The 55340-nt window shown below is 45.4% G+C and overlaps 1 protein-coding gene across 1 annotated transcript; it reads left to right on the forward strand.

The window, feature by feature from the left end:
* Positions 1–7690: 7690 nt before the first annotated feature.
* On the forward strand, positions 7691–43291 carry rab4b (RAB4B, member RAS oncogene family). The gene is made up of 8 exons (XM_041179145.1): positions 7691–7937; positions 24578–24658; positions 26072–26186; positions 28555–28617; positions 36050–36204; positions 37700–37795; positions 38875–39035; positions 40675–43291. Exons 1-7 carry the CDS (start codon positions 7922–7924, stop codon positions 38988–38990), a joined length of 642 nt encoding a protein of 213 aa, XP_041035079.1. The 5' UTR covers positions 7691–7921; the 3' UTR covers positions 38991–39035; positions 40675–43291.
* The last annotated feature ends 12049 nt before the right edge of the window (positions 43292–55340 follow it).

The raw sequence follows: 55340 nt of genomic DNA on the forward strand, positions 1-55340 counted from the left end.
AAGAACTAGGAGGAGCGGGTAGGCTGTATGACCATTGAATAAGGTCAGGGCTGAGCTGATCTTGGCCTCAACTTTGCTTTCCGGTCTGCTCCCCAAAATTTTCCCCTTTAGTTCAAGAATCTAACTATTGCAGCCTTAAATATATTCAATAACCCAACATTCACAGCTCTCTGGGGAAGAAGAGTGCAAAGATTCACAACCCTCTTAGAGGAGAAATTTTTCCTCATCTCCATCGTAAGTGACTCACCTTAGAATCTATCCCTTTGACCATACGTTTGGTCTCTTGTCTCCTTCCTTAGCTTAATGTCAACCTTGTGTCTGATAACCTTCCTGTGAAACACCTTGGGATGTTTTATTACATTACCAGGTGTTATATAAATGCAAGTTATTGTTGTAGATGGGGTGTGCCTAGGAGATGCAGTGAACTTAACATCAATGGAACTACACTTTGACAGGGTGTGTACATTCAGGAGAGAAGGGGACTAGAAAAAATTTCAGTCACCAACATTCAAGGAGCTCGACACCATCCAGGACAAAGCAGCCCCGCTTGATTGGCACCACACCCACAAACCTTCACTCTCTCCACCACCGACACACAATAGCAGCAGTACATCTACAAGATGCGCTGTGGCAACTCACCAAGGCTCCTTCGACAGCACCTTCCAAACCTGCGCCTTCTACTATCTAGAAGGACAAGGGCAGCAAACACATGGGAACACCACCACCTGAAAGTTCCCCTCAAAGCCACTCACCATCCTGACTTGGAAATGTATTGGCCGTTCCTTCACTGTCGCTGGGTCAAAATCCTGGAACTCCCTCCCTAACAGCACTGTGGGTGTACCTACACCACATGGACTGCAGTGGTTCGAGAAGGCAACTCACCACCACCTTCTCAAGGGCAATTAGGGATTGACAATGAATACTGGCCTTGCCTGCAATGTCCATATTAAAAAGTCACACGCTACATCCTAACCTTAGGTTTAATTTGTAAACATCCATGAATGTCAGCCTTGTCCCCGTGACCTTGGTAATCTGGGTTGTAGACTCCAGGGCCATGCTGTCTATTCAGTGTAGACCTGGACCACACAGTGTGAAGTGACAAATAAAAGTTTTACAAGCTATACCTGTCTGGTTAATTTACTGTCTTCCAAATGAATCAGTGCCTCAGTATTACTGGGATATAATTAGAATGTGGTATGGCTCAGTGTGGCAAGGGGAGGGGTATTATCTCAGTGTCTTCTGTTCACAATCCCCAGCCCTGTCCCGAGGTTCCTCACTGTCTGCATCGTACAAGATGCCTCCTGATGTTACGCAGTAATGTATACCTTGTCTGCGCCGCTTTGGCTCCAGCCCAGTTTCAGCAAGTTAAGGCAGTGTGGCCCCTCAAACTTTGATCTCACCATTACCTCTTGCACAATTCGGATCTGGGACCAAAGAGGGAGGTTCTGGACCAGTGCGGAGGAAGTTAGAGGTAATCTCTTTCCCAGTAACATTGTGTTTGGAAATCAGCCCCCACAACCAATCCCCACCATTTTACTTATTTACAAAACAGAACTTGCCCATTCACACTCCTCCCCCAACCCTCCTCTCCTCAAAGCTCGACAGTCACCCGAGTACCATACAACAAAAACTTGCATTTATATAACTCCAGCATGGTGAAACATCCCAAGGCGCTTCACGTGATCGCCATCAAAGTTTGACATTGATCTACATAGGGAGATATTAGGGAAGGTGGCCAAAACTCTCGAGGTGGGTGTAAAGGAGGAGGGAGAGTCGGAGAGGCTTAGAGAGAGAATTCCAGAGCTTAGGTGCTCAGGCAGCTGAAGGCACGGCCACCAGCCGGAGAGATCAGGAATGTGCAGGGCACCAGAACTGGAGGAGCGCAGATATCTTGCCAAGTTGTGGGGCTGGAGAAGGTTACAGAGATAGGGAGGAGTGAGGCCATTGTGGGATTTGAACACAAGGGCGAGAAATTTAAAATCGAGGTAACGATGGATTGGGATCCAATGTAGGCCTGCGATCGCGGGGGTGGTAGGGAAATGCAGGATTCGTGGCCCAAGTTAGGATACGAGTAGCAGCTTGAATGAGCTCGACTTTACGCCTCAAATGTAGTAGAGCTTTACCTAAGGCACTTTGTAGATGCCACAGACGCTATCTCACATGTAAAGCAGGAGTGTAAAGAGTGGGTGGCTAACTAGGGCATCAGCACTTTGAGTCAGAAGGCTGCAGGTTCAAAACCCGTTCCAGAAACTTGAATGCAAAACCTGGGCTGACACTCCAGCACAATACTAGGGAAGTTCTGCACTGTCAGAGATGTTACCTATGGGATGAAGTGTTAACTGAGGCCCCATCTGGCCTCCCAGGTGGATGTGAAAGATCTCATAGCACTCTTTTGGAGAACAGCATTGGAGTTCTTCCCCACTCAATATTTGATCCCTCAACCAACATCGCTAAGGACAAAATGACCAATCAATACCTCTGTGGGAGCTTGCTGTGAGCAAATTGGTTGCTGCATTTCCTACAGTAAACAACAACTTATATAGCATCTTTATTGTAATAAAACATCCCAAAGTTCTTTACAGGACTGATATAAAGCAAGGGTTAAAACCAACCCATATTGATAGGTAAGGGGATCAAAGGTTACGGGGAGAAGGCGGGAGAATGGGGTTGAGAAACTTATCAGCCATGATTGAATGGCGGTGCAGACTCAATGGGCCGAATGGCCTAATTTCTGCTCTTATGTCTTATGTTCTTATTATGAGATATTAGGGCAGAGGACCAAAAGCTTGGTCAAAGAGGCAGGTTTTACAGAGCACCTTGAAGGAGGAGACAGAGGTGGAGAATTAGGGAGGGAATTCCAGAGCTTGAGGCCCAGGCAGCTGAGCACACGGCTGCCAATGGCAGAGCGATTAAAATCAGGGGAAGCTCAAGAGGCCAGAATTGGATGGGCGGAGGTGATACCTCGGAGGGTGTTGGGACTGGAGGAGATTACAGAGATAGGGAGGGGTGAGGCCACAGAGAGATTTGAAAACAGAGATGAGAATTTTAAAATCATGACCGGGAGCCACTGTAGGTCAGCGAGCACAGGGGGTGATGGGTAAACTGGATTTGGTGCAACTGGGCAGCAGGGTTTTGGATGACCTCCAGTTTAAAGAGGGTAGAATGTGGGAGACCAGCGAGCAGTGCATTGGAACAGTCGAGCCTAGAGGTAATAAAGTCTTGCGTGAGGGTTTCAACAGCAGATGAGCTGAAGCAGGGGCAAAGTCAGGCAATGTTATGGAGGTGAAAATAGGGGGTTTTAGTGATGTCATGGATATGTAAAAAAGAGGCTACACTCCCCAAACTACCCTTAATGGACGTAAAGTGCTTTGGGACTTCCTGAGGCAATGAAAGGTGGCTACATAAGTGCAAGTTCTTTCTTGTCCAGTGAGATCAATCGCTTAGCACACAAGTCTTTAGGATTGAGATTGTCTATGATGCACGCTAGGGTTAGATATTCTGCCAGCATTGAGTTGTACATAGAGACTGGACTAGGTGGGTGCACACTGTACCCCAGCAAGTCTCAGAACCTTGAGGATATGAAGGGAATGTTGAAAAGAAAACAAAATATAAGGAGGAAGTTTTTAAAGCATTAAGAGATTAGGCCTTCAGTGACACCTTCAGGTCAGCAAGGACAATTAAAGGGGCAGGGGGAGTCTGCTCGTAGTCATCGTCTGCCCTCTGATGGTGGGATTAATAAGAGAAAGTCACTCTTACATAGGCAAAAACAGGCACCAACTGTCACAGCAATCACTTGTTTTTAGCTCCTTTAATGCAATAAGTTGTCCCAAGAGAGCATTATAGAGCAGGATTTGACATCCAGCCGCATCAAATGATATTAGGGCAAATGGCCAAACATTTGGACTAGGAAGCAGGTTTGAGTGAGCATTTTAAAGGAAGGAGGAGAGGTGGAGTGATGGAGAGGCAGCCGTCAGTGGTGGAACAGTTAAAATCAGGGATGCTTAAGAGGCCAGAATTAGAGGAGCACAGGGATCTCGGAGGGTGGTGAGGCTGGAGGAGATTACAGAGATAGGGAGGGGCGAGGTCCTGGAGGGATTTGAAAACAAGGGTGAGAATTTTAAAATCAAGACGTTGCTTAACCAGGAACCAGTGTAGATCAGTGAGCACGGGGGTGAGAGGGCGAATGGGACTTGGTGTGAGTTTGACCGTGGTGGCAGTTCTGGATGAAGTTAAGTTTACGGTGGGTAGTATATGGGAAACTAAACCAGGAGTGCATTGGAATCGCCAAGCCTGGAGGTGACAAAGGATGAGGGTTTCAACAGCGGCCAGATTGAGACAAAAGGAGATTGGGGTGATCTTTTGGAGGTGTATCAAGGTGATCTTATGATAGCACAGATAAACATGGTAGGCAGTAGTGAGGTGACGTTTTGGTGGTAAAGATGGAGGGATAAATATGGCCAGGCACCAACAGAATTCTCCTGTTTTTCTTCAAATAGTGCCCACTGGCCTTTCCTAATAATCTTGGTATGAATTTATTTTTTATTTAATCATTCATGGGATGTGGGCATCGCTGGCTGGGACAGCCTTTATTGCCCATCCCTAATTGCCCTTGAGAAGGTGGTGGTGAGCTGCCTTCTTGAACTGCTGCAGTCCATATGGTGTATGTACACCCACAGTGCTAGGGAGGGAGATCCAGGATTTTGACCCAGTGACAGGGTAAGAACGGCTGATATATTTCCAAGTCAGGATGGTGAGTGGCTTGGAGAGGAACTTGCAGGTAGTGGTGTCCACGTGCATTTGCTGCACTTGTCATTCTAAATGATAGAGTTAAAGAGTTTAGGAGGGGCTGTCGAAGGAGCCTTGGTGAGTTGCTGCAGTGCATCTTGAAGACGGTACACACCGTTGCCATTGTGCGTTGGTGGTGGATAGACTAAATGTTTAAGATGGTGGATGGGGTGCTCATCACGCGGGCTGCTATGTCCTGGATGGTGTCAAGCAACTTGAATGTTTGAGTATTGCTGAAAAAAGAGACTTTTTTTGTCAAAGCTTTTCACCTTGCACTCATCAGGACAATTCGCAAGAAAATGCCAACATCAGGGGAAACAATAAGGTGATACTGTATGAGAAAAGAGTGCTGATTGGTTGGCAAGTGGACTCTGATTGGTAGAGGCGTTGCCATGGAGAATGCACCAGTTGATGGTGACTGACAATTTACTGGAGAATGAACCAGTGAATGGCTGTCACTTATTTTGCTTAGCTGAAACAGATGCAATGTGTGTACATGTTCTTTCTGTCTGCAAAATACAGGGCCCCGTGTATAAATATATATAGCTTCCAGCACACGCAAATGCGCCACACTGCGAATCTTAAATTGGTTGTCAGTGTAATTCTTAGCACACTGACTATTACTTAGCAAATGTGGTCAAATTGCGGAATCACATCTAATGCAGACTGGGTGACTGCTTTGTCCGCAACCATGACCCAGACCTTCCTGTCACTTGCCATTTCAACACACTATCCTGCTCTCAGGCCTGCATGTCCGCCCTTGGCTTGCTGCAATGTTCCAGTGAACTGGAGGAACAGCACCTCATCTACCGATTAGGCACTTTACCTCCTTCCCGGCCACTGACTAGTGGAGTTCTGCAGGGGTGAGTGTTGGGACTACAACTTTTCACTTTATACATTAATGATCTAGATGAAGGAACTGAGGGCATCCTGGCTAAGTTTGCAGATGATACAAAGATAGGTGGAGGGACAGGTAGCATTGAGGAGGCGGGGAGGCTGCAGAAGGATTTAGACAGGTTAGGAGAATGGGCAAAGAAGTGGCAGATGGAATACAACGTGGGGAAGTGTGAGGTCATGCACTTTGGTAGGAAGAATAGAGGCATAGACTATTTTCTAAATGGGGAGAGAATTCAGAAATCTGGATTGCAAAGGGACTTGGGAGTCCTAGTCCAGGATTCTCTTAAGGTTAACTTGCAGGTTGAGTCAGTAGTTAGGAAGGCAAATGCAATGTTGGCATTTATTTCAAGAGGACTAGAATATAAAAGCAGGGATGTGCTGCTGAGGCTTTATAAGGCTCTGGTCAGACCACATTTAGAATATTGTGAGCAATTTTGGGCCCCATATCTCAGGAAGAATGTGCTGGCCCTGGAGAGGGTCCAGAGGAGGTTCACGAGAATTATCCCAGGAATGAAAGGCTTAACATATGAGGAACGTTTGCAGGCTCTGGGTCTATACTCAATGGAGTTTAGAAGGATGAGGGGGGATCTGATTGAAACTTACAGAATACTGAAAGGCCTGGATAGAGTGGACGTGGGGAAGATGCTTCCATTAGTAGGAGAGACTAGGACCCGAGGGCACAGCCTCAGAGTAAAGGGAAGACCTTTTAGAACAGAGATGAGGAGAAACTTCTTTAGCCAGAGAGTGGTGAATCTATGGAATTCATTGCCACAGAAGGCTGTGGAGGCCAGGTCATTGAGTGTATTTAAGACTGAGATAGATAGGTTCTTGATTGGTAAGGGGATCAAAGGTTACGGGGAGAAGGTGGGAGAATGGGGTTGAGAAACTTATTAGCCGTGATTGAATGGCAGAGCAGACTCGATGGGCTGAATGGCCTATTTTCTTCTCCTATGTCTTATGGACATTGAGTTCAACAACTTCAGACCATGAACTCTCTCCACTCTATCTTCACCTCTTTATTAATCCCCTTTTTTCAAAATTATTTTTTTATTTTTTATTGACTTATTTTTATTCACTTATTCCTTGTTTTATCCCCTTTATATCCCTTCTTCTATTCTTTACCACCAACCACCGCCCCCTCCCCCCACCCCTACAGGGCCATCTGTCACTTGTTCTATGTTGTTCTTTCACAGAGTGCTGGTGCTTATTCTGCTGTTAACACATTCCGCTGGTTTACCTTTATGCCACTATCAGCACCTTCATTAGCCCTTACCACTGCCATTAACACTCCCTTTGTCTTGCATCCATGACATTTTTTGTCAATCTCTCCTTAGCCACCAACTATCACTGGCCTTCCATCCAGCTTCACCTGCTCCAGGTATACTTAAACAGTACAAATTTCATCACATTTTTACTTCTCTTTGTTCTAAAGAAGAGTCATACCAACTCAAAGCGTTAACTCTGTTTCTCTCTCCACGGATGCTGTCAGACCTGCTGAGTTTTTCCAGCATGTTCGGTTTTTATTTCAGATTTCCAGCATCCGCAGTATTTAGCTTTTATATAACGTTGGACACTGTGTTTTGCAAGCGTGGGTGATTTGTTACAGTCTATACTTTGCTCATTGCAAACAGCAGAAAGGACTCTCCTGCCTTCCGCCCTATCACAGACCTACCCTCCACCACCTTTTCTAAAACCTGTTACAGTTTTTCTAATTCAGACCAAAGGTCATTGAACTGAAACATTAATTCTTTCCTCTCTCCCCACTCAGGATGCTGAGTTTATCTCGGATTCGCAGCAGCTGCAGGATTTTGCTTTTAACGTCATGACGCTAGTGGAAACCGAGCTAAGGGCAGTGCGTTTTGCGTCATGATGTAAAGCTTCCGGAAAGGGACGAGAGCAGTGCGTGTTGCGTCATGACGTAGGGCCGGTGGAGTCAGACTGAGGGCGGTGCGTGTTACGTCATGACGCAGGACTAGTGGAGACGGAGCCGAAGGCGCATCGTTTTACGTCCTGACGTAGATCCACTTCGCTCAGCAGGAGCGGTGCGATTTGCACCCTGACGCAGAACGTTTACTGAGGAGGGAGGGGGGAGAGAGAGAGAGCGGACGCTGTTTCCGCCATATTGTGTGAGCGGCCGAGAGACTCACCGGCACCTAGTTTGGGACACAGGGCTACTCGGACACAACGGCCCCCAGCCTGGGACAGCGCCGCAACAATACCCCGGCCTTCCCCCAGCAACATGTCCGAAACCTACGGTGAGTGGGAGGAACGGGAGGGCGGAGCGGACACTCCGGAGGAAAGGCCTCTCCCGTGCCGGATTGCTGCTGGTTACCGGGCCAGTCAGACCCCACGCGTCTCCCCGGTCACCTGAGGCCCAGGCCGGGGTGACCCCCTCCCAGAACTGTCAGAGCTCCTCATCCCGCTCCTCAGGCCTGTCGAACCCCCACCCCCGGGCCTGTCAGAGACCCCCCCTCCCCTCATCTTCCCCCTCACATCCCCCCTCCCCTCCCCCTCACATCCCCCCTCCCCTCCCCCTCACATCATTCCCCCCCTCCCCCTCACATCATTCCCCCCCTCCCCCTCACATCATTCCCCCCCTCCCCCTCACATCATTCCCCCCCTCCCCCTCTCATCATTCCCCCCCCTCCCCCTCACATCATTCCCCCCCTCCCCCTCACATCATTCCCCCCCTCCCCCTCACATCATTCCCCCCCTCCCCCTCACATCATTCCCCCCTCCCCCTCCCATCATCTCCCCCCTCCCCCTCCCATCATCTCCCCCCTCCCCCTCACATCATCTCCCCCTCCCCCTCACATCATCTCCCCCCTCCCCCTCACATCATCTCCCCCCTCCCCCTCACATCATCTGCCCCCCTCCCCCTCACATCATCTGCCCCCCTCCCCCTCACATCATCTGCCCCCTCCCCCTCACATCATCTGCCCCCTCCCCCTCACATCATCTGCCCCCTCCCCCTCACATCATCTGCCCCCTCCCCCTCACATCATCTGCCCCCCTCCCCCTCACATCATCTGCCCCCCTCCCCCTCACATCATCTGCCCCCCTCCCCCTCACATCATCTGCCCCCCTCCCCCTCACATCATCTGCCCCCCTCCCCCTCACATCATCTGCCCCCCTCCCCCTCACATCATCTGCCCCCCTCCCCCTCACATCATTCACCCCCCTCCCCCTCCCCCTCACATCATTCACCCCCTCCCCCTCACATCATCCCCCTGCCACACGCAACCTCCTTTCTCAGCTTTCTGTCCCAAGCCACCTTCCCCCTTGCTGCAGTGTTGCTGGCTTTCTTCATCTCCCAGAATCCTAAGCTCTATAATTCTCTAAATCTCCTTTAAGAACGTATAAATTCCTTTTAAAATACCTACCACTTCCCTATGATGGTCTTAGGTTGCTCAATGTCAAATTTTACTATGCAAAGCTTCTGTGAAGTGCCTAAGTTGTGTATTACATCAAAAGCTATCTCCAAATGGATCCCACAGTGAAAGTTGAATGTTTATTGGCTTATCTATATCAATATGATAGGCATTACTGAGGACACTGTAAGGGCATGTCACTTTAACTTTTGTCTTTCTGTTTATTTTTCTCCTGAGAATCATTGCACTCAAAATCCCAGCACCCTCTTCAGAGGACATTGGTGTTGCGAACCTGTTGGTGTTCACAATTGAAACAGTGCTGCACCCCTGGTTATGTTACCATGGGATGTCTGGAAGAGTAGTGGGAAACTCTCCTGGCTAAAATCTAACCCTTGGCCAAACACCAAACAGACGTTTAAATCATTTACTATGTGGGCTCAGGTCTGTGTGTAAAGTGGCTGCTTTGTTTCCCAGCATAACAGTGACTGCATTCTAAAAGTGACTGGGCATGAAATGCATTCAGATATCTTGAAGTCATGCGGGGTGTTCTTTATGGAACTCCTGATGCTTGGCTCTCTTGCACCATCAGTCTCGGTGATTCCTTCTTACAATTTCCTTCAATGAGATTGATTGTCAACAATTCAAGAAAAATTTTAAAGAAAATTGAAAGAGGGGAGAGAAGTTGCCAACCACAGTTTTAATGAGAGTGGAAGTTGATAAGCCTACTGATTTTTGAAAGTGTGACATGTTGCCAAAGCTTTTTGTCTTGTACCCTTCAGGACAAATGCTAGAATGCACAATTTCAAGCGATCGCAACAATTTACGCTACAGGAGAAAAAGATGCTGATTGGTTGGCAAGTCGGCTCTGATTGGCCACCAGCGTCGACTTGCCAACCAATTAGCACGCTTTTCTCCAGTAATAAAATTGTTGTGATCATTTGAAATTTGGTATTCTTGCAGCTGTTCTGATGAGTGCAAGATGAAAAGCTTCAGCAACATGTGTCTCCTCAGCAAAATTCAAGTACTACTAAGTGACATTGGACTGTCATTCTCTAATTGTGGCTTTCCTCATGTAATGAGGCTGTTGCTATCTCTTAATGTTATCAACTGTATATTTGAAGTTAAAACTCTTTGGGGAAAAAGTGCAATCGGGCGAGCCATTTTAAATACCCCCCACCCCATACCACCCATTCCCTTCGAGCCACATTCCCTGAAAACTGGTTGTATCAATGATACTTTCTGTCATCTCAAGTGCCACAACGGACTAAATGCTAGAAAGTAAGATTAGGCTAGGTGCCTTGTTTTTTGGCTTGAGCAGACACGATGGACCAAGTGACCTCTCTCTGCCGTAAACTCTGTGATTCTGCAGTAAGTGTGACTGGTTGAAGGTGTCTGAGAATCATAGAATCTTACATCACAGAAGGCCACTTGGCCCCATTATATTTGTGCTGGCTCTTTGGAAGAGTTATCCAATAGTCCTCTCCCTTGTTCTTTCCCCATAACAATGCAGATTTTTCCTTTTCATTTATATAATCCAAGTTGCTGAATCTGCTTCCATCTTCCTTTCAACCAGTCTCCTTCATGAAAAGTATTACTAGGCTGTTGCCTGGGCTGGAGAGCTTTAGTTATGAGGAGAGATTGGATAGAATGGGGTTATTTTTCCTGGAGCAGAGGAGATTGAGGGGGAGGGGCATGATTGAGGTGTATAAAACTGAGGGGCATAGATAGGGTAGACAAGAAAGAACTTTCCCCCTTGGTGGAGGGATCAATAACCAGGGGGCATAGATTTAAGGTAAGGGGCAGGAGGTTTAGAGGGATATGAGGAAGAATTTTTTCACCCAGAGGGTGGTGGGAATCTGGAACTCACTGCCTGAAAAGGTGGTAGAGGCAGAAACCCCCATAATATTTAAGAAGTATTTGGATGTGCACTTGCGATGCCGTGGCATACAAGGCTATGGGCCTAGTGCTGGAAAATGGGATTAGAATAGTTAGGTACTTGTTTGACCGGCGTGGACTCGATGGGCCGAATGGCCTTTTTCTGTGCTGTAGACCTCTATGACTCTACTAACCGTTCCTTGGATTTATATAGGGCTTTTCGTAACCTCAGGACATCTACAAGCGCTTTGGTATAACACCCCACAAAACTGGCTCTGCTCTGGCACTAATTTGACATCTCACTGAGAAAGCACGGCAACCCGGTTTGGAAGTGGAAAAATGTTTGTCCTGTTGCAAGAGATTGGTCTGAGGTACAACACGGAGCAGAGTCGAGGATTATTTTACTCTGTACCTAACGTGAGAACATCTCACCCGGAATGTTCCAGGAAATCATGCAGGGACTGCCCTGGCCTGTTTGGCTCAGCTTGTGAGCCTTCATCTTTGACATCACCAAAAGAAGCAAAAAACAGATGATCTCACAGCTAATTGTGGGAGCTTGCTGTGCGCATATTCGCTGCCAGATTTCCTGCATTACAACAGTGACTACACTTCCAAAGCACTTCATTGGTTGTAATGCAAATTGGAATGCCCTGAGTTTGTGAAAGGCACAATATTTATAATCATTCCTTCTTTATCACCACTTTATTGCCCTTCGGCTTTCTTGCTGTACTGGATGGGGCAGTTTGCCTGAACTGAAGGGTATTCCCTTCTTGTGTGTGTATGTGTCTCAATCTGCCAGGCACAAGGAAGTAAGTATAGGTGTGCTCAATCAGGTGCAGTTCAAGGTTAGCAGCTTCAACTGAAGGGCAAGTTGGAAAGTCAGCTTTCAGCAATGAGCTTTATATTTTAAAATTTGTAGCTTTGCAGTTGTTTCATCAGGGCCATAAAACAGGTTATGGGTGTTCCTGTAAAATGGTAACTAATGTAGCTAGTAATTCTGTCACTAATTTTATAAGAGATTGCTTGTATTATGAACTGAAGGAACAGAAGGCTCGCTTTATATAGCGCCTTTCCTGACCTCTCGGCTTTACAGCCACTAAGTGCTTTTTATTTTGAATAACAGTCACTGTTGTGATGTGCGATATGCTTCAACCATATGCATACCCACAATCATCAATGTGATAATGACCTGAATACCTGTTTATCATGCTGCTTGTTGAGGGATTGGCATTGAGCTAGGACACCAGGGAGAACTACCCTGCTCTTCAAAATAATACTGTGGCACTTTATGTTCACCTGAGGGGAAATACAGGGTCTCGCTTTAACCGCTATTCCAAAAACAAAAGCATCTCCAACAGTGTAGCATTCCCACAACTGCACAGGAGTGCCAGCCTGGTTAATGTGTTCAGGTCTCTGCAGCAGGATCCGAACCCACGACCTTCTGACTCAGGCAAGAGTCCTACCCACTAAGCTATGGCTGATTCTGTCATTTCCTTGTTCTCAGTAACGGATCATCATGCTTGAGGCGGTGGGGGACGCTTGTTTCTGTTCTTGTTTTGTGCAGCAGCCTCATGGATTGAATCAACAGCCTGCAAAGTTTGATCCTTTACCACCACCACCTAGTCATTGACTGGTGTGGACCAGGAGGCTGTTATGTTCTCCCTCTGATCTGCACAGTTAGCTCACCTTGATGGGACAGAAGTTGAGAACACAGTGGTGGGAAGGATTGCTTCAGTGTTCTTCTGTTCAGTGAGCCCAGCCACGGGGTGCCACTGCTTGTGTGTGTATGTGTGTGAATGTGTGTGTGTGGGGTGGTGGGGGATGCGGTGGGGCGCCCCTGTTTGGTTGTGTGGGGGGGGGGTGGGATTTGCGGCAGAGCATTCCTGGTTTGGGGGGAGAGTGGCGGGGCGCACCTGGTTGTGTGGGGGATGGGCAGTGAGGCGTCCCTGCTTCTAGTTAAAATGCACACATGGACGTGTCAGCTTCAGGTAGGGTGTAGCGTCTGTCCACCGCCTATTTTGCACATTTGGATGGCTTGTCAACATTGTCAGCTGCTTGGTGAGGTTTCAGGTGTACTGGCTGTCTGTTACAATATCCCATTATGATTCAGCACCTTTGAGAGTGGGAGGTGAAAACGTCTTGTAGTGGGAACTTGTCGATTTGGACAACACAAGTTTTGCTTTAAACCATTTTGTTTCCCGCCAGCTGCCAGCATGGAACAAATTGCCAGCAAAGTATCAATTGCCTGACGCAATACTGTGTGTCCTCTGTAGACATTGTGTACTTTGTACTGATTATGGGCATTGAGGAGAGCGAGGCTGGTACAGGGCTGCACTTGCTGGATCCAAGAGCTCAGAGTCGGGATGGGGGGAGGTTGGGCAGCCTGCACTGAGTAAGTCTCTGCTTTCAAGCTTGGTTTGCATCATAAACCTGTAGCTCAGTGCATCTACAATCTGTGGCCTGCTATGTACCTGTTTGTGTATTTGGATGACAGCAGCCTGCTGCTCTAATCAACTGAACTGATCTTGAGAAATAAGCTATCTTTTACTATGTTGCCTGCGTCATATTTTCCCTCATCCGTTTATTTAATTTTCTTCCCTCCCTAAGCCACACTCCTTCTTTAAGTTCTTTAAAAACTATCGGTAATACTTTGGCCAAGCTTTTGGTCACCTTTCCTAACAGTTCCTTATGTTACTCTGTCAAATCTTTGGCAAATTTCCTGTGAATGCAGTGAGATGTTTTATTGCATTGAATGCGCTATAGATAATCCAACGTGTTGTATATGATTCTTGCGAGATATGTATACTGGTATTCTTCATCTTAGAATCCAGTCAGAGAGGGTTGCTTGGCTTTTTGGCTGCAGAGGGGGTGGAATCGTCACCACTTTCGATTCTGTATTCAGCTGCTATTGCAACATTTTGTACATCCTGACAGGAGTCACTCAATAGGGACCAGGCTCAGTTGGTTTTCCTCTGTAGAACTAGAGTGTTGAGATCAGATGAATCACCATCTCTGTCAGCTCATTTATGGATTGCATGCTCTGAGGTCCAGAATATAATCATTGCTGCCCAGTTATGTATTAGCTGTCGTGAATTATCCCTTCACTGAGGTGAGCATTTCAGGTGAGTTTGGTGAAACTGACCTCTGAGTGCATGGAATTACAGGCATCTTGTCACATAATGTACTGTCCTCCCTCCAGGCTACAAGTAGAAATATAAGTGGCCTAATTCACTTTGATCTGTTAGTGGTGCAGGTTGATTCTTTTTCATTGGATTTTGGAGCGGCCAACAGATTCTCCATCTCTGTTTCCACCAGGGGTCTGGTAGAGGAGGGTGAGGCTATGTGCTGAAAGGAGGGATGGAGATGGCAGAGTGCTACTTGCCTACAACTGGGGCGGTAAAGTTGTCACCGGCTGCCCCTCAATTCAAGGATGACGTTTACTCCAAGTCAGAGTTTCTGCCATGGGTCTTCGTGTGACTGTGCAGGCCAATTTTTGACCTGCAGATCTTTGGGTACATGAGGCAGGATCTCCCATTGGATAGTGGGATCTGGAATGTGGGATTTGCTTCCTTTTCTTTCTTCCTTTGCCTCATCATTAAGGCGTTGGAGCACGAGGGGTGATGCAGCTTGATGGACAAGTTTTCGCCATTTTGAATGATTGGTAGGAGCTCCTTCCCGTCATTAATGTCTGGTGCCGCACTCCAAGGAGAGTTTGTGTCTTTGAACTGTTTTCTTGAGGACCCTGGTTGAAGTCTGAATGTGACTTTGTTTAATGTGGGAACCTTTGGGCACCATCATTGTCTTGGCAGGCTAGTGGTCAGATTTTGGTGCTGTGTCACACCGCAATGACTTGGACCATCTTGGCATTGCAACCACTTTCACAGCTGGTGAGATGCCTAGTCTGCCTTTGCCTGTTCTGCCATTGAGGACTTTTTGGATCTCACTTTGCCAGGCACTTCCCTGACCTTGCCACCATGGGTGGCCCGACCAAGACCAAGGAGCTCCTGATGGCATCGCTCATGGGGTCATTGGAATGCACAACCCTCTCCACATCAAGGTGGCGACCCACTGCGAAGAAAAGTAACTGTGTTCTGTGATTATGCTAAGTGCTGACACTGAATTAAGTGAAATCTGTGCAGTGCTGGTTAAGTATGTTTTTTCCCACACAGTGGAACAGTAGTAAACTTATTGCTTATTTGAAAGAGTGGTTGCACTTAGCAGCCTTGTCGGTAAAATTTCAGGAGTTTATGCTGGTGTGAGAATATGAAATTCAAGACTGTCTACCTTTTTAATCTGTTCCCAGGATCTGGCAAAGCTGCATTTACTACCCATTCCCAGTCACTCTATGCAACTGAGTGGCTCGTGAAGTAGAAGCAATTTAATCAACTTGTAGTGTGAACTGGAGTCACGTGCAGAATTTGCAGCACAGAAACAGGCCATTTAGCCCAACACGCCTATGCCAGTGTTTTATCTCCACAGGAACTCCTTCCGCCTTGCTGTATTAGCAAACAGCCCAGCAGCTGTCATGGTCATTACTTTTGACTGGCTCCAGCCCACAAATTTTTGAATCCAATTTTATAACTTTCCAGGGTGGGATCTGAATTCGTCATGTCTGTGTGTTGGTCCAGTACTATAACCGCCTGTCCCCACAGAGTTGGGGATATTTGACTACCCTGCTGCCTGGTCTGCATGGCTTCAGCCACTGAGACAGCAGGACTCTGGCCCGTTCTCTTGTCTGGCCTCAGCCATAGCATTGCCCTTCAGTGATGTGTATTTTGGGCCAGCCCGTGGACCACCCAGAGGACCCTCTTAGGCCTGTGGACCACATTCTGAGAATCACTTCTCTAGATGCATTGGTGTGGTGCCATTAGAATAGATATGTCCTGATATTAAACAGGAAATCGAGATGACAGACGGGAGCCCAAAGCCAAAGGTCCGTGTCATTTTAGTCCATGTGGTAAAATGCAATTTAACTTACTCTGTCACTAAGTCTGTGGCCAAGATCCTGACTGATGTTTATTGAGATGTACAAGTCTTCAGTTCGCATTTCCTGTTTGCAATGAAACTGCAAGCTCCAGTCTGCCAACTGAATTGATGTCAGTTACACAAGGAAGTTGGTTTGAGATCAGGTTTGGCTCTGATGGTCTCAGTTCTCCCACTGGCCCACTTGTTGACTTCCTGAGCTATTTATCTTGAAACGACCAATCATTTGTGCAGTTAGAGATGATGCTGCCCCCGGGTCCATTGCTATGCGCATTAGCACCTTTAAAGATCATTTGGAGAGGAGAGAGAGATATTTTAAAATCAGCAAAACGGAGAAGCGAAATAAGTTATGCTTAGCGTTACGTCCTTTGTGACATTTTCCGTTCAGTGACACTTTTTGGATTAAATCACAGCAGCGTAATTTCAATTGGTTAATTGACAGTTGTTCTAAAACTGCCCAAAATCCTGACAGAATATTGAGAGGGTGATCATGGATTAGTATTCAGTTTACCCTTGCCCATCTTGTGTTTCTGAGGTACAGCCAGGCCTGCTCCAGCCCCCGCACACTGACATTTTTTCTTCCGCAGTGACTTGAATGGTGATCAGGCGCTGGGTTCCTGACCATCCTGATTAGTCTGGTGGCAGAGTGGCCGCTTCTAATGCCCCTGTCATCACTAGCTGCGATGAACCTGCAAAGCACAGACAAGAAGAGCATCTGCTCTAAGCTATGGGATCCCATCTGCCAATTTCCTTCTATGGTGGTTTAAGAATTCAGTTTCATTTCTAATATTTTTTTCAATTCTCTTTGTATTCACTCTAGATGTGGGCGTCATTAGCATTTATTGACATTCCCAGTTGCCTTGGAGAGGGTAATGGTATGCCAACTTTTTGAACTGTTTCAGTCTGTGGGTTAGTAGCATGTCCAGATTTGCGGGGGGAGAGAACACAGCTGTACAATTGGATATTTTCACCATGATGACAGTTCTGAAATTGCCTTGATTCATCGACCAGCACCCAGTGCAAAGCGTCATCTAGCTTTTCGAACACTTTTTGTCACATTTCTTGTGAGAGTGAGATGGGGAGAGACTTGGATCAATGCTGGTAGTACTTCTGGAGTCACTGCCCGTATTAAATATACTGCTTTCTTCCCCATATCCTGGATGAGTCTGTAAGTTAAAAACAGCATCAAAATATAGTAGCCCCGAGGAGCAGTGAGAGTTGTTATGGGTGTGCTGCATGTGCTACTTCCAGCTCAAACCTAATGTCATCCGGTTAACTCCGCAGCTCTTCAATGGCTCGGTCTGCCCTGAGTGGGCTGACCTTGCCCAGGGTTAGTGAATGAAAATTGCCTAGGTTTCCTGCTCCTGATCACTATCCGCTAAGGGGTGTGGCCAGATCCCCAGCTGAGAATGTGTTAGAGCACTACAACAATGTGCATTTATATAGTACCTTTAACAATTACCATGGGGAAATGTCCAAAGGAGCGTTACCTTTTGGTGAGCCACATGAAGAGGTTTTAGGACAGGTGGCCAAAGGAGCGGATACCTCTTTTTTATTCTTTCTCGGGATATGGGCATCGCTGGCTAGGCCAGCATTTATTGCCCACCTCTAATTGCCCTTGAGAAGGTGGTGCTGAGCCGCTGCCTTGAACCGCTGCAGTCCATGTGGTGTAGGCACACCCACAATCCTCTTAAGAAGGGAAGGGGGGGGTTTAGGGAAGAAATTCCAGAGCTTGGAGCCCAGAGAGCTGAGGACCCAATGGAGAGGCAACAGAGAGCAGAATTTGAGCAACACCAAGCTCTCGGGAGTGTTGTGGGGACCAGGCACCTCAGCAAACGTAGGAGTGATGGGTGATCTGGAATTGGTGTAAGTCAGGATCCAAGCAGCAGAGCATTAGATGAGCTCAAGTTTATGGGTGGAAGATATGAGGCTGCTCAAGAAAACTGTAAATAGTTAGGTCTTAAGGTAAAGGGTAAGAAGTTTAGCCAAGATGGGCTGAGGTGAATTCGCAATGTTGCGGAGGTGGGAAAGGGCATGGTTTTTATTTAAGGAGGTTTCTGATTTGCATGATGACGCTCGCCATCAAGCTGTGCATCAGTAATAGATCCTATGGTGAGGTACTGGAACCCCACCAACATCCGTGAAACTGCAGCCAGCGAGGAGCCAATTCCTTAATTAGAGGTGGTGATAGAAAATGAGTGAGGGAGGGGTGGTCTGGTATGCTATGCACAACAAAGTTGTTTTGTGTATGCTGTGTGCAGAATAAGTTGTACTTTTTGTTCTTTAATATCATATTTTGAATATTATGTTTGCTGGCATATGGATGCTGTCTTGTTTGTAGCTCAGTCGGCTGGTACTTGTAAATCATCCTAACTACCTTTGCATACACCTTTTGTTCTTCAAGAGTAAGTCATTATGTGAAGCATTGGTAAAGTATTGCTTATAAGATGTGTTCCATTATAATTGGTGTAAATGTATATAATCAGTGTAGCTACGAAGGAACTATTCCCTTCATTTACTCCTCCCCGACTCTCCCAAAGATGCTGTCTCTTGCTGGTCCTGTTGGCTCCCGACGTCTTGTGCAGGACAGATCTTAGCTAATTCGAATCCTGTCATCACTTGATCTCCAGGTGCACATTCCTAACAGGGGATCACTGGATAACAAACAGGAGCAAAGGCTGGATGTGGTGTGGGGGGGGGTCGGTGTTGGCGGTTGGAGGTGGAAATGTTGCTGGCTGGTTGCCTCTCCTGTTGTTATCCTGCCTGACACTGGGGACCTCGATGTAGAGTTGGGTTTGAATGTGGAATCTTGCTTTGTGTGACTGTTCAGCAATGGGAAGTGATTTTATCAAGATGTACATAGTGTACCTCAGTTTGAGGTCTTCTCTATTCATTTGAGTGTTGCTGGAAAGGCCAGCATTTATTGCATAGCCCTAATTGCTCCTGGTGATGGTGAACCACCTTCTTGAACCACTGCAGCCCATGTGGAATAGTTAGACCCATACTGCCGCTGGGAACTTTGACCCAGTCACAGTGAAGGAACAGAGATGTATCTCCAAGACAGGATGGTAAATGGTTTGGAGGGGAACTTGCAGGTGATGGTGTTCCCATGTGTCTACTGTCCTTATCTAGGTGGTAGAGGTCGTGGGTTTGGAGGATGCTGTCGAAGGAGCCTTGGCGAGCTATTGCATTGCATCTTATAGATGTACATACTGCTGCTACTGTGTGTCGGTGGTGGAGGGAGTGAATGTTTAAGATGGTGGATGGGGAGCCAATTAAGTGGCTTCTTTGTCCTGGATGGTGTTGAGCTGCTGGTGTTGTTGGAGCTACACTCATCCAGGTAAGTATTCCATCACGCTCCTGACTTGTGCCTTGTAGATGGGCAGACTTTGGGGAGTCAGGAGGTGAGTTACCCTCCACAGAATTCCCAGCCTCAGATTGCAATACCATAGCAGATTAGTGTGTAGATGCAGTCTGTAGGAAGTCAGCTGATGTATAAAGTCTATCTGTAAGCGTACCTCATTCTGATAATTGTACGTGACATTTTGAATGGTGAGTTTGACTGAAATTTTGGCCTTATCCTCTTCAATGATGAAAACTCTGATCTGTATCAGTTCCAAGAATTAACCATCAGTGAGGGAAGGAAGCACTGTCAGCTCCCATCAGGGTCTGTGCCCAACCTGTCTATTGAATGCTGATGAGCCTGTTGTCTATTTACAACAACCTGTGTGTTTAGTATTCCCGTGTCTACACTTCTCGTCTCTCTAGTCTAACACTTGTGCATGCCTATTTGTGCTTTTGAAATCACTCAGCTCTAGAATCCTTTGTGAAATTAGTTTCATCTTTTATAAAAGTGAGAGAAAGACTTGCATTTATACAATGCCTTATCGTGACCTCAGGATGTCCCAAAACGCTTTACAACCAATTAGTGCTTCTGAAGTGTAGGCACTGTTGTAATACCTTCACTGTTTTTGACAGTTTTTGTAGACAAAGGTAATGTGTTTTCAGTGTGAAACACTAATCGAGCTAGACTCTGAAAACCAAGATCAGCCATCTTACTGGCTCAGAGCCACACAGACCCGGAAAGTTGCTGATTATATTCCTGATTGCTGAGTTTGGGTAATGATAGGAATGGTGCAGCTCAGAAATGACTGCTGACTAGAGGATGGGTGCTACCCTCTGAGCCATTTCTGACCAACTGGGACTGGTGTAGTAATTTAGTTTTGATAAATGTAGGACTGTAGCTTTAAGAATAATCCTGTGTTCTAAGATCACATGATCTGTGTAAACCAATGAGTTAGCAGTGTGGAGAACCTCTAGGTGAGAGTTTTATTGTAGTTATAGAGTTAGTTGCATGCATGTAGTTGCTGCTGCTGTCTTGTAAATAAAGTTCAATGTTTCCACCAAGAAACGTTGCCTGGAAAATCAACAAGTGGCAAATCCCAAATTCGGCAACTACACATTTTCTCACCCCAGATCTCTGTTGCATCTAGAGGGAGCATTTTGAGCTGTGTGGTACTGAGGTGCAATATTTCTGGTTTCAGGTCCGTAACTGATGGTGACAATGATGGAGGCAATGAATTATGACTGCCACAAAGGGATGTGTTGACTTGAGGGAAGCCTTCTACCCCTTTCTCAAGAAGATTGAGAACTGGGAGAGAAGGGAGAGTACAGTTTGAGAAGTTGGGGAACAGATAGCGTAGTCAAAATCAGAAATGAATTGGGGGAAATTAATTCAGTGAAGGTGGTGAGTGCCTTTGGCAACTTGAGAAACAAAGTTAAAGGTGGGGTAAATAAATTGGGGAGAATGCCAGAATTTACGGAATAATTGTGAAGGCTCTCACACATCATTAAATAACAATCTGCTTCGTTCAAGAAAATTAAAGATTGGCACTTCACTGGGGAAAATTAAAGAGTGAGGATCTTTTGGAGGGGGAAATTGATTAAAGATTGGTTTGTGGTGAGGCTGATTGGGGATGGTCAAACCAACAAACCTCTAGTTACCACAGGGATCGAACCTTTAACTCACTTGCTGTATTTCTGCCTCTGATTCAGAGGGTTCAGGGTTTGCTGCTCGCTCCAGCCCAGTCCCAGTGGATAGAGACCAGAAGTCTGGCTCTGAATTTTGGTTTGGCACCCTGGGAGTTTCTTGCTCAGTGGGTGTGGGTGGCCTCCATTTTCCCCATATGGGTTCAGAATCCCAGAATTGTTAGTGTAAAAGGAGGCCATTGGCCATTCATCCCATCGTGTCTGCACCGGCTCTCTGAGCATTTTAACTTAGTGCCAATCTCTTGCCTTTTCCCCGTTACCCTGCACATTGTTTCTATTTAAATAATTGTCCAATGCCCTTTTGAATGCCTCAATTGAACCTACCTCCACCACAATTCCAGGCAGTGCATTCCAAACCCTAACTATCCGCTATGTGAAAAAGCTTATTCTCGCCTTGCATTTGCTTGTTTTGCAAAACACTTTAAAACTGTGCCCTCTGGTTCGTGATCCGTTTATGAGCGGGAACAGTTTCTCCCTATCTGCTCTGCCCAGACCCCTCATGATTTTGAAAACTTCTATCAAGTCGCCTCTTTTCCTCCTCTCCAAGGAAAACAGTCCCAACTTCTCCAATCATAACTGAAGTGGCTCATCCTTGGAACCATTCTCGTAAACCTCATCTGCACTCTCTCCAGTGTGTTCACATCCTTCCTATAGTGTGGTGCCCAGAACTGTACTCAATACTCCAGCTGAGGCGTACCCAATGTCCTATATATAAGTTCATCATAACCTCCCTGCTCTTGTACTCTATGCCCCATTAATGAAGCCTAGAATACTGTATGCTTTAAAAAAAACTCTCTCAACTGAACTGCCATCTTTACTGACTTATGTACATGTACACCCAGGTCTCTGCTCCTGCACACCCTTTAAAATAGTACCCGTATACTGTGTCTCCATGTTCTTTGTACCAAAGTGTATCACCTCACACTTCTCCATGTTGAACTTTATCTGCCACCTATCTGCCCACTCCACCAATGTGTCAATGTCCTTTTGAAATTCTACACTGTCCTCCTCAGTTTACAATTGTCTCAAGTTTTGTGTCGTCCATAAACTTTGAAATTATCCCCTGCACACCAACGTCTAGATCATTTATTTATATATTTTTTTTATATATAAGACCGATCCCTGGAGAACTCCACTACAAACTTTCTTCCAGTCTGAGAAATGCCCATTAACCATTACTCTGTTTCCTATCCCTCAGCCAATTTTGTATCCACATTGTTACTGTCCCTTTTATTCCAATGACCTATAACTTTTCTCACAAGTCTATTGTGTGGCACTGTATCAAACGCCTTTTGGAAGTTCATATACACCACATCAATGGCCTTGCCCTCATCAACCACCTCTGTTACCTCTTCAAAAAACTCCAGCAAGTTAGTTAGACACAATCTTCTTTTAACAAATCCATGCTGACTCTTCTGAATCAATCCACATTTTTCCATATGGTTATTAATTCTAACCTGAATAATTGTATCTAGAAGTTTCCCCACCACCGAAGTTAAACTGACTGGTCTATAATTGCAAGGCAGATCTTTACAACCTTTTTGAACAAGGGTGTAATGTTAACAATTCTCCAGTCCTCCGGCACCTCCCCTGAATCCAGGGAACATTGAAAGATTATTGCCAGTGCCTTTGCAATTTCCACTCTCGCTTCCTTCAATATTCTTGGATGCATCTCATCCGGTCCCAGTGCCTTATCAACTTTAAGTACTGACAGCTTATCCAATACCTCCTTATCAATTTTAAACCCATTTAGTGACTGAGTTTCCTGGGCAGCACCTGCCTCGTAGGTAAAAACAGATGTAAAGTATTCATTTAACATCTCAGCCGTGCCGCTTGCCTCTGTGTAAATCCCGTTTTTGGTCCCTAATCGGCCCTACTTCTTTTACCAATCTTTTACTATTGATGCACTTATAGAATACTTTGGGATTTCATTTTGTTAGCTGCCAGCCTTTTTTCATAATCCCTCTTTGCTGCTTGTATTTGCTTTTTCACATCCCTTCTGAAACTTCTGTATTCAGGTTCTCAGTTGTATTTGCTCCCTAACACCTGTCGTAAGCACACTTTTTCTTCTTTAACTTAATTTCTATCTCCTTTGTCATCCAGGGAGCTTTGGATTTGTTTGTCCTACCCTTCCCTTTTGAGGGAACATACCTTGACTGTGCCCAAACCATCTCCTCTTTGAAGGTAGCCCATCGTTCAGCTACTGTTTTTCCCACCGACCTTTGGTTCCTGTCTACCTGGCCCAACTCTGTTCTTGCCCCATTGAAGTCCGCTCTCCACCAGTTGATTATTCTTACTCTGGATTGACCAATGTCATTTTCCACCATCATCCTAAACATTATGATGCAATGATCACTGTCCCCTAAATGTTCCCCCTATGTCACTTGACCTACTTGGCCTACCTCATTCCCAAGAACCAGGGCTAGCAGTGCCACCTTTCTTGTTGGACTGGATGCATACTGCTGTAGGAAATACTCCTGAACACAATCTCGGAACGCTTGTCCCTCACTGTCCCTTACGCCCCCACTTTCCCAGTCTATATACGGGTATTTAAAGTCCCCCATTATAACTACTCGATGGTGTTGACATCTCTTTGTAATTTCCTTGCAGGTTTGTTCCTCTATATCCTTCCCAGTAGCTGGTGGTCTATATATTACACTGAGCAATGTAATTGAACCCTTCTTATTCCTTAACTCTAGGCAAATCGATTCTGTCCTTGAATCCTGTGATGCATCCTCTTTCTCCAGTACTGCCATGCTCTCCTTAACAAAAAACGCCACCCCACCTCCTTTTTCCCCTTTCCTTTCTTTTCTGAACACCTTGTAACCAGGAATGTTTAACACCCAGATCTGCCCTCCCTTGAGCCAGGTCTCCGTTATTGCCACAACATCGTAACCCCACAAGGCAATCTGTGCCTGTTGTGGGAGCCTATAAAACCCTCCCACTGTATGGGACTGACTGCGCTATCACTGGTTTGAAGGTGGTCATGGCCACAGAGGGAGCATTCCTATTGCAGTCTACCAGACTGTTAGCCTCTGAATACTGCCACTGCTTCACACTATTCCCTAGGGAAGAGAAGCTCCGTAAACAACCACCGTGGGGCTTTTGGGGATGGGGTAGTCAGGTTACAGGACTGGAATACCAGCTAGCTGGTGATTAGGAGACAGCAACAAAAGCCAGGAGGAACCATTTAACAAATGCGTGTGGAGGGAAAGAAGGTGGTAATATTGCAATTAACCCGGGTGAGCAAGCAAAAAAGGCTTCGGGAGCGATCGTGCTACTTGGCAAAATAGGAGTCACGTAGGGAGGGGAGAAGCACAACAAAATTTTTGTGGGCCCCCCCCCCGTGAGGCACATAGGTTTGTTCACACTTGCCTTTGGCAAATGTCTGCCGATGCTGAGAAATGTGCGACAGTGACACTTTGTGGCAAATGTTAAATACTGCAGTTGGAATTGACATAAGGGCTTGAGTCCATTTGATTGATGGTCACATAATGTTAAGTAGCATAACTTCATGCTCACTGTGCCACCTATGGGTGCAATATCATTAAAAACCGTCAAGACCGCTCACCAATTTTAATGCATTGATGCTGAATCGACTCTGTTTGTCTTCTCAGATTTCCTATTCAAGTTCCTGGTAATCGGCAGTGCGGGGACAGGGAAGTCATGTCTCCTCCATCAGTTTATTGAAAACAAATGTAAGTTTTGGTACTTTTGTGGTCGGGTAGATAGAAACTGGAGAAGTGTAGATGCATACACAGTCAACGTTTTATGGCCACCACTGTGGCTCTTTCTCTCGGAAGTCTCTGCTAGATTAGGTCACAGCTGTGGTGACTGGAAGGGAAATATGATCCTTCTCTATCTGCACTGTGCAATGCAATCATTTGCAGCAGTTTTGTGAGATCTCCTCGCCCACAGTTTTCTCCCCTTTTCTTGAGGGTGCTGCTCCTTGCTGGAGTACAGCTGTACATGATGGTGTCTCACCAAGCAGTTATTCTCCACAGACACATAGAGACAGAGGGCTGTTCGACTGCGGGGGGCAGGGGGGGTTGGATTTGTCACCATAGCCACAGTCAAATCCATTTTCTCTAATTAAAAACAGAAAACACTAGAGACAGGCCGTTGACCTGAAACGTTAACGCTGTTTCTCTCCCCGGTGCTGTCTGACCTGAGTATTCCCAGCATTTTTTGTTTTTATTTTGGATTTCTAGCATTGGCAGTATTTTGCTTTTAGGTTGACTCTAACATCCTGCTGACATCCACTAAGTACAGTCCAATTTATGAACTGGGACAGACACGATGGGCCAAATGGTCTCTTCCTGTTCTATAAACTTCTCTGGTTCTTGTGAGGTTCTGTATTTGAGAGAGAAACAATGTGAGTAAATAACAGGTATAAACCCGCACCTGCTAACCCATAACACAATATATTTCAGTATGATTCGTTGTTTTCCTAAGGTACTACCTGCACCATAAGGCTACTGTGACTAGGTTATCTAGTGCTTGAGCAGTGCAATGCTGGGAAGTGGTGCTATCTGACTCCAGCGGCCCACAGTCACTCACCTTATCCACTTAATCACTCGCCAGCTCAGTTCCTGCATGGAATGTCATTTTCATGCCAGCATACCCATCGGAGAGAAAGCTAGTCTTTTTGCTGACCAGATCTGCCCTTCAGAAGCCACCGACCTCTTGCTGGATGACACACAGTTCTACAGATGCCCTCACCCCCACCCTTCAAGTGGCTATTATTCGTGTCCACTTTGAGAGGTGGCACTTGGGCGGGACATTGCAGCTGAACCCGATTGTGCAGAGCCCATGAACGCACTTTCTAGAATGACTGACTGGACAGTGAGCAGGAACAGAATTCGGGGCTGATTGTGTTCTCTCTCCACACCTCCAAACTCTCTTCCAGCCAGTACGCTGAGCAAATTGTAACAGTCTTGCCACCTAGCCCAGATCTGCTAACTCAATACAGGCTGGTATCCAGGTTCTTTTTTGTTTTAGCAAAACCATATTCAGTATCCAGCGCTGCTAAATGGCTGGTGGAAGTGTCATAGTTTACACCCTTACTTTTATGAGCTCCTTTGGTAACCATGTCAATACTTTGTCTCCAGTCAAACAGGACTCTAACCACACAATCGGCGTCGAGTTCGGATCGAAGGTAGTTAATGTAGGGGGCAAGACAGTTAAACTACAGATCTGGGACACAGCGGGACAGGAACGTTTCAGGTGAGCCACATAGATATTCTCTGTATTTCTGTTTGTGGCTGCCACAGTAAAGAATTGTCTCACTTGTAAACAGCTTGCCACGGCAGGGTGCTGAACTACCCTGGGCTGATCTCTGTCTCCAACGATGGTTCAGCCCTCTCGATCTGTGGGTCTCGGTATCACCCCCAAGCATAAGAAATCATGCTCAGAACCCAGCTATTCAGCCCATCAGTTCTGCGTAGGTGTTTTTCTCAAGAGTTACCCCATCTAATCCCACTCACTCCCCATACCCTTTTGAAAGCATCTAATTCACTTTCAACAGTGTCTGACTGAGAATTCGCTTTCTAAACATGGAAGACTTTTTTTTTTAGCCTTTCATCTGTTCTTTCTCCCAATTGCTTAAATCCTTCCTCGGATCAGTTGAAACATTCTAGCATCACCAATTTGAAAACCTTTATCAGGCCACGCATTGATCTTCTTCACTTTGGTGGAAAAAGGCCCTAACTTATCAAGCTTGTCTTGATAACTAAGTCCTGATCCCTGGTAACATCCCAGTGACCCTGTAGTGTACCTTTTGCCAATGTTTTTACGTTCTTACAATAATGGAGTGATCCAAGTTGTAAACCTTACTCCATCTGAGGCCTAACTAAGGGCCTGCAGAGAAATTCAGCATTTGATTCCCATCCAAGCACTGGGTTGCTAGAATAAGATAACACAAATTTATTTCCCCTGGGAGTCATGCCAGCCTTCAGAGTAATCCTCAATGTTATTTGACATTTAGGAGTGGAAAGGAGTGTGTCAGCAGGCATGTTGCATGGAACTATCTCAGATGCAATGCTAAACAAAAAGCAGCTGAGTTCACACCTAGTTCTAGAGGCCTCTGTAGATCATGATTAATACCTCTAGCTACAAACCCAACACTTTCACTTGCTTGTTTTTTGGACTCTTCCGCTATGTTGCCATCTTTGACTTGTGCATCACAGTTTGCCTGCTCAGTTTTTATTGGTTTGAGATGAAGTTATTCCCATCCAAGTGTGCTATCATAACCTCAATTCCTGATTATTTTAGCTGAAGTTCATTGAGGGACTTGGCAGAGATGCAGGATTTTATCTGATCTCTAGCCATTGCAAGATGCCTTAACCAGCTGAACCTGTATTTTATACTCTGCTCAGTGAAACAGTTTTAATGCTTCTCAAGCCTCTGCCCTCCAGAGAGGCACAACATTGAGACCTGGTAAACCAGAGTGATCAGGGGTGCCTCAAGTTCGATTCCTGGTCTGCTCTGAGCTGATTTAAAAGTAGAGTCGCAACGCTTGGCGAAAGTTGGAAAAGTCATGCAGGGCTGCTCTCTTCCATTCCTCATGGTGATCTGATGACCCTTTCTAGGAACTCTGCATCTGTGGATGCCTGGTGAGGGGATTATTGAGTTTTGCTGTGCTGCTTGCAATGGTCAAAGTCCCCTGCCCATGATCAAATAATCCACTAGAATGGCTTGCACATTCAGATAGTCCCATTAAAGGACATTGCACTACATGTTGGTGTCTTAAAAAGAGGGATAAATGCATGGGACCCAATGAACTTCCCCTCTGGCATCTTTCTGGGTGCATTTCTTGCCCAGTGTTGGTGCTATTTATACGTATATTATCCTTCCCTGAATGCGGTTGATGGACTTAGTAACTGACAGAACAGCTGATTTGCTCCGATTTTTCAGAAAAGCACTGGGTTGCTAGAATAAGAAAACACAAATTTATTTCCCCTGGGAGTCATGCCAGCATTCAGAGTAATCCTCAATGTTATTTGACATTTAGGAGTGGAAAGGAGTGTGTCAGCAGGCATGTTGCATAGAACTATCTCAGATGCAATGCTAAACAAAAAGCAGCTGAGTTCACACCTAGTCCTAGAGGCCTCTGTTGATCATGATTAATACCAATTTGGATCCAGACAATTCTGCGTAAATTCCTTGGTCATTCCCTCCCCAACATATCAGAGATTTGAATCGTTGTGTTATTTAGCCTGTTATTTCTTCTGTGTCCCTCCTCACCTAAATATGGTGCCTATTTGCTGGCTTTTGGATTCAGGGGCCTTTGGAGTATCCTCTGCTACATTGCTTAGGTGGCTATTTTCAAGCATTACGCCTATGTAGTCAATGGTCTATGTGAGCACAGCTGTGTTACATCCATTCTTGCCTGGTATTGTGTGGAGATCAATGGATCATACAATGCTATCCTCCCTAACCCAGGCAAATTATGGTACTCTTACTGCAGTTCTGTCTGTAGCACTGACCCAGGATGGATTCTGAGATCTTCTGAGTAGTTCAGTACCCCAGTGTTGTACATTTACTGATTCAGTCTTTGGAATGCATTGCCTAATCTCTGTCTTGTCTCTTTTAGATCAGTAACAAGGAGTTACTATAGGGGAGCCGCAGGTGCACTTTTGGTATACGACATCACAAGGTGTGTTCACTTGTGTTCTGGTGTAAATTATGTATTCATGGATCAAGCTGTTCAGCTTTAAGGCTTTTTGCTTAAATGTGGGAGTGACACATGCAATATTTTATGGTCTCTAGGCAAAAGTGAAGCAAGTAGTGTAGATTTTCCCCTTCCCTACTCCTATAATTTCATTGTCATGGGGTGGGGCAGGCCTTCCCAACTGGCCATTCTATAAACTGATGAGCGTCACTTGAGTGTTTGTCTGCATGTGGGCATCACTGGCTTGACCAGCATTTATTGCCCATCCCTAATTGCCCTTGTGGTGGTGGTGAGCCGCCGTCTTGAACCGCTGCAGTCCATGTGGTGCAGGTGCACCCACAGTGCTGTTAGGGAGGGAGTTCCAGCACTTTGACCCTTTTGACAGTGGAGGAATGGCGACATAGTTCCAAGCCTAGATGGTTGTACCTTGGAGGGGAGCTTCCAGGAGAGAATCTAACCATCGCTCCTTGACATTCAATGGCATTACCATCACTAAATCCCCCAGTATCAACATCCTGCAGGTTACCATTGACCAGAACCTGAACTGTGTTACGACTGGTTCTCGAGCAAGGTTCCCCAATTTGTTAACTTCCCGAATGGGCCTCCAATTTTGTTATGCTCCCAGGTGAGGCGGAACGAGCCGGCTTCCCTTCTTTATTCAACCCCCTTGGTTGGTCACAACAAGGTTAATTTAAAAGGGATCCCTTCCCCCGTGGATACCTTTTCCCATTCCAAAGTATTTATTTTTTAGGAGTCAATTTAACCAGGCTTTCTTGAGTCAAAAAAAGAGTAAGTTTATTAGTTACGAAAAACCTGAGAAGAAAAATAAAGACACAACAGAACACAACATGCATGCACATCTGAAATGAGAAGTTAAATAATAAAAGTTTTTTAAAAATGTATATGAATCAGTCTTTGGCTTGTCCCTGAGGTGTTGATGGCGAAATGTTGCGGCTGTTAAGTTGGGTAATTCGGGTAGAGCTGACTTTGGCAGTTTCACAGTTGGTTTGGAGACACTTGGTTCTGCAGCATAGATGAAGAAGCTGTCCTGTTTCCTATTTGATTGTGGCTTCTGCAGAGCCTTGCCCCCAGCAACAGAGAGAGATAGAGACTTCGGCTGCAACTGCAGGGGTGACTGCAGCACACAGTGCACTGCTCTGCAGCAGGCTTTTTCATCCATTTTTCCCTGTGTATTCCTGTAAGGGAAAAAAAAAACATGTCTTGCACTCAGAGTCTGTTTTCTTTGATCGCTGACCATTTTACACATTCAGATAAATCAACAGGAGATGGATTTTAGATGACTGCTGAGACATGGAGATCAGTCTTTGTCTCTGCAGCCACAGGAGATTAAAGTTCAGCCTTCGCATCTTCCTTATCACCCTTTCAAGTGTCCCTGCTTAAAGAAGGCCATGTCACTTTTTCAGATGCGACATTCTATGTTCTCTCAAGACAAGTCTGTCGGTATAATCCACATAGGAATTTTCCAGAAAGTGGTCACTTTATGTTATCAGCCATCCTGTTCTCACTGTTCTTGCTTGTACTTCTTTAAAAACAAACTCGTCTTCCTTAAAATGTTCAATATGCCTGTAAGTAATCTGTGGCGGTAATCGACTTTTCGTGACAACTGGACTAGCCATATAAATACTGTGGCTAAAAGAGTAGGTCAGAAGCGAGTAACCCTGCAGCGAGTAATTAACCTCCTGACCCCCCAAAGCCTGTCCACCATCTACAAGGCACAAGTCAGGAAGGTGATGGAATACTCTCCACTTACCTGGATGAGTGCAGCTCCAACAACACTCAAGAAGCTCGACACCATCCAGGACAAAGCAGCCCACTTGACTGGCACCCCACCCGTAAACGTTCATTTGTTCCACCACCAATACACGTTGATAGCAGCGTGTACCATCTAGAAGAGGCACTGCAGGAACTCACCAAGACTCCTTAGACAATACCATCCAAACCCATGACCGCTGCAGCCTAGAAGGACAAGGGCAGCAGATACATGGGAACACCACCACCTGGAAGTTCCCTTCCAAGCCACTCGCCACCCTGATTGGAAATATAGCACCGTTTCTTTACTGTCGCTGGGTCAAAATCATCCCTAACAGCACTGTTGGTGCACCTGCACCACGTGGACTGCAGCGGTTCAAGAAGGGAGCTCACCTCAAGGGCAATTAAGCATGGGCAATAAATGCTGGCTTAGCCAGTGATGCCCACATCCCATGAACTAATATATAAAAATAACCTAACCAGTCCCCATCTCTGCCTAGCTGAACTTGTTCTCACATTGAACAACTTCTCCTTTACCTCCACTCACTTCCTCCAAGTAAAAAGTGTTGCTATGGGAACCCATATGGATCTGGCTTTGGCTGCCTTTTCACGGGATATGTAGAGTGTCTTTTGTTCTCGTCCTGCTTGGGTGCCCTCCCTCACCTTTTATTCGCGTGCATCGATGACTGCATCAGTTTTATTCCCTGCTCTTGCCCTGAACTGTAAAATGCCATGAAATTTAAGAAAACACTTCTGACAAAAGGGCACCAACCTTCAAGTGTTAACTGTTCCTTTCTGCACAGATGCTGCCAGACCAGCTGCATAATCTGTTTTTATTTCAGATTTCCAGCATTGCAGTACTTTGCTCTGGTCACAAATGCAAAGAGGTCATTAATAAATCGAATGAGGAATTTGGAGTGTGATGAGAATATGGAGCTTGCTACCACCAAGAGCAGTTGAGGCGCGTGGCGTGTGTGTTTTTAAGGGGAGGCTGGATGAGAGGGAAAGGGATAGGAGGATATGCTGATAGGATGGGACGAAGTGAGGTGTGAGGAGGCTCATGACGAAAGTAAACAATGGCATGGATCAGTTGGATCGAATGGTCTGTTTCTGTGCTGTAATTTCTAAGTAATAAAGGTTCATGAGTTTTCAGGCAGTACTAATATAAAGTGAAGGACAGCTTAGGGCCTGTAGTTCCGTTGCAGCTGACAACCTTGTAGCCCTCTTTGTTGGAACAAAGGTGAAAGGGATGTTGTTTCTTTGCTCCTGAATGAGCCCACAGATGAGCTGCAGCTCACCACTGACTCCCTCAGTTGGATTCGGATTGGTGACTGAGCACGCCATGTCCTGGCTCAAACCCTAGAACGTAGTTAGTGCTGCTGCCGCTGCCCTGGCTAAGATCAGCTAAATAAGGAAGAGGCGACCTATGTTAAGAGCTCCCGCTGTCGCTTGCTGTTCATTCTGCTGCAATTGCGTGTGCGCAGCCATTGAGTCGGACAGGATTGGGTGCAAATGTAATGATTTCCTATGGTCTAATCACCACTTGTATTTTGCCCTTAGAAGTATGCTGCTGAAAACGCTCTTTCCAACTACTTCCCGGGTTTGGAAGGACAGCATTTATAATTGTACCATTCACATGGACATAGCATGTAAATATTACAGCCCCACCATTGTACTTCACTGAAGTACTAGTGAAATTGTAGTGTCTGTTCACACCTTGAGATGTATTAACACCAATAAGCCCAGTAGCTGCAACATAGTCTGCAAAAATTAGACTGTTAATCTGGAAAGTAGGAAACCCTGCACATGCAATGCATAAAATAATTTTAACACAAAATGAGCACATTGGCAAATGATTAGCTAAGAACTCTTGGGCAACACTCCAGGCAGTGGAGCTGAGTATGAGGAAATCTCGGCTACAGCCAAACTAAATAAACTGCAGCATGCAGCTTGGATAGAGAAATACAGTTGTCCCCAGAGCAAAGGGAAATTCTACGGACAGAAGTGTCAATCAGGATACCTCTGGGGGAAAAGATCAGCATACTGATCTACTTGTCACTTGTATTGGTACCAGTATGCAACTGTAAAAATTGTACTACATTAATTCACTGTCAGACTTAATAATGCCTCTTGTGTGATACCTTTATTCACCACCTCTAATGGCTGCCTTGACAGACACTGGCCGCTTTGCTGTAGCATTATCCAGCTCAAAATGACACAATTTGATTGTTAAAATTCAGGATTTTTCTGCAAAAAAATCCAACCTTTCCATAAGCAGAGCTGAATCTCCTGAGAGTTTAAACTTTCACTTGTGCATGTTAAGTAAATGGAGTAGCAGGACCAATAATTATCTTCCCACTACGGCGCCCATTGTTAAAGGCAGTAAATATTATATTGTTAGACAGTATCATTGAGGCTAAAACTAGCAGTTGAATTTATTTACACACAAAATAATTACTTTAAGTGGAAGTGCATATAAGGTGCAAGTGATATAATACTTGATTTTGTACCTAAACTTTTCTAAAACTAAAAGGATTCTGTACATTCAGTCCTGTCAGTAACGTTTTTGTTGATGAATCTCTGAATCATAATGGAGAAAAGACTGCATAGAACCTGTCCTTTTGGCTGTCTACCATTCAAAAAGCATCGTAGGGAAGTAAACCTCTCCAGTCCTTGAGGATTTTACCTGAAATTTCAAAGGCAGGTTTGCTTTGTAGGTCAAATTTTTCATAATCAGGCACTTAAACTATTAATGATTTAAGTATTGTTGAAAAAGAGACATGTCTAAGCTTTTCGCCTTGTACTCATCAGGACACTTGCACGAATATCAATATAAGGGGCAACTTGACCCTGATTGGTCAGGGCATTGCCCTGAGGAATGAGTCAGCGAATGGCTGTCACTTAGTTTGTTTAGTTGAAACAGGCACAATGTTTGTACATGTTCTTTCTGTCTGCAAAGAACAGGACCCTGTGTATTAATATACGTAGCTTCCAGTTAAGGCAAATGTGCCACGTTGCAAGCCCAACTGACAATCTGTAATTCTTAGCACATTGAGGATTATTTAGCAAATGTTGTCCAATCACAGAATCACATCTAATGTTGGACACTATGTTTTGAGTATTGCAAGCATGGGCTGGTTGGGCATGTTCTGTACCCTGCCCATTGCAAACAGTTGCTGGGACATGCTGTTTAATTTGTTCTGTCAGTCTTTGGGATGTACGGTCTACATAGCATCACACCGGCACTGAAATTTATATATCACATTACTGATTTGTGAGATAGGCAGAACATCTTTTTGGCTTGACGACAGCATCCTGTTAGTGGTGAATATCACTCGTCGCTACTGCATAGTAACAGCGTGATACAGCTAGCTTCACCTGTTCTCAAATGCCTGGTTTAAATTTCAGACAGTGCTTGGCAGTTAACTGTCTGTCACCATCAGTGGTGCATTCTCCATGGCAATGCCACTTGCCAACCAATCAGCACTCTTCACACATAGTATAAATTCCACCCCCCGCCCCATATTGATATTCTTGCGAGTGTCCTGATGAGTGCAAGACAAAAAGCTTAGTCATATCTCTTCTTTTCAGCAATACTCAAGTTCTGTAGTACCAAATGACTACTTATTAATGATTTCTAACATTTAAGCAGACAAAAGAATGGACTGTGCCCTTTCAGCCACTTGGGTAGTTTTGTTTGTCCTTTGCAATTATTCTTGATGCCTGAGGAGCAGTTTTCACTGAAAAATGTCCATTCTTTTTTAAAGAATCAATGGTCAATTATTCCTGCCCCTTGGCAAAAACTGTATCCTGGCTGACATATCAAACAGCCTCATTTTCTCTTAGAAGCTAGAAAGTCTGAATAGTACTTTGCTATGAGACACCAAGTTAAGAAGCCTATTTTGATGACTCAGCTGCCTAGCACGAGTCTTTAAACCACTCTATTCTATCTGTCTAAAATCATATTTTTAAAGCAAGTCTCTAAATTTTCCTCTGACACATGATTGAATTCTGTTTCAGTCATTCTGGAGGAGGTAATGTAGGTGGTTTTCACTGGAAAAGAATACTGCTTAGTCTCTCTCAACTCATTACATTGCAGTTCTGGTGACAGCTTTACAGTAGAAACATTTCAATGAACTTGTTCCTCCTCCTCATCGATGTCTTCACCGCGTATGAAGGAAGTGTTTAAGTCATTATGTACGGAAGCAGAATTTGAATAACCAGAACAAAAAATGCTGTGATTGCTGGAAACCTGAAATATGAAAAGAATTGCTGGAAATACTCTTAGTCGACAGGCACCTGTGGTGGGAGAGACAATTAACGTTTTGGCCACTGGCTTGAAATGTTAGCTCTATTTCTCTCTCTGCAGAGGCTGTCTGACCTGAACATTGCCAGCTTTTTCTGTCTATTTCATGGTAAATCTTGGGTAAAAATGCTTGATTTTTTCCCCCAGCCGGATTAACAGATGTGGCCACATTACAGAATGCTGTTTATCTTCCACTCGCTCCCTCCCTTTTCTCAAATTTTCTTCAGGACATCATGTTTCCTGTTGAACTGGATTTTCTTTTGATTTCGTTAGTCCAGTCGCCAATCAAGTTGTGCTGCTTCAATTTGTATTTGTAAAGCACCTTCAAGATAATGAAACATTTTAAGATGCTTCATTAGACTACAAGTCTGAGGCAGCTTGGCCTAAATAGCCAAGTGGTTATGGTACTGGGTTTGTAACCCCAAGATCAAGAGTTCAAATCTCACAATGGCAAACTATGAAACAATGTAACTTCATCTGAAACAGATGGAAACGTGTTTGTACTCGAAAGAGTTACAAGTCAGGCATTCATACCGAGACTCTGCAGTATTCATATCATGTCTTACCTGGAGTCCTGTGCTTAGTTTTGGTCACCCAAGACATTCTGAGATTACCCTGGCCAAGGATGCAGAGCAGAGGGTGTTCGGGGGCCTGATTTATTATGTTAATATAATGAATTATGAGATAAAGGTGAGAAAACCACAGGCGCTTCAACTTGGTTGAGGACTTTATAGAGATTCACATGATACTGAACAGAATAAAAAAGTAGAACTGTAGTATTGCTAAATTAACCCACAAATGCAGGGCACAGGCGGGAAATCGTAAAAACAAAGTTCACAACTGATGCCATGAAGCATTCCAAACATGGAATGAACTGTATGTGGAACAGACTTCCAGATAAGATAACGGAGGCAAAGCTATGGAAAAATTGAAGTTGAGTTCTGTGGTGGGAGAACTATATAGGTATTGATAGAAAGGTGAACAAGGTGGTCCAATTGGCCTTAAGTCTGCACCAATCTTTCTGAACTGCTAAATTTAACCAATACAATTCCATGAAAACAACTTTCATTGTGTGGGTGGAAAATGGAGGAATCATAACATCAGTGACAGGCTTGTCATAAAATGGAAGGAGCATAAGAGCAGAAAGAGGCCATTCAGCCCCTCAAGCCAGTTGCGCCACACATTTAGATCATATCTGTTGAGCTGAATAGCCAGTTTCTGTGCTGTTTATTCTGATTTATACCTTAACTCCATCTACTCACCTTGGTTCAGGAACCCTCAAAACCCTTACCCGACAAAAATAAATGTAACTGATATCCTTTGTTTTCTTGCCCTGTGAAGCCGTGAGACCTACAACGCACTCACAAACTGGCTGACGGATGCTCGGACGCTTGCCAGCCCCAATATAGTCATTATTCTCTGTGGAAATAAGAAGGACCTGGATGCAGATCGAGAGGTCACGTTCTTGGAGGCATCACGCTTTGCACAAGAAAATGGTAACTTCACCAATTCAATTATTAGCCAGCCAAGCTGAGCATTTGCTAGTCTGGGGAAAGATCTTTATTGACCTACACAGGGTGGTTGTTGGCTTTAATACTGGCCCAGCTAACGTTTGCTATCTGGAGGAGCCTGAGGGAGACAGTGGACAAAACCATGGTGGTATTGTCACTGGGCTAGTATTCCAGTGACCCAGGGCAATGACCTGGAGACCTGGGTTCAAATCCCACCACAACAGATGGTGAAATTTAACTTCAATAAAAATCTGGAATTAAAAATCTGATAATGACCACGAAACCACTGCCGATTGTGGCAAAAACCCATCTGGTTCACTAATGCCCTTGAGGGAAGGAAATCTGCCATCCTTACCTGATCTGGTCTACATGTGACTCCAGACCCACAGCAATGTGGTTGCCCTCTGAACAGGGGCAATAAACTCTGGCCGAGCTAGCGATGCCCATCTCATGAATGAATAATAAAAAGAGAGAAAAAAAGAAAGACCATTCTTTGTAAATTAAATTGAACGTTGCATGGCAGCATTCTATTTGACCAAGGGGGCTTCACAGCCAATCCTGGTCTTATTCTCACTCAAATGTCCACAAAAATCCACTTTCCAGCATAGGGCGTTGAATTGTGAACAGTTGGGTAACCCTGATGGATATTTTTACACTTCTCCCCAAACAAAATAGCATCTCAGTTCTTGGCCTGGCTCAGACCAGGAATGGAACGTTGGGACCATTGGAAAATTCCCAATGGGAAAGTGACTGCAGCAATTCAATAAATGATCAGAATTACTGAACCCGGTCAGTGTTTTACTCTTTACAAACCCAGGGATAGAGACATTGGTTGTGGTATCCCAGTTAAGATCAGCAAAACTCCATATGATATAGAACCTGTGACCATCTGCTCTTTGAGACCCTTTGCCACACCAAGCCTTGCACCTGGCCACCATTTGGTTTTCCCTCAAAAGCAGGGCCATTCACCATCTGGAAAGTGCTGCCTGAAAGGGTGGTGAAAGCAGCTCCAATGGTGCTTTTCGCAAGGTAATGGGATACAGATATGAAAAGGAACACTAGTGCAGGGCTATGGGGAAAGAGCAGGGAAAGTGGGGATGAATTGGATAGCTCTTTCAAGGAGCCAGCACAGACACAGAAGGATAAATGGCCGCATCCCTATTTGTAAGATTCTTGACTGAGAGCGGAAGCTGCAACCCAGGCATTCATGAGATCTGTGCAAGCCAGCCCTAGGAGACACACTTAACTGGCCACAATGGAACACTTTTTGCCCCGTGAAGGAGCCACCTGTAAGCCCCAGCAGCCATGTGGCTGAAAGAGAGACACTATTAGTGAGTACGGGAGTGTTTGTGAATTGTTTCCTTGTCTGGGAATTGCGACTCCTTTGGACCACCATGGCACCAGTTGTGTGCACAGAATCTCTGGTGAATGTGTGTGACTGTGAGGGGGCTCACAAGCTCTTTTGGTTTCTCCGGCACAGAGCTGATGTTTCTGGAGACCAGTGCACTGACTGGAGAGAATGTGGAAGAAGCATTTCTGAAGTGTGCTAGGACCATTTTAAATAAAATTGAATCAGGTAAAGCAAAATAATTATTGCACACCTTTCTATCTTTCACCTGTTGACAAATCAGTTATCACTCTCTTTCCCCGTCACCATTACCCCCTCCTTTAGCTTCGTTGGTGAGCAGGTTCCGAGTTACCCAAAAGTGGTCGTTCCTTACTTGTTGGCTCAGATTCCAAGTGTTGGCAAGTTATTCAATTGTGACAAGCATCACAGTCAAGTGTCACCTGATTTTTGATGTACACTGTCTGGCTGTGGGTAGCAATTGTAATGTGTCTGACCACTCGTCGTTTTCCCCCACTGCCCCCGTTCCAGCCCAAGGTCACCCTTTTTCTCCACTCCATCTTCATTACATCTGACTGATCCAGATTTTGTATAATAAGAGGCTTCCCTTTTCTGCAACTGAATCCTTAATATAACGGGGTGAGACTTTTTAAACCACGTCTCCTTGCTCAGGGAACTGCCAAGAGATCCCATGGCGATGTTTCAGTGCAGAGTAGGGAAATCTCACTGCGCCATTGCTCTCTTAAGCCAAGGGCAAAATGCATTAACTGGTAATGAATCTCGTGGCCATTGTATTTTTTGACATGGCAAAATGGCTGCCGCATATGCCTAAAGTCACTAATTCAGAGCAACTCATGTCAAACGGAGATTTCAGTGCTCCAGTATTCTAATCCTTTCCTGGCTGACTTTTGGTCAACTAAAACTCTGCCCATGTCCTAACTCACGCCAAGCCCTGTTCACCTTTGTTGTTGTCGACTTCCAGTGGCCCCCGATCCAGGCTCAAATTTAAAAATCTCACCCTTGCATCCTTCCATGGCCTCGTTCCTCTAATTCCGGCTTCTTTTACTTCTTGATGTGCTTTGCTCCCAATGTTAGCATCTGTACTTTCAGCCCTGAGGCCCTAACCTTTGAAATTCCCTCCCAAAACCTTGCTAAACCCCTCATACCTTGAGGTTTGACTGAGCCTTTAGTCACCTGCCCTAATGTCCCCTTACCTGGCTCACAGTAAAGTTTTATTTGCAACTCTCCTGTGACGTGCTTTGGGACACCTCCCCTGCATTAAAGGTGCTCTGTTTTTTGCAAACCTGCAGGTGAGCTAGACCCTGAGCGCATGGGCTCAGGAATCCAGTATGGTGATGCCTCGTTACGCCAGCTGCGCCAGCCGAGGGGCATGCAGACGCAAAACAAACAACAATGCAACTGCTAGGCAAGGTGGTAGGGACTTGATGCTGCAGAGCTCACGATAAAGAAGGTAAGATTGCCAAGCGTTCAGGAGAAGCAGCTCTCCGCTAGAGAGAGTGCACCGAGAATGGGACTGGCTGCCACTGGGCTGACAGGGCTAAATTATGAGAATAGACTGTACAGACTAGGCTTGTGTAGCCATGAGTGTAGGAGAAGACAATAACTGAGGGGTTTAAGATGAGTTAATAGGATAGAGAGAGAGAGAAACTATTTCTGGTGGTGAGAGTTCAGGACAAGAGAGTACGACATTAAAATTAAAGCTAGGCCATTGGAGGGCTTTGTCAGAGAACACTTCCTCACACGTAGGGTAGTGGAAATCTGAACGCTGTCCCTCCAAAAAGCTGGGGGGCCAATTTAAAATTTCAAACCGAGATTGATGGATTTTTTATTAGGCAAGGATATTAAGGCGAGTGGAGAGAGCCAATCACCCGGGAGCTTATTGAGTGGTGGAGCATACTGGGTTGTGGGGGTGGGGGGGGTTAATGGCCTCCTGCACATTTCCTCCAAGATCTGGATTTAAATCCTGTCCAGATTCATGGGATTATGGACTTTTAAACCAGCTGCCCAGGATCTTTTGTGAAGTACACTGGGGGGAGGCTCCTGTATGTCAGCCAGCAGCACAAAACAGCTGTTATCATTCAAATTGTCAATTTCGAAGAAGCTGATTGGGTTTGGGGCGGGGGGCGGTGGTGGATGTCACAGTATATTGAAAATAGTGGAGCAATAGTTTATTGCACAATCTGCCAATTGAGTAAGAAATAGATAATGTTCCACTGAAATGAAGGTTTGAAAAAAATAGGTGTCTTGTTCTGAAGTTAGGGCTCAGGCACCATCGTGGACAGTGTGGAGGGAGCTTTACTCTGTATCTAACCCCGTGCTGTACCTGTCCTGGTAGTGTTTGATGAGGACAGTGTAGAGGGAACTTTACTCTGTATCTAACCCCGTGCTGTACCTGTCCTGGGAGTGTTTGATGGGGACAGTGTAGAGGGAGCTTTACTCTGTATCTAACCCCATGCTGTACCTGTCCTGGTAGTGTTTGATGGGGACAGTGTAGAGGGAACTTTACTCTGTATCTAACCCCGTTCTGTACCTGTCCTGGGAGTGTTTGATGGGGACAGTGTAGAGGGAGATTTACTCTGTATCTAACCCCGTGCTGTACCTGTCCTGGAAGTGTCTGATGGGACAATGTGTAGAGGGAGCTTTACTCTGTATCTAACCCCGTGCTGTACCTGTCCTGGGAGTGTCTGATGGGACAATGTGTAGAGGGAGCTTTACTCTGTATCTAACCTATGTTGTAACCCATGACAACAGCACATCAGGAGGTGCATTTATTCACTGAGGTGCCAGCAAAGCTCAGCGTTTTTGATGGCAGTACATATTCTTGGGTTCAGGTGAAATTAATGCAAACTGCACTGTCAAGAGTTTGCATTCTCTTTAAGGCTAGAAGTACCTTTATTGTTTTGTTGTTTAGTGTCTTTTATTTTTAACTGTTTTACATTATAAACTGGCTACATGACTATGTTTCAAAAGTGCTCATAAGCTGTTAAACGCTTGGGAACATCTGAGGTCATGAAAGGCATTCTGGAAGGGAAGGTGTCCCTGTTTACATGACAATACATTTGACCTCTGTTTTTCCTTCTCTTCAACAGTGCTACAAGTCGATCAGTTTGACGGAAACCTTAAGACCAGAGGGTGAAGCACTGGCCTTAGCTGATTTTTTCCGGGGTTTGGTGCCTTGCCTTGAGGTCTAATGACCCAGAGCTCTCACCTGTACAGTATAGTGTGTGTCATCTGCCTGTTTAGTGAGCAATCCTTTCAATTCCAATGTTTTATATAACTGTGTCCCTTTTGGTTGGCCTCTGAGCCACATAACTCCACAGGGTGCAAAGAGGAAAAATAATCTTTGCTTTTTTAAAAAAAAAATTGAAAGTGCACTTGAGATGGTGTGAAATAGTTGATTCTCTCCTATTGGGCTCTTTAATTTTTATTTCAGTGAAGTGATATTTAACTCATACCGTATTGGCCGACTCCGTGCAATAGACTGTATTCACCGCCGCCATTTTGAGTATATTTATTGTTCAAGTGGCCTATGTATATAGAACCCCTCCTTTCCCATATAACACAACGTAGGCTTAGTGCTAGTGGCTCAATATAATGTTTTCTTTAACTTTCTTACAATTGAGTACACATTCAATTGGTTCCAATCTATCTCCAGTGTTGGTCAATGCTTCATTTTTTGTACTGGGTGACTGGTCTCTGCTCAAAATCTGGTCACCAAAGACTATTCTGAATTTTCTCCTAGTCATCTGCTTCCTGGTCTGCAATAATTCTTGCCCAACTTCAAACTGCCTTGCTTGTCCCCTGTTATCGTGCTTGTTGGAGTAACAGTGCAGTCTCATGAATCTTATGGCTTATCTTCTAGTATTACCTTTATTTTCTGCCCCGCTCCATTACCCTCCCTATCGCATTGTGTCCTGTACGGGGGTCCCATCACCCATTCATAAAAATGTAGCAACAGAAGTGTTCCATTCTTCCCTTCGAGTCTGCTTTGCAATCCAGTTAGATTGTGGCTGGCCAGTACTGCAAATCCAATTACTCACCTTGGTTTCACATCCCTTCATACACTAGCCCAGTAAAAATTTATCAATCTCAGTCTTTGATTTCAATTGACCCAGCATTCACAGCCTTTTGAGGAGAGTTCAGGATTTCCAGCATCTTTTGCATGGTGAAAAAAAATGCTTCCAAATTTCATACTTGAAGGCAGATGTTCATCAGGCCCCTACAACAGAGGAATCTTGAGGTGAGCCAACTTCACCCCAATTGGCCCCAGTACCCCACAAGAGAACGTGTTGTACTGCTGTCCTCTCCTGGGCTTGATTAGAAACTGGACCTAGAAGGGTTTGGTTGCCTGTCCAGATCCCGTTGCATTGTGGTATCAGGGTGTTGAACCCACCTCCACTCATTACCCATCTGGGTTTTTGGGGGTGAATCTCTTTGTGCCATCTTGTTCCCTCTTGGGAAACGCTTACTGTCCAAGTGCGTTGGTGACCCAGTCTAAATTCTTAGTGCTGTTAAAAAGTCACCCAACACCCTGCAACTATTTGTAAAGTTTACAGATCCTTACTGTGTCATTGCAACTTGGAGCATTGACCATGTACCCTGAGCCAAGAACTCCACTGACAGTGCAAGGGTTGCTGTTGCTGGGTCAACTGTGATTGTATGAGTGGTTAAGCTGGAAGTTGTTGAGAGGAAAAGTTTTGTTTCCGTCCACCTGGAATATAGCAGCTTCAGGCTGTACAAACTGCCAGATCTGGCTTCATTTTCAGACCTGCTGTAGCTCGTACCACCGACACCCTCCTCCTACCCCCCAGCCTCAATGTGTGAGGAACAAAGAATTGACCTTGCTTTAATTTCCATGTAGACTCGAATACAAAGTCAAACTGTTCCTCAAAAAATATCCTGTTTCCAGATTGAGCAAAGGGCTCACGTTTTAAAGGAAGTGTTGTGACAGGTGCTGCCGCCTTTCAATGTGTTATATTAGTCCCAAGGCACCAATTCAAATGCAGCTTTGCACCCCTAAACCAACTCTTTTCTGTTCTTTTCTGTTGAGTTTCTTCCGATTAGCAGCAGCACCTGATAAATGAGGGCTGCAGGCGTTCTGAGGCAGCTGTTAATACACTAACACTTCCAGTCAGTAAATTCATCCAGGCTTTTAATCAGGCAGCACCAAGAAGCTGCTGCGTTATCCAATCTCAGTTTGGGCAGGAGATGCTGTATCAGGCCTCCTTGTCAATGACCAAATCAGGAGTTCCTACTCCTGATTGCTACCTGGTATGCCCTCTGTTTGTGAACAGCAGGTTTGGACAGACTTGAGCTCAACTGTGCCGGCAGCTCCTACCTCCCCAACCCAATGTTGAATTGCCTGATATTTCTTTGGCTCATACAGGAAGAATGATCACTTGCTGCAGTTCCAGAGAGCAGCTTTTGGCTCCAGAACTGTACCCCAAGAAGAGTTTTCACCGTACAGAGAGGCAGCAGTTGGAGTGGTGGGAAGGGGGTGCGGGGCGTGGAGAAATATACCTGCTGTACTTTTTGTGTATAATTTACACATTTACCTACCAGTGATGTTTTGCAAATGTCCTTGGCAGTCTCTCTAAAGCTTCCTTTAACCTAGTGACCCTTGTTTGTTTTTCATCCTTCTGTAGTAAAACAATTGCTAAACAGAACTGCATAGAAAATAAATCCTTCACAAATGGGGAACCTCAACACTTGAACTGTTTTGTGGTACTTCTCAGATGCAGTCTTGCCTCATCATTTAACCTGTTGCTAATGCTTTCCCCAGTAGATCAGTACCTTGAATGCTGGAGCTCGGTCTTGATATCAAATTTGAGCTAATGCAAGTTAAATAGAGAGGTTTGTCATAAAATAAGCCAAAGTCTTACAGAGCTGTGCTGCTACCCTACATATATTAAATTGTTGGACTATATAACATACAAAAATGTTTTACAGCTTTAACACAGTTTTGCATTATGTATATATTTCTTAAATATATCATCTAATCCAACCAGACTTAACTGACCTCAGCTCAACCTGACCTGACTGAGTTCTCACCACCCCCCCAGCAACTGATCTTGTCCTAACTCGATGCAATTGAGTTCAACTCAACCAGATCCCACCTAGCTCAGATTGACCTGAGCCAGGCTCGATCATATTCGACTTGCCACTATGACCTCAACCTTTTCCGACCAAGCTTGGTCCCGAACTGACCCCACCATGCTTACTTTGGTCAAACACTCTGGTGATTTGAGCCCAACTGTGTTTTCTGCAGTGAAATAGGAAAATGAAGTGTATATATATATATATTTATATATTTTATATATATATAGATATAAAATATATATTATGTATATGTGTATGTGTGTGTGTATCTATATAAATAAATATATATATATCACACCATGATATCACTTGCTGCAAAATTTGTAGCTGTGTCCATTGCATTGCTGCAATTCTCCTTGGTGTAGAACTCAATGATTTGGTGTCATGCTGCATCTGAGGAAGGAATTCTGGTAATTAGAGGATTAAAGTCAGTTTCCTCAAACTGGAAGGTTAATGTGTAGTTAACTGGTGAGAACATTATTGTGTAATGAACCTGATTCTCCTCACATGCACTTCATGGTAATACATGGTGTATTTCATTTGAAGTATCATTGCTGTAAAATAGGATATTATTTCCTCAGTAAAATCCTGTGCCCCCACTTTAACCTTGACTCAGTTGATATTCACTTAGAATGTGGACCCCTTCCCTGTAAAACCCCGCATTTATGGACTAGTAAGAAAGTATTTGCGTCAGTAACAGAGGTATTCCAGGGTTAAATCCCCTTGCAGGAAGGTACAGGTCAGGTAAACGTATAAAGATTTGAGAGTACATTCCATGCTTTAAAAAAAAACACCAGGGGTTGGGATAATGATTAAGCCACAGTTCCGTGCTGATGGTTTTTGATGTCGCTTGACTCTCTAGTACATTACAGGATTGGTTGACTCATTCCCTGCGAGATGCCCAGCTCTGTGCAAGATGTGGGTTCACGGTGTGACCTTCCTCCATGCTTTTTGACCCACTGCTCCGTCTGCATCTTGGCCTTCAGTGCTGGCGATGTCAGCCTGTAGGTTGTTGAGCCAGATTCAGAATTGCTTCCCCCTCCTTCTCTTCCTCTCTTGCAAACAGAAAGCAAAAGAATTCTGTACCAGCTTCCTTACAGAAAGGGCCTTTATTTATGTAAAGAGCAATTCTGTAGTTTTTTAACCTCTTAACTGTATGAAAATATCTTGCCCTGAAGCAGTGGTTCACAGCAAGAATGATTGGCCAGCCAGGTAGGAATGCCAGGCACGGCCCTCTCTTGATGGTGCAGTTTTCCTGAGATTGGCCTTCAAGCAAGGCACTGGGATGGTGGCAGTCACCAGAAAGTTGGCATTTCGCACAGCTGTAGGCTTTCCATTTCCTTGGGAGTCGATCCCTAAGCTGCTGCTCAGCCAAATTTGTTGTTCTATTGCTGTCGCTGTGAGGAGGCTTTCTGACTGTTCAACAGGTTGCCTGCCAACCAGCTGAGGCTGTTGGCTTTTCTCAATGCTACAGGCAGCAAGTCTTAATGTTTTGTAGCTCCTCCACTTAATGCTCAGAACTGAGTTGCTGACCCCCCCCCCCCCCACATCTGGACCCATTTCATTTTCTCTGGAATCTGTAACAGCTGAGCACGCAGTCAGGTTTTAGTCTGTTGCCGGGCTGATGAATCGTGTGCTTTCCTCATTAAATACACAGGCTCTAAAATCTTACCATGCAATACTAGAAAATAAGCACAGCCCTTCACATGAAATTCTTTCCTTGTATTTTCGTTAACACACTTAAACTTAATGCCTGAGGCTAGATGCGCAGTAACGTAATGCTGCTCCCATTAACCATGAACCTCCCCCCAACACTTTAAGTAACATTCGGTGTATCCGCCTCAACAAAAGAGAGACCATGGATTCTTCTCCCTTGATACTCTTGCCTCACTGTACATCATCTACACGCTCGCTGGTGTCGAATAAAAATACGGCAGGTCTCTTAAATTCACACTTCTAGTATGTCCCTCACCCCTCACTCATGGTGCTGGGGGAGTGGGGGGCAGTAGTGTAATCGAAATGGGGTCTTTGGTTGGCCAATAATAAAATGGATACAATCTAAATTTCCCTGAACCCAAGAAGCACTGGCTGGGAGCTGTATGCATCCCTCTGTTTTGTTAAGTTGACTGAGAGATGTTCAGTTTTGTAACAGGCATTCTGGGTTTGATGACACCTTGCTAAAAAAAAGGACTTTGAATTGTACCTAACGAATATACAATTTGTAGAACATTTCTTTCTTTTTGAAAAAAATGATAGCATCCTCTCTCTCTATCTCTATCACCCACCCACCCACCCACCCCAAGGTTTGTACTCTGTCTTTGCATGGTGCAATGGTACTGGAATATAGAGGTATAGAGGATATCACTGAATTATATACACCCGTAGCTTGGCTTTGCCAGGTCCACAGTGTTCCCACATCTTGGGGTTGTGTCCAATGTCTAGTTCAGTTATTTTGTCGAAGATGCTGACACCCATCAGAAGTCAATCCCTCCCCCTCACCTCACCACCGACATCCCCCCGCCACCCCCAACAATTCATGTTGTTTATAAGACTGTACACTGGCCCATCAACTGGACCAGTTATTTTTGCACTGCGTCTGTAGCGTGTCACTGGAATACTCATCTTGCTGAGGGGCAGCGCTCTGGCAAATCATCAGGAAAAGTGAACACTTTGTTGCACATGGGGCCAGGCATTTGAAGCAGCGAGAGCGTCTTATGGTGGGTTTATCTGTGGAGGCCTGATTTCTTAAACACCCAACAATCCAGATGTGTTGGTCACATGTGCAGTTGGAAGATTTTGTCCCTGTACTGTGGCGTAACCTGTGGAGATATTGAGATTCCTCACCGGGGAGGTAAGGGAGGGAGAGTGGGGTTCGACACTGGAAAATTGGGAAGTGCTATATTTCTTATAACGCTATCTGTGTGAATGGGATTTGGAAGGGGTGCTGGGCTGGGGTTGCAGGTGATGTAGGGGGAGAAATATACCCATTTGCTTGTATGAGCATGGCTCGCCCCAGGCACACCACAAGCTGGTCTTGTAAATGTTTCTTGGGGAGTTCTGGTGTGTGCTGATTCCCTGTCATCCTCTAGGTGCTCCACTTTGGTTACTAGTGTTGTGGAAACCCATTGCTGGAAGTAGGTTGCATCAGAAAGCACACTTAGCCTGACCAAAATAACGCATTGGCCTCTTGGTTTCCCACACCTAAAGCTTCACCAACACTTCTTTTCTGAAGTCTTGGAACCCCTTTGATCGGCAGGTGATCCCATTTCCATTTGTCACCCAGCTTGTCCAGGTGAGTGAGTGCATGAACGTGCCTCCCTGTCAGTTAGGCAGTGATGCTGAGTGGACGTGACATCCAGCCTACGTTCTGTTATTGAGTCTCGGGCATGGCATGGGTGTTAGAATCAGCTTTGGCAGTAAGTGTGGTGATGTCAACTTGCTTAGTTTTTTTTTGAAAAAGGGACTGGACTAGGCTGCGATGCCCATGTGGAAGAATAGCCTGCTGACGCTCTAGGTTAACACGACGATGAGCGTCAGCTTTGCTGAGATAGCCGAAGCCTCCAGGCTTTGGTCCCGAATTAAGTTACATGTGGGGTGGGGGGTATGGGTGGGGAAGGTTCAAAACTGTTGCGTATTTCCCATTGAGCACTGGAAAGAAATTTCTGCAGCCACCACACGGGGTGGGGGTTGTGGGGGGAAGACACGTCACCAAGCAATGTGATTGCTCAACCTGCCTGCCGCCAGTGTCCCCTCTTGTGTTCCATCAGTCTTTCCTACAAGTTACTGCCTGAAAAGTGGCCTGTAGACCCAATTCTCCCTCCTTAACTGTGAAGTTCTGTTATGTCAGAGCCAATGCCTGTTCCAGGTAGCTGCAGCACTTGCTGAACTCCCGTAGAGCTTCCTTATTGCAGCATTTGAAAAGATGCAAAAAATTTAAAATTCCAAATGAGATGGTTGGTGCACCTCTACTGATGATGGCCAGTATGTATATTTTGGAGATAATCTTGCTCTGATGTAAATAGATTAGGTTTTTGATTCTGCCACTTGTGTTTTATGCTGCTTATTTTTTCGTCAGTGTTATTTATTTCTGTATGTGTTGTAAGTTTTGCTGTGTATAACCGTCCTTAAACCACACCACGTATTTGGTGTTTGAACCCATTCAAAGTGCAGGTATGAAACCCAGGATAATTGAGCTGCGAAGCTGAGTATCAGAGCACTTGAGGCTGGCAGGTTTAGCACTTGCCGGTGGTATTGCTCAAGATGACACACGGATACTGTAGATTCCCTGCATTGTGTAATTCTGGGCAGCTTCGTGTGTTGCGCTATCCTCCATTTGGTGTAGGCACGACTGGCGTCCTCTTCCTCGCCCCCTGAGCTGGGAGCCTTGGTGACTGCTGCTTCCCCTCTCCCACCACTCTGACTGCAGCATTTAGGTCTGATTCCCTAATGAGGAGACACTAAGTCAGCAGCAGCCAAAGACCCTGACTCGCACACTCATCTTATCCCACTGTAGTCAGTAATTGTGCATGTTGCACTGAGCCCTGTCTGCACCAAGGGGCTCATGTGGACCGTCTCCAATAGCAGACCTGCAGCTCTCTGTACCCTCTGAGCTTCCATTAACAGTGTTCCCTGATGTTGACAGAACTCAAATTCACCGCTGTTCTTTCTCCATGGGAGGTCGGGGGAGGAGGAGGGGCTGGTTATGGTGGATATGGAAGATGGATGGTGAGAGAATAATTTCCAAAACAGCAAGTGAAAGAGCCCCAAATAGCCCAACAGGGTTCGTCATAGAAAGTGCCCACTCTGGTGTGATTGTCCAAATGGGTGAGCTTTTAATTTCAACTACTGACAGAGCCCAGATGTTCCACCATTCTGTGTGGCAGTGCCCTGACAGTGAGTCAGCAAGGCTGGCACAGACTCTGCTAGAGCAGAATGCAGCAATGCTGGGAATAGAAAGCATTGAAGAGAAAGGAGAGACAATAGTTTAAAAAAAAATGCTGCTTGTACCCTTGGCACCAGAGGAAATCAATCAGCTGAAGACTGTATCCATGAAGCTTGTCATTTGCCCCACTCCCTTCCTATCGCCTTGCTCATTGTAGTTGCTAGAGAGATTAGAGAAATTAGTCCAAATCTTTTGTGGTTAAAAATCAGCTGGGATGTAGGGTGGACTCAGGCTTCTGAGAGTACATTCCTCTTTCTCAAGCTGAAATCTCGACTTAAATTGACACATGTTCTATATGGGCAAGAAGAGAGCCCATAATAACCGGAACATCTGCTGGCACCAGCACTTTGTTGAGGCCTGAAGCAGAGGTGGTTGAACCCCTCCCTTTTGAGATCTTGATGTCAAAGACCCTCTAGGATTTGCATTACAGAGACACCAGGTTATATAGTAGGAAATTACTCACTGACCGCACTCTTTGGAGCACACAGTTTGGAAGCAAATGCTTCCTAGGAACATCTCCAGGCAGCTATGGAGGAGGAGTGAGTGTGCCAGTAGAATTGTCTTCATCTTGTGTGATCGCCATTGAAAGAACTGCTTTAAACACTCGTAGCCTGTATCTGACATGAGCTGCAAATGGCGCAACCCCACCATTGCCCAAAAGTGTTGGGTATCTTCACCACCCACCCTGCCCCCTCCCCCAAAAAAGCTCTATCATGTTTTCATTTGAAAGCATGCTCAATTCTAGAACCCCAAGACTTCTTGTCCCCAGTTCTGGGCTTTGATTCCTTTGCTATTGCACAGGAACGATGGGCCCCAGGGCGCGTTCGCTTTTGCCTGTACCAGAGTACCTGTTGGGTTTGTGATGTTTGGGCCTCTGCCATTTTGTTACAGAGGTACAATTTATCAGAGAGGTGTGAGACAGCCTTGTAAGACATCAGTGTCCTGAACGTGTACATCTCTCCCTTTATAATGCTCAGATCATTGGTGTTCCTGTACTGCCCTTGGCTTGTTTTGTGTTAAATGCCATTGAGAAGTTGAACCAGTTCCCTTCTATCTGGGTTCACACGAGGATAACATACACTTGGGGTGTGGCGGGGGTGGTGGTGGTGTGAGGTGAGAGGTGCTGGAGCGTGCCTGGTGCCCATCAGACCAGACCTGAGAAAAAGTACTTCATTATTGGACTGGGCGAGCAGAAAAACCTGGGTGTGCCTGGTCATTCCCTCACCCCCCCCTCTTCCATCGTGAGATCTGGGTGATTGTAACCAGTGCTGTCTATCCTTTGGAGTCCCATTTAGGTGGCGACCTGTGTTTTTTTTCCCCTATGTGCACAAGTAGATGAGATTGGACTTTGCATGATGGTAAAATTCACCTCGGGTGGCACATGAGCCCCAGCATTGCCACCCTTCCCCCACCCAGAACATTCATTTACATTTTGTAAATCTAGCCGGAGCTCGGTGATTGATGAGGGTCACACTTCTGAGTGACAGGCCTTGAGCCCAAAGGCACCTAACAGGCTCCACACTTTTCACCAGATCAGATGGCGCCTTAACTTGATGGCCCCTCCTGGAGATCTGGGTCATGTTCTTCCCTCACCCCCAGCTCGTATGTTCAGGACTGTCACTGGGCGAGGAATGGAACCTTCACACACAAGCATCCCTGCCCTCAACACTGACAATCCTGTGGGCACGGGTACCTTTTTGTTAAAACTGCATTCACCTACTGAGTCCAGATCTGCAGTGTAACATGGCTAAATCTCACTGGCAATATGCCCCCTGTGGTGTGGATTTATGGTAACAAATGTGTCAAGGTTTCCAGGCAAAAGTCATGCATCAGCACCTGTGCAAACCTTCCCATAGTCAGGGAATCTGAAAGTGCGGAAAAATCCACTTGCACCTCGGGGGAGTGTTTGTGGGTGCACTCCCAGGGGTTGAGTGACATCTTGGCTTGGGCAGGGTTTCCAGCTCTGATTAGGTGATTAACCTTCATTTCCAGAAGACTGCAGAGCAATCCTAGGGAGTTTGGCAGCCCTATCCTGAGTGAATGAAATGAACTGATAGGTGCCTGTGGCCTTGAGCCTATTGCGTGGTGGTCAGGTAAACAGACACCAATAAACTTCACATATCAGTAACCCCTCCACACTATAAGCTACGCAAGTTCATTCAAAGATGCTTTTAATATGATTTCAGCACCTGTACTTAAATCTTTTTTTTTAAATCCTCAACTTATTTTGTGCTAACTCTTTTCCTTCCATTAGCATAATTTATTGAAATTGGAGGGGAGGGCCTGGGAAGCGTTCATTGAAATCACAGGTAGCTCAACACGTGCATCTCAATATTACTATGCGAATCTTTAAAAATAACAGAGGAAACAAAATGCAGTAGCCTCTTTGGGTAACATGGCCTTGAATATAATAATTCAGTGTTCTGTACCTCTCTGTAAATAATGTACAGAGACTGCTCTGTAAAACTATGAATAGCACTACTGTGATTCGGGGTGGGGGGTGTGTGAAAAAGAGTAAATCTGCAATAATTCCTTGTGTTAGATTGTTTGAGTTTTATTTTTGCTTATACATGCATTCGTACATAAGTTGCGACCTGTTTTTTAACAGCACGTTGCCTCGGATGTACCAGATTCCTGTAACAAAGTCATTGATTTCATTAAAACATGTCGATGAACACCTTAAATTGCACCCTTTCTCTGGTCTGTGTGTGTGTGTGGATGTTGGTGGCTGATGACGCAATTGGGTTTGGCTCTGGTAAAGTTCGCTGTGCACCTGTCACGGCTCACGCTTGTGGTTGGAATGGACACCCTGGTAAAACAGGACTTTCTAAATTTCTTTCGTGGGATGTGGGCGTCGCTGGCAAGACCAGCATTTGTTGCCCATCCCTAATTGCCCTTGAACTGAGTGCCTTGCTCGGCCATTTCAGAGGGGCAGCTAGTAGTCAACCACATTGCTGTGGGCCTGGAGTCACATGTCGGCCAGGCCAAGCTGGGCAAGGGCAGCAGATTTCCTTCCCTGAAGGACAGATGGGATTTTTAGGACAATCGATGATAGTTTCATGGTCATCATTCAAATTAGTTAAATTTAAGTTCCACCAGCTGCCACGGTGGGATTAAACCCATTCTCTCCACACACACACACACACACACACACACACACACACACACCCCCCCACCCCCCCCCCCAACCCCAGAACATTACCCTGGGCCTCTGCATTACTAGCCCAATTATTACTACTGTGCCACCGCTTCCCCAATGCTGATGCTGCCTTTGGAATTGTATCCCAACATTCCTGTTTGAGTTCCAGTCTGGAGCAGTAAGCGCCTTCATTTCATTTGGTGCAATCTTATTTCCTCTTTAAAAGCATGTAGGTGAACCTTTTATAACACAGTTACATGGAATCTGCAGGCATTTATGCTCTGACCCTTGGCCTACCCTTCTTTGCCTCAACCTCTCAGTATATGCTTCTATTCCTTTCCCATTCTTGAGCTTAACATTAGAAATAGGATCAGGGGTAAACCATACAGTGTCCTCCGCACCTACCCATCAAACCCATCTCTACACCTACCTGTCAAACCCTTACGTAATATTAAAAACCTATATCAGGTCACCTGCCAACCTTTGCTTTTCAAGGGAAGAGAGCACTAGCCTGTTCAGTCTTTCCTGATAAGATTTTTATTCTTTCATGGGATGTGGGCTTGCTGGCTACACCAGCATTTATTGCCCATCCCTAATTGCCCTTGAGAAGGTGGTGGTGAGCTGCTGTTTTGAACTGCTGGAGTCCATGTGGTATAGGTATATCCACAGTGCTGTTAGGGAGTTTCAGGATTCTGACCCAGTGACAGTGAAGGAACGGCCGATATATTTCCAAGTCAGGATGGTGAGTGGCTTGGAAGGGAACTTTGCAGGTGGTGACATTCCCCATGCATCTGCTACCCTTGTCCTTCTGGGTGGTAGAGATCACAGGTTTGGTAGATGCTGTCGCAGGAGCCTCGGTGAGTTGCTGCAGTGCATCTTGTAGACAGTACACACTGCTGCCACTGCGCGTTGGTGTGAATGTTTGTGGATGGGGTACAAATCAAGCAGACTGCTTTGTCCTGGATGGTGTTAGGTTTCTTTAGTTTTGTTGGTGCTGCACTCATCCAGGCCAGTGGAGAGTATTCTACCATACTTCAGACTTGAGCCTTGTATGTCCAATGATGTGGGGAGTCACATGTTCAAATCTCACTCCAGAGACGTGAGCTAAAGACTTGACATAATCTAGATTGACATCCCAGAGCAGTACTGTGTGCCGCACTCAGCAGCGCCATCTTCTGGATGCGATACTAAACCAAAGCCCTGTATCACCTCAGGTGAAGGATCCCAAGGTGCTATTTGAAGAGTAGCAGGGGTGTTCTCCCCAGTGTCCCGGGCCAATTTTTATCCCTCAACCAACATCACTATAAACATGATCTGATCATTATCGCCTTGCAGTTTGTGGGAGCCTGCTGTGCACAAATTGGCTGCCATGTTTCATACATTACAGCAAGTGACTAAACATCAAAAGTACTTCACTGGCTGTAAAGCACTTTGGGACAACCTGAGGTAGCGAAAGGCGCTTTATAAATGCAAGTTATTTCTATTGTTCCTTAGTACTGCAATGAGTGTCAGCCCAGGCTATGTGTTACGGATACATGAATTAGGAATAGGCCACTCAGCCTCTCGAGCCTGCTCTGCCATTTAATAAGACCATGGCTGACCTGATTGTAACCTCAACTCCAAATTCCCACCCACCACCCCACCATAACCTTTCCGTTGCTTATCTAGAATCTATCTACCCCTGCCTTAAAAATATTCAAACTGCTTCCACTGCCTTTTGAGGAAGAGAGTTCCAAAGACTCATAGCCTTCAGAAAAGAAACATTTCCTCATCTCTGTCTTAAATGGGCAACCCTTTACTTTTAAACAGTGACCCCTCGTTCTAGATTCTCCCACAAGAGGAAACATCCTTTCCACATCCACCCTGTCAAGACCCCTCAGGACCTTATGGATTTCAATCAAGCCACCTCTTACTCTTCTAAACACCAGTGGATACAAGCCTAGCCTGTTCAACCTTTCCTCATAAGACAACCTGTCCATTCCAGGTATTAATCTAGTAAACCTCTGAACTGCTTCCAATGCATTTACACCCTTCCTTAATTGAAGAGACCAATACTGTATATGGCACTCCAGATATGGTCTCATTAGTACCCTGTATAACTGAAGCTTAACCTCCCCACTTTTGTATTCCATTCCCCTCGCAATAAACTATAACATTATTAGCTTTCCTAATTACTTGCTGTACCTGCATATTAATCTTTTGCGATTGAAGCACTAGGGCACCTAGATCTCTCTGCATCTCAGAACCCTCATTCTCTCACCATTTAGAGGGTGTGCTTTTTTATTTTTCCTGCCAAAATGGACAATTTCACATTTTCCCATATGATACTCCAATTCCCATATCCCTACCCACTCACTTCACCTGTCCATATCCCTTTCTAGCATCCTTATGTCCTATTCACATCTCGCTTTCCTACTTATCTTTGTTTCATCAGCAAATTTCATAACCCCACCTTTGATCCCTTCAACCAAGTCACTTATATAAATTTTAAAAAGTTAAGACCCCAGCACTGATCCCTGTGACGCACCACTTGTTATATCTTATCAACCAGAATATTTTTATTAATGTTAATGGGACCTGGGCATTGCTGGTTAGGCCAGCATTTACTGCCCATCCCTAATTGCCCTTGAGAAGGTGGTGGTGAGCCACCTTCCTGAACCGCTGCATTCCTTGCGGTGTAGGTACACCCACAGTGCTGTTAGGGAGGGAGTTCCAGGATTTTGACCCAGCAACAGTGAAGGAACAGCGATATATTGCCAAGTCAGGATAGTGAGTGACTTGGAGGGAACTTCTAGGTGGTGGTGTTCCCATGTGTCTGCTTCTCTTGTCCTAGATGGTAGTGGTCATGGGTTTGGAAGGTGCTGTCTAAGGAGCCTTGGTGAGTTGCTGCAGTGCATCTTGTAGATGGTACACACTGCTGCCACTGTGCATCAGTGGTGGAGGGAGTGAATGTTTGTGGATGGGGTGCCAATCAAGCAGGCTGCTTTGTCAATGGTGTTGAGCTTCTTGAGTGTTGTTGGAGCTGCACGCAACCAGGCAAGTGGAGACTATTCCATCACACTCCTGAATTATGCCTTGTAGATGGGTTTGGGAGTCAAGTGTTGAATTACTCACCTCAGGATTCCTAGCCTCTGACCTGCTCTTGTAGCCACAGTATTTACGTGGCTAATCCAGTTCAGCTTCTGATCAATGGTAACCCCCCAGGGTGTTGACAGTGGGGGATTCAGTGATAGTAATGCCATTGAACATCAAGGGTGATGGTTAGATTCCCTGTTGCTGGAGATGCTCAGTGCCTGACAATTGAGTGGTACGAATGTTACTTGGCACTTGTAAGCCCAACCCTGGATATTGTCCAGGCCTTATTGCATTTGGACATGGACTGCTTCAGTATCTGAGGAGTCACGAATGGTGTTGAACATTGTGCAATCATCAGCAAACATCCCCACTTCTGACCTTATGATGGAAGGAAGGTCATTGATGAAGCAGCTGAAGATGGTTGGGCCTAGGCCAAGCAAGAAATGACTCATTTATGCTCACTGTGTTTCCTGTTAGCTAGCCAATCTTCTATCCATAAT

The sequence above is a fragment of the Carcharodon carcharias genome, chromosome 34 (genome assembly GCF_017639515.1).
Source record: "Carcharodon carcharias isolate sCarCar2 chromosome 34, sCarCar2.pri, whole genome shotgun sequence".
NCBI lineage: Eukaryota > Metazoa > Chordata > Chondrichthyes > Lamniformes > Lamnidae > Carcharodon > Carcharodon carcharias.

Coding starts and splice junctions, on each gene's coding strand:
- rab4b (XM_041179145.1), top strand. Junction 24,659..26,071: donor TCAGTTTATTGAAAACAAAT/GTAAGTTTTGGT, acceptor CTTTGTCTCCAG/TCAAACAGGACTCTAACCAC. Junction 37,796..38,874: donor TTTAAATAAAATTGAATCAG/GTAAAGCAAAAT, acceptor GCAAACCTGCAG/GTGAGCTAGACCCTGAGCGC.